The sequence below is a fragment of the Dipodomys spectabilis genome, unplaced genomic scaffold (assembly GCF_019054845.1).
Source record: "Dipodomys spectabilis isolate Male_0828 unplaced genomic scaffold, ASM1905484v1 ptg000077l, whole genome shotgun sequence".
NCBI lineage: Eukaryota > Metazoa > Chordata > Mammalia > Rodentia > Heteromyidae > Dipodomys > Dipodomys spectabilis.
In genome coordinates this window covers 272662-344750 of record NW_024870754.1, presented here as the reverse complement: position 1 = coordinate 344750, position 72089 = coordinate 272662, and the positions used below count along the sequence as shown (strand labels likewise).

The window sequence follows — 72089 nt, the reverse complement described above, 5'->3', positions numbered from 1 at the left end:
CTAGCACTCTACCACTTGAGCCACAGTGCTACTTCCAGCTTTTTCTGCTTACGTGGTGCTGAGGAATCGACCCCAAGGCCTCATGCATCCAAGGCAAGCACTCTACCACTGAGCCACCTTCCCAGCCCCTGTATTGCTATTTTTGTCAGCCCTGAGGCTTGAACTCAGGATGTGGGCATTGTCCCTGAGTGTTTTTGCTCTACCACTTTGAGCCACAGATCCCCCTCCAGTTTTAGGTGGTTAATTGGATATAAGAGTCTCATGGTCTTTTCTGACCCGGGTGGCTTTGAACCATGATCTTCAGATCTCAGCCTTCTGAGTAGCTAGGATTACAGGTGTGAGCCAACAGTGCCCAGCTGTATTGCTATTTTTTTTTTTTTTTTGTCGGTCGTGGGGCTTGAACTCTGGGCCTGGGCGTTGTCCCTCAGCTCTTCAGCTCAAGGCGAGCGCTCTACCACTTGAGCTACAGCACCACTTCCGGTTTTCTGGTGGTTTATTGGAGATAGGAGTCTCACGGTCTCTCCTGCCCCGGCTGGCTTTGAACCGCGATCCTCAGATCTCAGCCTCCTGAGTAGCTAGGATTACAGGCGTGAGCCACCAGCGCCCGGCTGTACTGCTATTCTTGAAGGTGATACTCTGGCTGTTAAACTTCAGTCAATCACCATTCATGGAGCCACTCACCTCCTGATAGATGCCATTGAACTCCAGTGCCTGTGCCATGTTGACCTCTTCATGGTAACCTAGGAAAAGAGCCCTCGAGTACTCAAGTGAAACTAAGTAAACTGGAATCTGGATACCAACCTCTGGTTGAGTGTGAAGAGGCTCAACAAATTAGGAATCACTCCAATGTGCAGCCTGGTAATGATCCAGGCATTACTGGTGGACACATTATGGGAGGAAGAAGATTGTGGGGCTACAGAAGGAGCTTTTCCTGCATTTGTGGTCCTGTGGCCACAGGGCACATCTTCAAACAGTATTAGAAATTTTAAATATTGGCTGGGAATGTGGCTTAGTGGTAGAATGCTTGCCTAGAATGCATGAAGTTCAATCCCTCGGTACCACATAAACAGAAAAAGCCAGAAATGGCACTGTGGTTCAAGTGGTGGAGTGCTAGTCTTGAGCAAAAGCAGTTCAGGGAAAGTGCCTAGGCCCTGAGTTCAAGCCCCAGGACTGGCAAAAAGTCTAAACATCCCCAGTTTTATTTCAACAAGTTTTTATCTTTCTATGTTGATTCCAGATCTTGACTGTTTACTTAATCCTCTCTTCCACCTAACCACATGCAATTTACTTTGTACCTTGCATCATTCACATTGTCTAAATGAAAACATTCAATGTAAGAGCAGTTCTTTGTATAGCAAGATATTGAAGGCAAGCAATAGTTAACATTGTTTTAGTTTCAAAGGAAGAAACATTGTTGTTAAACTCTCATACTAGATATGGAAGGTCACTTCTGAGTGGCCAAAAGATATATTTTCTTTGCACTTACCCCTTTTAATCTTAAAGCTTATTTGGTACCACTATGCTACTGAATCTTTAGATTTTTGTCCAGATTAGCCATAGTATGATTATCTCAATCATAATCATTAACAAAGATGACACCAGCATGAACTACAAATGGAAGTATAAAATAATCTGTCTCTACAGAAATATGATACCCTACTTGAAATCATGGTCTCAAAGTGAACAGCCATGAATAAGCTCTTCTTAAGTATTTTCTAGGTACACATTCTGTCTAGATTGTATATGTACCTTTTATCAATCACCTTGAATGTTTGACTACTTTAAAACATTTTTATTTCTCAGTCTCAGACTTACTTTTTGCAAGAGCTTTAAATGTACTTATAATCTCTTACCTTAGTAAGTCTGTGATCTTCTAGCTTTCATGAGCAGTGTTTGATTTTTTTCCCACCCTGAATCTGAGCTACTACATTTTTTCCATTTGGGCACTGATATAGGGGAAGCAGAGGGCAGTGACTCAGGCAGCCTCAGGACAAGTGAGAAAGATACAGATAAAGTCTACTCTGATCTCTCTAAGTTTCCAGCGTGGGAGTTGACAGCTAGGTCCCTATTTCCCCTAGGTGGGCCAGGAAGGAATAAATAGTGGATTATAGGTAGGTAAAAATACCACAAAATTTTCTATTAGTTTGAATGTAACTTCTACTTCATTGGGTATTTCCTTGGCTGCTACAGACCTTTGACTGTTAACTATAATACTATTTTAGCCAGTCTAATTTTTAAATATTTCTTTGGGGAGAAAGGAGAGCCTAACGTTTCCTAGTTTACCATCTTGTAGATGCCACTCAATCCAATCTATAAAGGTTGAAGGGAATGTATTTTTTGGAACTCCCAATGTTTTTTTTTTTTAATCACAAGTCATACCAAGAAGTAGGAAAATATGCCCCCATTCAAAGAGACAAAAGAAGAGAACTGTCATTGAGGAAACATAGATATCAGAAGTATGAGGCAAAGATGAAAACAATTGTTTTTAGTATGCTCTAAAGGCTAAAGGAAATCTCAAAGAAATGAAGGCAATTGGGAAAATAATAAAGTCGAATATTAACAAAAGCAAATTATAAAAATAAATCAAACACGGTCTGGAGTGGAAAATACAATAAGTACATTGAAATTTCACTGAAGGATTTAGCAGGAAGAAAACAGATCATTGAACTTAGAGACTTGATACTTTGAAATTATTGTGCCTGTGGAATAAAAAAATGAATTAAGAAAAGTAGATAAAGCTGACTGAATAGACACATCAGAGAAGTCCCAGAAGGTAAAAAGACAAAAAAAAGACAGATGAAAGAAATAGTATCTGAAAAACTGAAATTTGAGAAAAAGGCATGGATTTATAGTAAAAGAAACTTGGTGACCCCCAAGTAAGATAAACCTGAAGAGGTACATAGCAAGACTATGGAAGACCAAAGACCAAGTGAGTCTCTTGAAAGCAGCAAAATAAAGTCACAAAGCAGATATGAGGGATCCTCAGTAAGATTATCCATGAATTTCTCAGCAGAAATCTTGAAGACCAGAAGGAGTGAGATAATACATCTGAAGGAATTTTAAGAACATCAGAAATTCTATAACTCACTCAGAAATAAGGAAGAAATTTAGACATTCTTATACAAAAAATATTCAATGCCACAAGGGAAGTTTTAGCACATCCAATTAAAGAAGAAAGACATGCATAAGACATTTGAATTGAAAATAAAAAGATAACATAATCTGCCGGCGCTTGTAGGTCACACCTGTAATCCTAGCTACTCAGGAGGCTGAGATCTGAGGATCGCGGTTCAAAGCCAGCCGGGGCAGGAGAAACCGTGAGACTCCTATCTCCAATAAACCACCAGAAAATTGGAAGTGGCGCTATAGCTCAAGTGGTAGAGCGCTCACCTTGAGCTGAAGAGCTGAGGGACAGGCCCAGAGTTCAAGCCCCACGACCGACCAAAAAAAATAAAAGATAACATAACCTTCATTTATGGACACATGTGACCTTGTATATTCCACACACAATATATTCCCTCAGTAAAACCATTATCAGTAATGAATTAAGTTGTAAGACACAAAATCAACACAAAAAAATGAGTTTTGTTTTTATACCAACAATGAACAATCTGAAAAGGAAATTATCAAGCTGGTGGTATATACCTCAAGTGGTAGAGCACCTGCATCATAACTGCAAGGCTGTGAGTTCCATTCCCAGTATTCCCAGGAAGGAAGGAAGGAAGGAAGGAAGGAAAGAGAGGGGGAGAGGGAGGGAGGGAAAGAGAGAGGAAGGAAGGAAGGAAGGAAGAAAGGAAGGAAGGAAGGAAGGAAGGAAGGAAGGAAGGAAGGAAGGAAGGAAGGAAGGAAGGAAGGAAGGAAGGAAGGAAGGAAGGGAGGAAGGGAGGGAGGGAGGGAGGGAGGAAAGAAATGAATTTCCAACAGTCTTAGGGGTGGGTTTTTTTCATTCATTTGGTTTTTTTCTAGACTAATTATCACAGCTTATGTGAATAGTTTTCTTCCTTACTTCAGTGTTCATGTTATTCCTTTGCTGTGATTTTTAAGTTTGACTCAACTACTTGGCTTTTACTGTTTGTAAAGCTTCCTCAATACCATAGTTTATTCTTTTCATACTTTGAGTATCTCTTATTTCTTCTTAGGGAACAGTCCTTAATAGTGTATTGTGTAATTTTGTACATACATATCAATTCTGTGATTTAAACATATATTAATTAAACTTACAATGGAATAAAAAAGAATAACTCGCAAAACAAACAGGCATTAAAAGCTGTATGCTTTCAATTGAAAATATTGTTGGAGCAAGACACAAGTAAATTAGAGTTGGAAGACTTAAAATTGTTAAGATGCTAATACTACCAAACACAATCTTTCAAATTCAATGAAATATCTATTAAAATCCCAATGCCATTTTTGCAGAAATAGAAAAAATGCACCCAGAAATTCACGATTTGCAAAATAATTAAAATAATATTATTAATGTACTCAGAAATAGGCAACATAAACACACATAAAGATTGAACATCATAAAGTTAGCCAAAATCAGTATAAGGAAAGAAAAATAAAGATTAGAACAGAAATAAATGAAAGAGGCTGACAGATATAAAAGATTAAAAAAACAAAGAACTATTCCTTCAAAATATAAACAAAATTCACAAATTCTTAGTTACCTAAGAAAAAAGAAGACTCAAATAAAGTCAGGGTTTAAAGGGGAAACAACTGACACCACAAAAACACAAAGGATCATTAGAAATTATTCTGAGTATCTACATGTCAACAAATTTAATAGCATAAGAAAAATTGACAGTTTATGAACACCATAAGCCTTAGTGAGATTGAATCATGAAGTAGAAAATTCGAAAATACCAATAACAGTAAAATAAGTAAATAAAAAGATTAAATCTGTAATAAATAGTTTATATCTAAGATTACAGGGCCATATGGCTCTACTGCTGAATTCTGCTACATGTTTGAGAAGTAATATAAATTCTTCTGAAATACTGGAAAAAATGGACAGAATAGAATTCTTCCAACTTGGGGCTGGGAAGGTGGCTCAGTGGTAGAGCGCTTGCCTTGCATGCTCGAGGCCCTGGGTTCAATTCCTCAGCACCACATAAGCAAAAAGAAAAAAGCCGGAAGTGGCGCTGTGGCTCAAGTGGTAGAGCGCTAGCCTTGAGCTGAAGAGCTGAGGGACAGCGCCCAGGCCCAGAGTTCAGGCCCCACGACCGGACCCCAAAAAAAAAAAAAAAAGAATTCTTCCAACTTCATTCTGAGGCTGGCATTACCATGATACAAAAACCAGATAAGGACAAGCACAAATAAATAAATAAAGCTACAGGTCAATACCCTTAAAGAACACAGATGTAAAATCTTCAAAAAATACTAGCAATTGAATCCAATTTTATATTAATATGATTATATACCATAATCATTCTAGCGATACAAGAATGATTCAACATATGCAAATCAATAAACATGATACAGCATAGCAACATAATGGACAAGAACAACCTGAACTTTTCAACAAATGCAAAAAATTCATTGAAAAATGAATATCTTATCAATATCTTATTGTGACAACACTGAAAAAAATGTTATAACACTAAACTTACAATGAATGGAAAACATGCAAATCTTTCTAAGATCTAGCACAAGACAAGGATTCACAATTTGAACACTCATACTCATACAGCATTGGAAGTGTTAGCAAGAAAAAATCAGGTAATAAAAAGAAGCAAAAAGCATCAAGATTAGAAAAGAGAATACCAAAATGCCATTGCTTGCAGATATAATAAACCCTAGAGACTCCAGCAAAACTTATTAGAATAAATGAACTCAATAAAATCATAGTAATATATACAAAATCAATGTATAATAATCAGTAATGTTGCTATAAAATCATAGCAAATTATTTGAAATAAAAACCAAGAAAACATATAGGAAAATTAAATAACTACATAAAAATTAAATTCCTAGGAATAAATTTAACCAAAGATTTCTGCAATGAAAAATAGAAAACACTGATGAAGGAAACTGAACATGACAAACCTGGAAAGACATCTTGTATTTATGGATTAAAAGAATCAACAATGTTAAAATGTTCATTCTGTCCAAATCACCTACAGGTGAAATGTAATCCCTATCAAAATAATGATGCATTCTTCAGAGAATTAGAAAAGGCAATGTCAAAACTCTTATGGAACCTCAAAAAGGGGGAAAGAATTTTGAACAAAAAATAAAAATAGGACACAGTAAGTACACTGATTTAAAAATGTACTACAGAGCTATAGTAATCAGAACAGCATTATATTGGCATAATATCAGAAATGCAGACTAATGATCAGAATAGCCTAGAAACAAATTTATGCATCTACTGGCAACTAATCTTTGACAAAAGCCCTAAGAAGACACATTACAGAAAAGAAAGTCTTTTCAACAAACAGTTCTTGGAAAATTGAGTATCAACAAGCAGAAGAATGGGACCTGACCTATGTCTCTCACCAATTATAAAAATCAATTGGAAAGCGATTGAAACTTAAATATAAGATCCAGTGGGGGGGCAGGGGAGAGGCTGGGAAGAGATGTGAAGGGTAAACAAAGGAGGAGGCTGCAATGCTTGATAAGAAATGTACTCATTATCTTGCCCATGTAATTGTAACCCCTCTGTACAGTATGTTCACAAAAAATTTAAATTTAAATTTAAAAAAAAGATCCAAAACTATAAAATGACTGGAAGGAAACACAGGAAAATAGTTCAAGACATTGGATTGTGCAAGGATTACTTTTTTGAAAAGACCCCAAAAGCACAGGAAATAGAAGCAAAACCATCCATGTACGATAGCGCATATCTATAATCCCAGCTACTCAAAAGCCAGAGACAAGAGACTGACAAGTTCAAGGCCAGCCCAGAAAAACTTAGCAAGAGGTAGGTAATTTATTATTGTCTGACAAGGCTGGCTCTGTCAGACAAATCTGAAACTCATCTCCAACTAACCAGTAAAAGCACAGAACTAGAGGTGTGACTCAAGTGTTAAAGTGCTGGCCTTGAGCTAGGAAGTATATTGAGAAATGCTACCATGACAACTTCAAAGGTTTGAACAAGTATTAACTTTTTATGATAGTGATATATAGGCTCCATAGTGGTATGTAGGTTTGTGGTTTATTTTTATTTTGGCATAACTTTTATTTCTAGATCTCACATAGGAAAGACTTGAAAAGTCATCTAACTCAGTGATTTAAAAACTTAACTTTTGTTTTGTTTTGTTTTTATGGTTTGGTTTGGTGCTAGGAACTGAACCCAGCTAGGTAAGTGTTTTATAACTGAGCTATACTTTCAGCTCAGATACTTGGTAGCGTTTTTTGTTTTGTTTTTATTTTTATTTTTGTTTTGGTCGGCCATGGGGCTTGAACTCAAGGCCTGGGCACTGTCCCTCAGCTCTTCAGCTCAAGGCTAGCACTCTACCACTTAAGCCACAGCACTGCTTCCAGTTTTCTGGTGGTTTATTGGAGATAAGAGTCTCATAGACTTTCCTGCCTGGACTCGCTTTGAACCATGATCTTCAGATGTCAGCCTCCTTAGTAGCTAGGATTACAGGCATGAGCCACTGGCGCCCAGCTTTTTTTTTTTTTTTTAATGAGACATATGCAGCTTAAGCTGGTTTAAAACTTACTATGTAGCCCTGGCTGGCCTCAAATTTGAAATTCTCCTGTTTGCCTTCTGCCTCCAATTCCATGGTGGAATTTCAGATATATGCCAAATGGTGCCACAAAGTGTGTTTGTTTGTTTGTTTTAACTGAGAAACATTTTTTTCTCCTCCCTGCTTCTCAGTTAAATCTTAAAAGTGAAATCTTATAATAATTGCCAAAACTTTTCACTAGGGGCTGGTACTAGGTCTGTATGGGCCTTTCCTCTGGATGATTTCTGAGACACAGGCAGGAAATCCAATGTTTCCACGACACATGGTTTGATCCTGTGCCCTGGTCATATATTCTATTGTAAGATTATCCTAAGATCACATTTTTCCAGACTAAGGGGTATAGCTCTTCATCTGAAATGGCTAGAATTAATGTTTTAAAAAATGAAAACATAGGGCTGGGAATGTGGTTTAGTGGTAGAATGCTTGCATAGCATGCATGAAGCCCTGGGTTTGATTCATCAGTACCCCTTAAACAGAGAAAGCCAGAAGTGGTGCTATGGCTCTTGAGCAAGATTAGCTCAGGGACCTTGCCCAGGCCCTGAGTTCAAGCCCCAGGACTGACAAAAAATGAAAACATAGCTTGGCACTGGTGGCTCACATCTGTAATCCCAGCTACTCAGAAGACTGAATTCTGACCATTATGGTTCAGAGCCAGCCAGCCCCAGCAGTAAAGTCTGTGAGACTCTTAGTTCCAATTAACTACCAAAAATCCCAAAATGGATCTGTGGCTCAAATGAGAGAGCACTAGTCTTGAGTAAAAAAGCTGAGGGCAGTGCTCAGGATATACCCTGTATCAGCATATACACAAGCAAGCAAGCAAGCAAGCAAACTAGGGAGGGAGGGAGGGAGGGAAGGAGGGAAGGAGGGAGGGAGAGAGGCCAGGACTAAATGCAGGAGGCCTTTTAATGCAGATTACTCCCCACTTGGTCAAAGAAGTCAGAGATTCAGAGCATAAAGTCTGTGTATTGATGCTGGCTCTGTCACATGGGAGCCTGAATATAAGGACCAGTGAGACATCTCTAGGAGCTAAACTTAATAGCCCTCAAGACAACAGTGAGCAAGGAAACAAGAATCCCAATTGTATGACTTCTAAGAACCAAACTCTATCAACAACAAAATGAGTTTTAGATGCTGATTCGCCCCCAGAGAATACAGATAAAAGCCCAATGTTCCTAATTTCACCCTTGTGAGAAAGTAAACAGAGCACCTAGCCATGCTCACCCAAATTTCTGACCTACAGAACTGTGAGATAATAAATGAACATTGCTGCAAGTCACTGTGTGGAAAAATTTTTCAAAGCAATTGAAAACTAACACAATTAAGACAGAAAATGCTCAATGTTATTATTGAGATCAGTTGTACAGCTATGGGAAGGTTTACATGTAACTTATCCAGGTAAAGCTGGCAATACAACATGCCTTTCAGATCCAGATGTGGCTACTAAGAACAGTGTTTCTCAAAGGAGAGACGCTATTGGTATTTGATGTGGTAAGGGATTCACTGAATAGAATTTTCCTGGACATGACAATGTATTTATCATGTCTGGCTCCACTCTCTCCATCCACTAACAGTGCTCCACTAGTCATTGCAACAACCAAACACTCCTGTACATTTCCAAGCATTCTCTCCCACAAGAGAAAAATCTGGATTAAGAACTTTGAGAACTACTGTAAAAGAAATTTCATAAGAATATAACACTGTCCTAAATGTTGCCACAAAGCTACCTCTGTAACTACATTGCTACCCAAATTGCTTGACCCTAAAAACCACCAGGGACACTTGTTTAAAAATAAGTTTGTCTAGAATCTTATCCCATAGACCTGGGGTAGAACCCAAGGAATCTCAACTCTTAGTTGTTTCACCTAACTTTGAGGATAGGAAAGTACTTGGCTATATGTGCATTTAACAAAGTTGTACTACCCTGAAACCAACTCACTCCAAAACTCTTTGAAACTGTGCCTCTTACAGCTGTGTAGATCTCAATATGAAATGCTCTATCGTACTAGATGTTCTCTAGGTTAGTGATGGAAATTAGGACTCCAAAGGCAGGGAAAGAGAAGTACCCTTCCAAAACAGTCTATCTTTAACAGAATTACTTCTTTTTTAATTTTTTTTAAAATTTTTATTTATTTTTATTGTAAAAATACTGTACAGAGGGGTTACAATTACATGGGCAAGATAATGAGTACATTTCTTATCAAGCATTGTAGCCTCCTCCTTTGTTTCCCCTTCCCATCCCTTCCCATCTCTCCCCCCACACACACATACCCAACAGAATTACTTCTTGAAATGACATGTTCCACCACATAAACTAGCATTTTCCTTTCTATTTCTCATTTTTCAATCAAGGGCATACATGTAATCTCTTTTAATAGGGTATGCATTCAATTATTTTTTTACATCTATGCCTTAAATTCTGTTCCTATTTTACCATCTTAGACTTCCTCTCTTCAGCATCATGTTCCTCAATAGATGGCACGCACTCAACTTTTTGAGAGACATGGGCTGAACTCACGGCCTTGTGCTCCCATTGTACCATTTGAGCAACACCACCAGTCCTTTTATGCTTTATTTTTCAGGCAATGTCTTGTCTTTTTGTGTGTGTGTGTCTATTCTGTGGCTTCCCATGTAACTGGGATCACAAGCATGAACCACACACACTGGAATCATATACTGACATGGTAATCTCTCTAACTTCTTTTCTGGGCTGGCATCAAACATCAATCCACCTAATTTCTGTTTCCTTCATAGATAGGATTACAGGTGTGACCTACCCACGCTTGACCTTTAGTTCCTTTCCCCTCCCCCTTCCCTAATAATATTCTCCTCAGCACCGTACTCTGGATTTCATGTATGCATGACCCTGTAGCTTGGGAACTGTTAGGTCCAAATATTCAGATGTCCTTATCTTGAGGCCTCAGAACAGTGCCTAGATTCACTAACTCTCCCACCTTATCCTCTCTCCAAGTCCAGATAAACACAGGCAGCAGGAACCATGCCAAAATTTACTCCTAGTTAGGATCTTAAGCAGATATCCTGGCTCGGCTCCCTCCCTACCTCCTGGAGTGACGTAGTTTCCCACAGTTTGTCACAAAATTAAGTTAATTTTCAACCCACTCCACCAGACAATTCTAGCGTTCTTTCGGACCCACTATAAATACTTCTGTTGTAAGCGAGGAATAAATCAACAGCTGTCAACGGGATCTCCCCATTTGCGTGTTTTCCCGTGAAGGTGTTAAGCCATCTCTTTGTCTATTTTCTCTCACATGTTTCCTCTTTTGAACATAACAGGAATCTAAGCGAGGTATCGCCCTTCCGTGATGTTTTATGCTCTGTTTTGAAGTTCTCCCTACTAACGGTGCTTGCGGCGCAAGCTACAAAAGAAGGAATTGAGTCTGCTTTCCAAGTCTGAAAAAGGACCGGCGGTCATTCTCACGTCTGGCTCCACTCACTTTCCCTATCGGTACACCCATACATTTAACAAAGTAATAAGATGAACAGTAGTGGGGTGGGTTCAAACATTTATCTCCTCTAATAGGGCGGAGCCTAAATGAAAATGCCAAGCAAATAACTTCCCTGTTACCAAGGTAAACTAGTACGGCCTACGATTACTTGCGTCGTCCTACAAGAAAATGAATATGTTAGCCAGCTGAGTAAAGACCTTCAAAGTAGCGTAGCCCCGCCCAGATTGTGCGCAGATCGTTATTCTCAGACCATTTGCCCGCCCAGAAAGGGCCAGCCCTCTTACGAACAAAGTGAGCGCTGCCGGCGCTTTCAAAATGACGTCGACGTGTGGCGGGTGGGGGAAGGGGTCCTGCGTGCACTTTGCCCACGAGTTTCCGGCTTATAGCGTGGTCTGGTTGGGGTGCGCATGCCATAGCGAAGTGTGATTAGGCGCACCGGAAGTCGCCTGAGGGGAGCGATGGCGGGTTTGACTGTGAGGGACCCTGCGGTGGATCGTTCTCTTCGTTCTGTTTTTGGTGAGAGAAATGGGGTGGAATTTCTGTCCCTTCCACGAGGAACAGAAAGTGACTGGGAGCGGCGAGGAACGCCCCCTTTCACCTCCTTCCTCACGCCCTGGTCTCGCCACGAAAGCCATGACGGGTCGAGCGTGCCGCCGCCATCCCTGCCTGTTCTGTGGGCGGCAGACCCCGTAGATTCGTGGGCCGAGAGATATGAGATGACCCTTTTCCTCAGAAATCTTGCAGATTTTCCACAGTCTCATCGCTGGAGTTAGCCCATCTATATCGTCAGGGGTTTTGTTGTTGTTTAGGTTTTTTTTTTTTGAAAGCCGGTTGGCCGCAGTAACGATTATTCAGTCTCTCCCTGCCCACAATCGAATGCAGATAAATTTTTTTAGATCCCTGGGTACACTTCCTTCGTAACGACATATATTCTTGGCTTTTTTATGTTTTTGATCATTTATGGTGGTAGTAGGCACCGGACATCCTGAGATGGATTGTAAATGAGTGAAGGAGAAAAAGATTAAGAGATTGAAGCCTGGCGCTGGTGGCGCACGCCTGTAATCCTAACTACTCAGGAGGCTGAGATGTGAGGATGACTGCTCAAAGCCAGCCTGGGCAATAAAGTCCTTGAGACTAATCTCCAATAAACCACCAGAAAACCGGAAGTGGTGCTGTGGCTCAAGTGGTAGAGCCCTAGCCTTGAGCTGAAGAGCTGAGGGACAGTGCCCAGGCCCAGAGTTCAAGCCCCACGACCGACAAAAAAAAAGTTTAAGAGATTTAAAGAAGATTCTGAATAGTTTTTACTGTTGGAATAAGTTATTTTTTAAAGGTGTGATTCTAAAATACTTTTTGACAGAGTCATAATAAAACAGTCAAGAATAACTTATAAACATCCCCTTTAAAAACAAGAGAAAAAAAATAAAAAAAGAGAAGGGATGGGTTAAGAGTGATGGGTGACAATGTTGTCAGACATCTTGTACTGGATATACTGTTTGTAGAGTGGGAACTTCTTTGTACAACTACTTAAGGATATAATAATAAGAAAATGTAAAAAAAATTGATATTTTTGACAAAAATCTAATATATGTCAAATACTTAACCAAATCTAGAATTTGATTCATTTAGCAATTGTTTCGGAGTATTTGCATCTTTTATATTTAGATGCTGGCTCATTTTCATTTAAGAGGTCTAGCGAAACATAATGGAAGGGGGTTTTAGAAAACACGATTTTGAGCCAGTTATATGTTTGTTAATATAAGTCAGTAGTGTATACTTTCTCACTAGAGATCTACATTACAAACAGAGCTTTAATATGTTATCTATTCCTTAGTGGGAAACATTCCTTATGAAGCTACAGAGGAACAATTGAAGGACATCTTTTCTGAGGTTGGACCTGTTGTTAGTTTCAGGTGAGATTATCTTCTACTTCATGAAGGGAGATTCTTAAAAATCACAAATTGGGCCCTTAGTAATGGCAAATTTTATTTTTCTGATAATGTTGTACACACATTTGTTAGAAGTTTTACTGATAATTCACACCTCATAAAAATCACATCCATTCTTACCTGATACTTTTCAATTAAGAATGTTTTAAAATACTACAATGACTCAGTGAGAGTTAAAAGGCTTGTTAACTCTCCCTTATGACCCAGCAATCCCACTTTTGGGCATTTACCCAAATGTTTACAAACAAGACCACACTAAAGCTACCAGCACAACTATGTTTATTGCAGCACTATTTACTATAGCTAAGATACGGAACCAACCCAGATGCCCCTCAGTAGATGAATGGATCAAGAAAATGTGGTATATATACACAATGGAATTCTATGCCTCCAACTGGAAAAATGACATTGCCCCATTTGTTAGGAAATGGAAAGACTTGGAAAAAATTATATTAAGTGAGGTAAGCCAGGCCCAAAGAAACATAGGTCCCATGGTTTCCTTTATTTGCAATATCTAGTATATGTCTGAGTCAAGCAGAAAAGGTCAGATAAGGTGATGTTAGGGAAATGAACCCTAAGATATGTATTCATATGTTTTTTTTCTTTCATGCGATTGTTTCTAACACATTTATAAGATTATTTCTTTGTTGCTTTGTATGTCCCTCCCCCACAGTATAACCCCTGCTTTCACTGTATTTGCTGTTGGTATAATTTGTGGAGGGGAAGGGAAAAAACAAATCGTTTAAATAGGGATACAGGTGGACCTATTGCAACAATGAGATGTACAAGTCCTTATGTCGAAAACAAACTTTACAACTTTGGTGGGGGAGGGGAGGGGGAGCCGGGAGGATTGGGTGGGGGGGGGGGGCAGGAGGAGGATGGGAAGGGATGAGAAGGGGAAACAAAGGAGGAGGCTACAATGCTTGATAAGAAATGTACTCATTATCTTTCCCATGTAATTGTAACCCCTCTGTACAGTATTTTCACAATAAAAAAAAAAAAGGTGTGTTAACTTACAGTGGAACATATTAAACATGCAGTGTTACACAGAGCCCAGCATGTGTTTAGCATTTGTGCCTGATACTGGATTTTGCTCTCCAGATTGGTGTATGATAGAGAGACTGGAAAACCTAAAGGCTATGGCTTTTGTGAATACCAAGATCAAGAGACAGCACTTAGTGCCATGCGGAACCTGAATGGACGTGAATTTAGTGGGAGAGCACTTCGAGTGGACAATGCTGCTAGTGAGAAGAACAAAGAAGAACTGAAGAGTGAGTATAAACCAATGTTTAATGTATTACAAGTCAGTAAAGATATAACTGACATTTTTCTGTTCAAGCTGTGTTTTAAAATAGGCTCAAATGGACTGGTGCCAGTGGCTCAGGCCTGTAATCTTGAGGCTGATATATGTACACACACACACACACACACACACACACACACACACACACACACACACACACACACACACACACACACACAAATAGCCTCAAGTGCTCAGGCCTGTAATCTTGAGGCCTGTAATCTTGAGGCTGGTACACACATACACATACACACACACATACACATACACACACACACACACACACACACAAATAGGCTCAAGTGCTCAGGCCTGTAATCTTGAGGCTGGTACACACACACACACACACACACACACACACACAAATACAAATAGGCTCAAGTGCTCAGGCCTATAATCTTGACGCCTGTAATCTTGAGGCTGGCACACACACACACACACACACACACACAAACACACACACACACACACACACACACACACAAAAATAGGCTCAAGTGCTCAGGCCTGTAATCTTGAGGCCTGTAATCTTGAGGCTGCCACACACACACACACACACACACACACACACACACACACACACACACACACACACACACACACACACACACACACACAAATAGGCTCAAGTGCTCAGGCCTGTAATCTTGAGGCCTGTAATCTTGAGGCTGCCACACACACACACACACACACACACACACACACACACACACACACACACAAATACAAATAGGCTCAAATGCTCAGGTTTATAATCTTGAGGCCTGTAATCTTGAGGCTGGCACACACACACACACACACACACACACACACACACCCCAAAATACACCACACACACACACCCCAAAATACACCACACACACACACACACACACACATACACACACACCCCAAAATAGGCTCAAGTGGTTAACCATACCACTTCTTACTTGCCTGAGTTAGGGAAGTATTTATCTTTGAAAAGCGAAACTAACATTAGAAATTTACATGTTACTAATGAGTTGTTTTATAGTTGAATATGAATTGAAATCCACCAAGCCATTAGTAGTACTAGCTGTCATGAGTCACTTCCGTGAGTATGTCAGATCTATAACTAGTAAGAATGGGGTTTTATTTTTGTTTTAGTCCTAGGACTTGGATGCTGTCTCTGCGCCTTTCTACTCAAGGCTAGCGCTCTACCATTTAAGCAATAGCTCCAGTGCTTGAGATTTTAGTTGGTTAATGAGAGATAAGAGTCTCACACACTTTCCTGCCTAGGCTGGCTTTGAACCTCAATTCTCAGATCTCAGCATCCTGGGTGGCTAGGGTTACAGGTATGAGCCACCAACACCAGACTAGGTAAGGGTGATTTCTTTGTTTTTGTTTTGTGCTTGTCCTGGGTGATATCCCTGAGCTTTTACTCAAGACTAGCACTCTACCACTTGAATCACAGCTGCATTTCCATGTTTTTTATTTGTTTTATTGGAGATCAGATTCTCATGGACTTTCCTTTCTGAGCTGGCTTTGAACCGCAATTCTTAGATCTTAGCCTAGATAAGTAGCTAGGATTACAGAAGTGAGCCAATAGCAACTAGCTATGTAAGAGGTTTTTTTGTTTTTATTTTTTATTGCTTATTATAAAGGTGATGTACTCAGGTAAAGAGTACATTTCCTGCCAGGTGCCGGTGGCTCACGCCGGTAATCCTAGCTACTCAGGAGGCTGAGATCTGAGGATCACGGTTCAAAGCCAGCCCTGGCAGAAAAGTCCATGAGACTCTTATCTCCAATAAACACTGGAAAACTGGAAGTGGTGCTGTGGCTCAAGCAGTAGAGCGCTCGCCTTGAGCTGAAGAGCTGAGGGACAGTGCCCAAGCCCAGAGTTTAAGCCCCACAACTGACAAAAAAAAAAAAAAAGAGTACATTTCCTTTTGGACAATATCACCCATTCTCCCAGTTTTTCCCTCCCATCCTCACCTCTCAAGTTACATCGTTCAATTTCCTTTTTTAAAAATTTTATTGTAAAGATTCTATAAAAAGGAGTTACAGTTATATGAGTAAGGCAATGAGTACATTTTTTGTCAAGCATTGTTACTCCTTCCCGTGTTGCTCTCCTACTATGCCTTCCCTCCCCCACCTCCCTCACACTCCTCCCTCTCCCCACCAAAGTTGTAAAGTTCATTTCCAATATATTGTCTTGTGGGTATCATTGTTGCAATGGGTCATCCTGTGTCCTTATTTCAGCATTTTGTTATACTCCTTCCTCTCCCCAAATTAGACAAAATGTATATACAAGATGCAGGGTACCAAAATCAAGTACAGTCACAACAGGGGATATACCATAGAGGGAAGAACGTACAAAGGAAACAAAAAAATCACATAGTACATTAAAACAACAACAAAGAAAGACCTCTTGTGTCCATATCTATTGGTGTTCATTTCACTTAACATCATGTTATATGGTCATACGTACATAGCTTTTGAGCTTTTCTGCTCATCTGGTAAAATGATCCTAGATGTATACCAATTTTTGCAAATGAGGGAAACCATGGGACCTATATTTCTTTGGGTCTGGCTTACTTCACTTAAAATGATTTTTTCTATTTCCTAACAAATGGGGCGGTGTCATTCTTTTCTGATAGAAGCATAGAATTGGCTCAAAGGGTAGAACACTAACCTTGAACAAAAGTTGCTCAGGGAGAACGTCCAGGCCCACAGTTCAAGCCCCAGGACTAGCAAAAAAAATGGCTCCTTCCTGTATTGTTCATTTTTCAACTGCTACTTTTGTTCCCCCTTTGTCCCTCCATTTCTGTGCCCCTCCCCTTAAGGAGTGTTTTTAATAATTACTTTTCTGAGGCAATAGATTCATGAATTTCCTCTTGCAATTAATACTTTGTCTATTTATATCTTTTTCTTCTGAAATAACTTGTCAAAAGAAGTTTCCATTGTCCATCTATGTGACAAGCTTTTCCTTCACAGAAATGAGATTTTCAGATCACTTATATCTCACTCAGCTCCAGCATATTTAAAGTTTTTAATGGGTGTTTATAGTCACCTTAGATATTAAATACTTAAAATGATTTAGCTTTTTATTTTGCCTTGCTGATTTCTTATACATTTTTCCTGATCAGGCCTTGGCACTGGTGCCCCTGTCATTGAGTCACCATATGGAGAGACCATCAATCCTGAGGATGCTCCTGAGTCTATTAGTAAAGCAGTTGCCAGTCTTCCACCAGAGCAGATGTTTGAGCTGATGAAACAAATGAAGGTGGGAGGACGCATTAGGTTATAAATAAAACAATTCATGTCATATTTTCAAGGAGTTAATTCATGTGTTAATGCAAGTAATTCTTTGAACTCTAATAGAAGTTGTGTCTATACATACCATTTACTGCATATTTGGTGTTCTATAAATACACATATTTTACCTTTTGTGCACATAGTTTTCTGTTTTTGTACACAAACACTCCTGCCCAAGCATTCTCGCTAGTTTTTTGTAGGCATCATAGATACCAGATAGACGTGTTAAAATATGGGGGATTTTTTTTCCTAAGCAGCAGTATTAGGGTATTTTAAATATTTCTTTCTTTGGTCTGCCATGGCCAAGAGTTTATGTGCCACAAAAAAAACAGTGATAATTCAAACAGCCTGGGGTTTCTGCTCATTTTTTGTTTACTTTTTGTTTGGGCAGGACTGGGGATTGAACTCAGGGCCTCATGCTTGCTAGGTCTCTGCCATTTGAGCCATGTCCCCAAGGTCCTTTTGCTCTTAGTTTCTTTTTCAGGTAGAGTCTTACTTTTTTCTAGGCCAGTCTCAGACCACAATCTACCTACCTCTGCCTCCCAAGTAGCTGCGGTTATAGATATGCACCACAGTGCCCATCTTGTTTTTGACATAGAGTCTTGCTAACTTTTTCCTCAGAATGGTCTCATATCATAGTCCTCTCATAACGCATCCTCCCATAGCTAGGATTACAGATATGCATCACCACACTCAACCCCTCAGAGCACTTTTTTTGAGGGGGGGGTTCCAGTCGTGGGGCCTGAACTCTGGGCCTGGGCGCTGTCCCTCAGCTCTTCAGCTCAAGGCTAGCGCTCTACCACTTGAGCCACAGCGCCACTTCCGGCTTTTTTTCTTTTTGCTTATGTGGTGCTGAGGAGTAGAACCTAGGGCCTCATGCATGCAAGGCAAGCGCCCTACCAAGCACTTCTTGAATGTAACATTTTTTGTGTGGGAATGGCTGTAAATCACTATCAGGTACTACTAAGTATTGAACCTGATTATGAATCCACTTGTCTTCTCAGCTCTGTGTCCAGAATAGTCCCCAGGAAGCACGGAACATGTTGCTTCAAAACCCACAGTTGGCTTATGCTTTGCTGCAAGCACAGGTAGTGATGAGAATTGTGGATCCAGAGATTGCCCTGGTAAGTTCTTCTTTTACGGAAATGATATGGTAGACCTTAAATGGGATAGAAACTACTGATTGCTTTGTTAAACAGACAGCTCACGGGTTTGTCTTTTCACTTTTTAGAAAATTCTTCATCGCCAGACAAATATCCCAACACTGATTACAGGCAACCCACAGCAACTCCATGGTGCCGGGCCTGGCTCAGGAGCCAACATGCCAATGAACCAGCAAAATCCTCAGGCCCCACAGGCCCCGTCTTTGGTAGGGATTTATCCCTTAATGTCTCTTAAAGAGATTCTTTCCAGATGCCTTCTTGTATATGTTAATTTACTATTGTATGAATTTCTTGAGCTGTGGTTGTCAGTTTATTTCCGCATACATTATCTCATTTAACCCTCACTGCAGTAGTGGGAGGGGTAGGCACTCACATTATCTTCATTCCTTGCAGTGATAAAAGCTTTTGCCAGGTGTTGGTGGCTCATGTCTTCTAGCTATTCAAGAGGCTGAAATCAGAAGATGGTTCAAAGACAGCTCATCCAGGAAAGTCCTCGAGGTTCTTACCTCAAGTTAACCATAAAAATCCAGAAGTGGGCTGTGGCTCAAGTGATAGAGACCAGCCTTGAACAAAAGAGCTTAGTGACCAGGCAGATAAGAACCGAAAAGGAAAGAAAACCTCACTTTCAAAGCAAGACACAAACCCTGAAGCCATTAAAAAAAACACATTTAAACCTGAAAATTTTCTGCATTAAAAAAGGGAAGTAAGAACCAGTGATCTAACAGAAAGGTATTTGCCACGCATATAATGGACAGAGACAAATTACTTAATAAAGTCGTGGTCGAAAATATTTAGTGCTGGAAGTGGAAGTGGATCAAGTGGTAGAACATTCACCTTGAGCTGAGAAGCTCAGGGACAGTGCCCAGGCCCAGAGTTCAAGCCCCATGATCACCAAAAAAAAAAAAAAGAGTGCTACATTATACTTACTAATGAAAATTGAAATTCACCAGAAATGTACATCACTGGAAGACTGAGAAAATATAGTGGATGGTCCAATGGAATACTTTGACAGTTAAATAAACCTCATGTATCAGCATGAAAGACTTTAAAAAAGTGTTTCTGTTAAGATGAGCCAGGAGATATAGTATCAACACAGATAAATAAAAAATACATTAAGCTGAAAGCTCAAGTGTTAAAATACTTGCTTAGCAAGCACATGACCATGACTTCAAATCTCAGTCCTGTGAAAGAAGAATATACAGAAAGTGAAATTAAGCAAATGCCCAAGATATGTTGACTGAATTACAAAAATATATTCAGCATGTAATTTTATGTTTTCTTTGCAGTACTGGGATTTGAACTTGGTACCTTTCACAGGACCTTACACTTGCCAGACAAGTGTTCTATTCCTTGAACTACATTGTAGTCTTTTTATGCTAATGTGTTACCTTTTTTGCCTGAACTGGCTTGGACCATGATCCTCCTATTTGTGCTTCCCATAAAAACATAAGTAGGATAAAAACATAGGTCACCATACCTAGCTTCTGTTTGTTGAGGTGGGGATCTCAGTAGCCTTTTTTCACCTGGGGTGGCCTTGACTTTAGTAACAAAATTAGTAGTAATCTAGTAGTAAAGGGTACAGTGGACACAAACAATTCAGAAATAGAAAAATAAATATAGATAAATGCATCCATCTTCAAAGTAGGATGTTAATACAAACTATAATAAGCAAACATCTTTCACCTCATAGATTGACAGAGGATAACAACATGGGATGGGTCCTCAGAAGGTATTGGGTAGAGATTAACAAACATTTTGTGTAAATATCCAGAGTAATTATTTTTGGCTTTGCAAACCTTAAAATAGAATTATAAGTGGTATATCTAGGATCTGAACTTTTTCCTCACTGGGCTCATAGTCTGTTTGCTCTTAATTACCTCCCTATAAAAAAGCTTGACCAAATGAAAATGTTTTCATCTTAAAAATTCAGACCACCCAGGCATGGGGGTGTGGCTCAAGTAGTAGAGTGCTTTGGCAAACTCAAAGCTTTGAGTTCAAACCCAGAACAATAAAATTGTATGTTACCAGCAAAGTCCCAGCCTTTTTTTTTCATTCATCACAATTTATTCAAATTAGGTTTTCTGGTTTTATAGCTCTTTTTTTTGGGGGGGGGTCCAGTCGTGGGGCCTGAACTCCGGGCCTGGGCGCTGTCCCTCGGCTCTTCAGCTCAAGGCAAGCGCTCTACCACTTGAGCCACAGCGCCACTTCCGGCTTCTTTCTTTTTGCTTATGTGGTGCTGAGGAATCGAACCCAGGACCTCATGCATGCAAGGCAAGCGCTCTACTACTGAGCCACCTTCCCAGCCCCAGTTTTGTAGCTCTTAATACCTATTTTTTAATTTTTTATTGTGAAAATACCATTAAGTCTTCTTTTATTCAAGGTACTTTTTATTCTTTTATTGCTGGACCCTGATCATGAAGTAGAATGAGTGCTATGTACTGCCTTGCCACACAGATAAGACTGATTTGTCTCTTTATTTAGGTCATGTTCCATTCAACTGTTTACATAAACACACTCATAACATTGCAAATTGCTTCTGTGTTGTTCTAGTGTATGGTAAATTCGTGTTGTGTAAGACATGTTATATAAAAAGTGTGCTGGGCTGGGAATGTGGCCTAGTGGTAGAGTGCTTGCTTAGCATGCATGAAGCCCTGGGTTTGATTCCTCCAGTACCACATAAACAGAAAAAACTGGAAGTGGCACTGTGGCTCAAGTGGTAGAGTGCTAGCCTTGAGCAAAAGAAGCTCAAGGACAGTGCCCAGACCCTGAGTTCAAGCCCCAGGACTGGCAAAAAATTAAATAAAAAGGGTACTTGTGCTGGGCCTATGTATGCAATCCTCCATATTTAGGAGGCTGAGATCTGAGGACTATGGTTCACAGCCAGCTTGGACAGGAAATTTCTTGAGTCTCTTACCTCTTAACCACAGAAAGCTGGCAGTAGAGCTGTGGTTCAAGTAGAGTATTATTAGTCTTGAGCACAAAAGCACAGTGACAGCACCCAAGCCCAGAATTTAAGCCTCAGGATTAACAACAAAAAGATTGAAGGTGTGGGGGGAGTTTCATAGACTGTTTGGAACTGCTCATTTGAAGAGCACTTTAAGGTCATTGATTCAATTACTGACTTTTTGCAGAAACCTGTAAACATTCTTTTGGTTTCCTCCATCAGGGTGGAATGCATGTCAATGTCAATGGCGCACCTCCTCTGATGCAAGCTTCTATGCAGGGTGGAGTCCCAACACCAGTGCAAATACCACCTACTGTAACAGGACCTGGCCCAGTTTCCTTAGCTCCTGCAGGTAGAGTTCATTTAGATTTTTATTATTTGTTACTTCACTAATGTTTTGTCTTAACAGCAGCTGCAGTGCAGCCAAATTATATGATAATAGATTTTTACTATGAAACTAATAGACAGCTAAGTATATATATACATATATATATATATATATATATGTATATATATACACACACATATCCTACGTGGAAGACATAGATGGTTTGGTTGTTGGTTTTGTTTGAGACAGGGTCTCATTATGTAATTTTGTTTGGCCTTGAGTTCATGATTCTCTGCCTGAACTTCCCAAGTGCTCACTTTACATTTAGAAGGCCCCACCAAGCCCAACGAAATCATTTGTTTTATGAGACAAGTATACTGATCATACGTGTTCCAGTAATGTCAAACTACTGTAAAAGCTTCTAATGTTGGTTCCTCATTTCTGTACTTGCCTTGTCATGAACTATTAATTCATAGGTTATAGATCAACATCTTCTTTAGACTATACCTTGAGTGGAATTGTGCTGGTGCACAAAAACTAGGTGTGCATAGTGAGGAATTAAACAATAGAATCAGTAATTTCCATTTAAAATATAAAGGGAACCTTGTATTTTGGACTGTACAATGCATTTCACATCCACTTGTTCTGCAAGCACAAGACTCTGAGACTTCAATCTCCAGAACTGTTCAGAAAAAAGGGGATGGCAAAGAAAATATGTAAGAACTTCATAGAAGAACAAGCTAGATGGCTTAACAAAAACTCACTTACAATTGAGGGATTACAAATTAAATAATGAGATTTCACATAAACCCACTACCAAGTTTCAGAGAGATGAGATGACATTCTTACATTGCTGATAGAAATGTGAAGTTTAAGCCTTTCAAGAAAATAGCCCAACATAAACAATTAATATACATTTTGAATCATCAGTGCTTTTAGGTGATGGTGTATGAATAATTATGCTCATAATGCTTTCCTTAGATCCTAAGTATTGGTGATTGATCTAGATTGAATGAAGAGAACAGTGTGTTATGGCTGAACAAAAGCATTGAAATCATTTAGACTAGTGGTTTTCAAATGTTAATGTAATACAGAATCACTGAAAGGGCTTATAAAATACAAATTGCTATTCCTTTCTCTAATTTGTAAGTCTAGGGTACAGAACCTTAGAATTCACAGTTCTAACAAATTTCCCAGTTCTACTCAAATTTCCCCAGCTAGATTGATACCACATTCTGAGAACTATTATTTTAGACCAACTCATTCATTTCAAAAATAAGGAAGGTCAAGAATATATTAATTTTTATCAAATCACTGGTTTAAAATCACAATTATTTAGTAGCAGTGTCAGAGCTAGAACCCAGGTCTTCATTTTGTTAATCTTTGTTGCTTGGCATGTTGAATGAAATAGGGAGTGTGTGATACATACTTGCTGTTTTAGGAAAGTATTAATGAACTACAAATCAATGGGCTTGCCTTTTATCCCCACTCACAGCAAGGTCCTTTGAGGAAAAGAGAATTATTGTTATGTGAAAAGGACCAGACAAGGTCTTGTACAGGGTTGTTCTTTACATAGCAGTCATCGTGGTTAGAGTAGTAGACCATGATTCTCAACCTTGTTAGATAAAAATATCCCCCTTTCATAATAGATATTTTGCAATGACTTAACTCTCCTGAAATGAGCTGCACAGATGATATAACCTAGGCAACACAATTTCAGAAAAAAATACGTATAATGCCTTAATTATAAATGAGAAATAGAAGGATGTAAGTTTTTTTAAGTTGATATGCAATTATCCAGGTACAATAATACTAGAAAACAAATGATAGTTGTCAGGTATTTGCATCTGTACCATCAATGTAAAAACAGAATGTAGATAGATACAGTTATATCTGTTGTGGCAAATCATATGACAAGGAGTATTAATTTGATGATGTGATTTTCTTAACTAGTGAAAACTCATCTTAAAATTCTTAAAACAGGTTGAATTGTCTACAGTTTAATAATTAGTAGCATTTCTAGACAAATCAATACACGCATTGTTTGTGTATGTGTACTTATAGTTTAAAGAACCTTTGCTTACAAATAAACAGATTCTTTGTTCAGATGGCTACAAATAGATTTTCATTTTTATGAATGTTCATTTGAAAGTTTTTAAGACACAAGGTATCTCAATTTTGTGGGACTGTTTCATAGCTTGCAGGACACCTCATATCCCTGGTACTTTCTCAATATCAGCTGTACCCTCACAATTTTTTTTTGGTCAGTTATGGGGCCTGAACTCTGGGCCTGGGCATGGTCCCTCAGCTTTTTAGCTCAAGACTAGTGCTTTACCTGCCACTTGAGCCACAATGCCACTTCTGGCTTTTTCTGCTTATCCCCACAAATCATTGTCACACTGAAATAGTATACCTCCACATTTACAGAATACTCTGGAAAAAGTACTCCCTCCCATGAGAGGAGGTCCATGGTAAGTGGCACTGTTACCTGTCTTACAGCTCAGCTTTCTACTACAGTTTTGGTAATCCATGAGATGAAGCATTTTGACTGAACTCACTTTTCTGTCATGGAACATGGAGTATATGAACAAAGCCCATCTTTCAACTAACTGCATTGTTGAGTGTAGTTGCCATCTTCCTTTGGAGGTTTCTCCTTGTAGGGGCAGAATAAGTAAATCTGTACATTCAGCTACTGTTCTTATTTTTTCCACTGTCCTAATTTTTATTTTATTTTTCCTGCTCTTTATCTTCAGGTGTAATGCAGAGCCAGGTTGGAATGCCAGGAAGTGGACCGGTGCCCATGGATCGGGGACAAGGTAAGTATTAATGACTAATTGATATGAACTAGACTTGGAAATGTTCTTGTTTGCACTGTTGGGTTATGTCAACCACTAACCACCAGTGACTATTTAAATATTAAATTTATAAAATTAAGTCCAAACAATTTGTTAATCACAATAACTGCATTCCAGGTGCTCAGTAGCTATATGTGGCTTATGGATATCACATTGGAGATGGGAGATGTATAACATTTTTCTATTTGCCACAGAAATTTCCATTGAACAGTACTGGTCTAGACTTTTGTACATCATGATTCAGAGCCTCTGCAAGAATTGATAACCAAATGCATCCTTTCTTTCCTGACAGTCCTAATCATTCCACTGACACATTCTCTCTCTTGGAATGAATATCTATTGGATTAGTAAAAAAACATTAATAGTGAGGACATAGCATGTGAATGGGTATGTAAATTCTAGATTTAAGTCCCATAACAATCTGGGAAGGGATCATAATCTAGAATAAACCCTCCCTGGGAAATTTCTATTATACCATGGCTGCAATATTATGTATGACAGCAGCCACTCCAAAAATTCCACAGTTTTACCATGTTACTAAAGTTTGAATGAAAAGAAAATATAGTGGTTTGGTTGAAATGTAATTTAGGAAGAAAGAAGATTAGGAAAGAGAACTGAGTGTTATGTGCTATGTATACTCAAGCACTTCAGTTCTCATGAAAAACATTGTGGGTTAGGTGGCAGAACTTCAGTTTTACAGGAAAACTCATGGAAGCTCAGAAATATAAGTTACCTGAGGGGACAAGGTAAGTAAATGCCAATGTCTGTTGCGGCCTCTATTTGATGTTTTCTTCCAACTAGTAAGAGGGAGGGCTAAGATGGAAAAAAATCTGTCCGTCTACACTGCCTCTCTTAACACCCAAAAATGTTCCTAAGTGTTTTCTATACTTATTAATTGGGTCCCTGTGATAGGAAATGATTACTCTGAACAGGCATAGAGAAGCTTAAGTGTGTTTTTTTTTCTTAGTGTATGTTTTATAAATGAAAACCATTTAAAAAGCAAAGTGTATGACCCTGAATTTAGTCTTCAGCACCACAAAAAAAAAAACCCTAAGATATAGGCCAGTTATTTACACATTGGAATTAGGAGTTGAAGTGATAGAATTAAGGATTTTTTTGTCTTAACAGTACAGTACAACAAAAACTTCTGACCAAATACTTCATCTTTTTTCTTAAGCACTCTTCTTTGGCATTATTATGTGCCTCTTTCCTCCGACTCTACCACCATCAATAGATGATGTGTATTTCCCCAAGTATTATTGTAGTAATCAGAAAGAATTAGGGCTTCAGGTAACTTCTACCTTCCCCCAGGCTAGCAGTGAGCCAAGCTTTAGCTGTTTAACATAGCGTTTCACAAGGAATCTATCTCCCTTCTTTTTGCAGTTATCTTCGTTTTTCTGGTTAAAAAAATTAACAAAGAAATAACATTTGAAGATATTAAAGAATATCTTCATGAAAATATGAGCTGTCTTTTATAATTTCCTTCAGTAAACAACAGAGGAAACAAGAATCTTTTCATTTGTTCCCAGATCGTCTTACTTTTCCTAGAATCTTTGCTTCTTTGGCACACGTACAATGATAAAGAGAGGCAGTGGGGTGTTTGAAAAGATAACTTCTTGTTTTCCCACTGCTTTTGTCATTTGATACTTTTCTTCATAGCAGAAATTTTGTACTTTAAAATAATGGCAAGATGGGTACCAGTTTCTCACAGCTGTAATTCTAGCTGTGTAAAGACTGTAATCTAGAGGATTGCAGTTCAAAGCCAGCCCATGCAGAAAAGCCCATGAAACTCTTAAATTAACCAGCAGAATGCCAGGCTAGAAGCATGGCTATAAGTAGCCACAATCAGGAAAGCCAAGCAAGAGCATGAGGCCCTGACTTCTTCAAGTCTTAATACTAGCAATCAATCAATCAATAATGATAAAAAGAAAAAATGATAAAAATACAGTGGGGAACTTGTGGCTCATGCCTATAATTTTAACTACTTAGGAAGCTAGATTTGAAGATTGTAGTTGGAAGCCATCCAGGGCAGGAAAGTTCATGAGACTCTTATCTCCAATTAACTACCAAAAAGCCAGAAGTGGGGCTGGGGCTCAAGTGGTAGAGTGTTAGACCTGAGCAAAAAAGCTCAGGGAGAGTTCCCAGGCCCTGAGTTCTAAGACTGAAAACCAATACACACAGATGTGTGTGTGCACATGCGTGCACTTACACACACACACACACACACATATACACATATATATTTATGGCCTCCAGAATAGATCAGTGCAGTTTCTTTCTTATTTACCTTCTGGAAGTACTTATTTTTCTTTGCTTCCCTAGTGATTCAAAACCATCCTTTTATATTTTGTTTCTTTTTTTCACAGTGGAATAGGGACATTTTATGGGGAAACATACTAGTAGCTGAGGAGCAAACAGAAAATTGCTAGTTATTCCTGCCCAGATAAACTTAATGGCCATATGAGATTTACTTTAAGAAGCTATCTTGTTAAAGCTGTTTCAGATACCAAAAACATTAGCTTAGGAAACTTTTGTAGCCTGGGGCTTTTGAACTTACATGTCTCCAGTTTCCTCATGTATGTATATGTGTTTTAAGTGTGTGTTTGCATATGTTTGCGCGCGCACAAGCTATTTTATGCATCTACTCTTTGTCCTTTTAAACTTACTGCTTACCTAGGAACCCTACAGCACTCGCCCGTGGGACCCGCCGGGCCTGCATCAATTGAGCGAGTTCCAGGTACCTATTGTATCTGCGGGTTTCCTTTTGCTTGTGGTCAGGGTGGGATGTTACGAGGAAAAGAGCTGCTTGGCAGTCATCCTCACATTCAGAACCCAAAAGGGCAGTGATTCTGGGGGGTTTCTTTTTTTTGTTTTGTTTTTTGTTTTTTTGGGGTTTTTTTGGGGGGGGTTTTCTTTTTTTTTCCTGTTGAGGCCACAAGCCTAAGATTGACCTCTTCACACAGGGCAGAGAACATGGATGATATGGGCATCTGTCCGAGGCTGTACTCCCTCCCTACTGGTGTCAGGAGGCTTGGATGGAATAGCAGTCTGTAAGGAGACAGCAGGTTTTTTCAGAGCCATGGCAATGTTCACATATGCCAAGACTCTATCTCTCTTTTGTGACTCTAGTCCTTAATCTAAGATTAATTAGAAAGAAGTATCAGGAGTATAAGTTTCTTTAGGCCTCAGTGCTAGTCCTTGGCAGGTTGCTCCCCAGTTTACTCTATATAATTCCATCCATACCTCTGACATGGCAAAGATTCTGCCTACACCCTGCTTCTGTTCTTGAGCTGCAAGAGGATTCTGCTGTGGTGAGGTTTCACCCACTCTAAGGTGTCTGAATTATGTTGTCAGTGGAATATAGAGTCATTTCTTGTTTCCTTACATGTCTTTCACAGCAGTAACTCCCCTTTTGTTTCCCTGTCAGTGCCGATGCAAGACCCCAGAGCAGCTATGCAGCGGGGATCCTTGCCTGCCAATGTCCCAACTCCTCGAGGTCTGTTAGGAGATGCTCCAAATGACCCACGTGGAGGCACTTTACTTTCTGTAACTGGCGAGGTAGAGCCTCGGTAAGCACTGATCTAGAAAAAAACAATTTGAGAAGTCAGCATTTTTCCTTGCTATAGGAACAAAGTCTTGCTATATTAGTTGTCCCTGTTTGCCTAATTCAAAAATTAAATAAGTATTTTTGGCTATTGTTGAAGACTAAGATGACTAGTTATTGATATAATTTCAGTGGCATACTATGTTTTCAGAACTTGCAAATTCTAGCATATATACCTGAACAAGAAAACGTTGTGATAGTCGTAATATTAATAATAGCACTCATAGTAGTAGATGTAGGTATGGGTGATCATACCTCTGATCCTACTTTAAGAACTTTATGTAGTTGATTTCATTAAATCTACTTAGGGTGTAGCACAGTGTTAAATCACTTGCCTTATGTACCTAAAGGGCTTGTGATCAATCTCCAGCCCCACAAAAAAGGAATCCAAATAATTTTAGAAGATGGATATTAATTGGTCCCATTTTACAGATGAAGAAATAAGGCGCCAAGAAGTCAATTAAGTGTGCCTTAGATGAGATTCTAGATTTGATCCCACATAATCTGAGTCCAGAACCTGTGTGTTTTAAGCATTATACTGCATCCCCTCTACATGTAATAACTGTCCATTAATTCCTCTTCATTAGGAGTTCACCCAAATAAGTTACACAATATGTGGGTTTATATTCTGCAGCTTTACTCTGATGTGTTTGGTGTTATTATCTTAACATTTATTGACATTTATATCAGTTATTTTGGTATGTCAGTTACTGATATTTGGATAGATGGTTTGCAATTATTTGTTTGAAAATATAACTGTTCTCTATCTCCAGAGGTTACCTGGGACCACCTCATCAGGGTCCACCCATGCACCATGTTCCTGGCCATGAAGGCCGTGGACCACCCCCACATGACATGAGGGGAGGTCCATTACCTGAACCTAGACCTCTAATGGCAGAACCAAGAGGACCCATGCTTGATCAGAGGGGTCCACCTTTAGATGGCAGAGGTAAGGGGAAAGCAGATCGTAAGTGGTAGTCATGGGATTAAGAACTCAGCTATCCTCATTTCTAATCTTGGATAAAGAATAGAAGGACATTAGAGTTAGCATCATCGTTAAGGTTTATGTGCAAATCTTAGGAGGAGACAAGTCTCATATATGGGAAAATATTATTTCTGTGTGTCTTAAATTATTAATTTGTACAATTAGATGAGTAGCCACATGGTGGTTTTTCTTACGGCTTTATAGGAGGAAGAGATCCCCGAGGAATAGATGCACGAGGGTTGGAGGCCCGAGCTATGGAAGCAAGAGGACTGGATGCCAGAGGATTGGAAGCCCGTGCCATGGAAGCTCGTGCCATGGAAGCCCGTGCCATGGAAGCCCGTGCCATGGAAGCCCGTGTCATGGAAGTCAGAGGCATGGATACCAGGGGCCCAGTTCCTGGCCCTAGAGGACCTATGCCTAGTGGAATGCAGGGTCCTAGTCCAATTAACATGGGGGCAGTTGTTCCCCAGGGTGCTAGACCGGTATGTATCCATGTGAAATCTTGATTTATTTTGGAATTGATCATTGAGCTTGATTATTAGTACCTTTCTGACTTGAATTTCTCGGATTGTTAGAAAGGAAACACTAGGTTCTTTATTCCTTTGGGGGAGTGATTTTCTGGCAGTTAGGATTATAATACGAAGGAAAGCCTTTACCTTCAGTAGATATTTCATTAAGATGACAGTCCCTGAAAATTGAGAATTCATTAGGGGTGCAAACTAGCATTATGTATTAGACTCCTAGGTGTACTTGCCCACCAGCTCTCAGCCTAGGCCTGTCAACATCTCTAGCAGTGGGATCTTGGTATCGGTGATGTGAAAGAACTCCCCAAGTGATTCTAGTGTATAGCTCTGACACTTATGATATACTAAGATTATTTATATAATCTTAGGTTGGCAGAAACCTCTTAATTATTGTCATCATATAATCCTAAATGAAGAATAAAGTGTGAAAATGTGCTGATGATTACCTCACCCGTTGATTGAAATATGCCTCTTCTTTCCTTTATTGGTACTCTCCAGTTGTATGTATATGGTGCTCTGTGGTTCTCTTCTCTTCCTCATCCTCGTTTGGTTGTGGAGAAGTAGTAGTATATGTGTATCTACCCTATGTTTTATGTGCTGACACCTTCATTTTCCTCTATCTCCTCTTTCTCCTTCCTCTGTATTTTTTTTCTTCCCTCTTCATATGTTGATGTGTCTTCTTATGGGGAGGACAGAGGAAAAGGAGAGGGACTGGGAAATATTACAGAAACATCAGCCAGAATTCAAACGGTCTTGACCCACATAACTAAAAAAAAAAAAAAAAAAAAAAAAAAGGCAGAATAAAAAATAGAGCATACTTTTTCTGCTCTACCCCTGTGTTGCTTCTGTAACTTTGTGTGTATGTACATTCCTCTTTAATTTTAAATTAAAATGTAGATTTTTTCCTATATAGAAGTATATAGTGAAGTATATAGAAGTGTATGTGTGTTTGTGTATTCTGTGTTGTTTTTCAAATTTTGCTTCAAAAATGTATTTGTGGGTCTTGAGTTTTATTGTACCCTCTATGGTCATAATAGAAATAGGTTTACACATTTTTCAGCAACAATTTATTGAGCTCCTACTATATACCAAACAAAGATCTAGGTACTGGGAATATTGTATTGTGAACAGTGAAGTTCTTGCCCCCATGGAGCTTGTACATCAGCTGAGGAGACAGAACAAATAACTGTATAGTATGCTTATATAATTTGATAATTCTGTGGAGAAAAACAGAAAATAGTAATTGGAAGACCATTGTTAAGTACTATCTTGGCTTCTTTTTCATTGCTAGTGCTCAAATTCATTATTCTGTAATACTAGGGTTTGTTTGTTTATGTTTTAGCTGGGAAATCAAACCAAAGGCTTTTTGCACATATGAAGTGAGCACACTACCGCTGACCTACTGAACCTGCCTAGTGTAGCCAGTTAAACCGAGTATGAAGCCAGTTAAACCCAATGTGGGAAAAATAAAAATTTTATCTTCATACTTTAACTTAAAAATTAATTTGTTCACTGAAATATATAAGTGTGTATGTATGTGTACACTTAAACATATATGTGTGTATGTATGTATACATGTATATGTATACACATAAATATTTGTTTATAAAAGTAATACGTTAAGAACTTAACTTCCTGGCTAGTCATGATAAGTTAAACCCAGCTGTTCAAGATGCAGATATTGAACTTCAAATAAGGTTGTGTTCCAGGCTAGCCAGGGCAAAAATACAAGACCTTGTTCAAAAACCAAAGTGAAAGAGGTTAAGGTGTAGCTCATATGGTAGAGTGCCTGCCTAGCAACTGCAAGGTACTAAGTTCAAATCCCAGGACTCCCCATTACTCCAGAAAAAAAAATTACTTTTTCCCTCTCCTATAGATAATAGCTTTTGGTATATCTTTATGCAGTTTCAGACAATATGAATATGTACTCTTATTTTTCCTTCTTGCTTTTTTTTTTTTTTTTTTTGGGTCCGGTCGTGGGGCCTGAACTCTGGGCCTGGGTGCTGTCTCTCAGCTCTTCAGCACAAGGCTAGCGCTCTACCACTGGAGCCACAGCGCCACTTCCGGCTTTTTTCTTTTTGCTTATGTGGTGCTAAGGAATCGAACCCCGGGCCTCAGGCATGCAAGGCAAGCGCTCTACCACTGAGCCACCTTCCCAGCCCCATTAGCATATATTAGGTATACAAAGGGAATTGTTCTGACATTTAGACACATGTATACAACTTGTCCAATTATTTTCATCCTTCCTCTCATTCTCCTTCCACTTATTAAAACAATTTTAACAGGTAAATTCATTGTTCTGATTTCATACATTCAAACATTCTTTTAGTCATAAAGAGCATTGTTTATTTTTTCACTTAATTTTTTAATTGTCTTTTAAGTAGCTTTATATCTGCTTTGTTTTTTAACTTAATATATGCTTGATTGTCTTAAATTCAGTTTTGAAAGTTTAACTCCTGTCCCTCCAGGTGGAAACTTGAGGGTACAAGACTTATTGTGTCCAGGGTGATTTTATAATTTTTCACCCAAAGGGTACACTGAGAGTAAGAGTACTGTTATTAATTTCTTCTGAGGCAAAAGCATATTTAGGACTTTCTTAGGCATACCAAGATGTATGGTCACTAGTACTCATCTGTCTAGAACAAGAACTTGTGGAAACTCAAAGTGGCCATTATTGGATAGTTATTTCACATTATGGTACTTAACAAGTATTAACTTAAAAAATTATGCCCAAAGTTATTTCAGATTGGTAACTGATCATTATGGTTCAAACTGGCACCTGGATTAGTACTGATTAAAAAAACCAAAATCATGACAGTGTTGTAGCAATCTATACAGAACTAGCGTTTCCTGTGTCCAATGCCTAGGAAAAGATAATCTGTGTAAGCTTAGATGAGAGAACTATTCTACCAGTGTTTTCAATAAACTATTTTAATGAAAAAAATTACTTATAAGGTTTATTTAATTTTCCTTTTAAATAGAATATAAAAATGCAAGTCATATTTATTACTCAAAGTGATCATTAAGTAGATGTTATTGTGTATGCAGTAATATAAAGCATAATTATTTCCTATGTGGTTCCTGGTCTCCTTCACTATCAGGCTGTCTTGCTCTTCACATTGCTGCTGTGATATGCACTCTTAACAGGTGTTTATCTGTATTTCTTTTATGCTTTGCTGCTGCTTATCTGCTGGAGAAGCAGGTAACAAGTTTGTTGATAATTTGTATTTCGTAAGAGTACTGAAGCTCTGGGTGAATGCCTGAGTGTGAACATAACTGGTATAGCACCCATCTATCAGTTATGCTAGGAGCTCAAAGGACTTTTCCTTGAGTTCCGGTAATCTTCAAATGGGTTGAACTCACTGAACATCTTCAATGTCAGTAACTATGATGTAACTACAATTTGCTCTCTTGCTTAGGTCAGTCATATTTCTTGATCTGTATTAAACAGAAAGCTTCAAAGCATCTGTTTTATGCTCTCTATGGAAAACTATAAAAAGCATATGTTGGGCTAATAGCAGTCTTTGCCCCAGAGGCCTTCCAACTCCTATCTGTCTCTGATTTGGTCATCTTGTGGGATAGAGCCCATTGGGACCAACTGTCATGTCTCATTGAACTAGAGGTATGCAGTAAACCCATGAATATAGTTTTCCTGGTGGACCAGCATATATTATCTCTAGAATTTATTGATTTTCATGTGTTTCCACTGAGCACTAGTTTCCAGAGTGCTCTCAGTTTTCCCTGTGCTTATTTGAATTTTGCTTAATTTAATACTATCTAATTTTGTTTTGTGATTTGATGATGATGATGTTGGAAATGTTGCAGGCAAGTATGTTTGACTTGCTAGTTGATTTCTTGCCAAACCCTGCCTCCTCCTGCCATTGCTAACAGTAGAAGCTGACCTTTAGAGGCATTGATTTCCTTCTTTTATTCATACACTTACGTAGGTTGCAATTTTTCACATTGTTAATACTGTGAGTTTTCTAAATATCAGGAGCTCTGAAATTTTTCTTCCTTCTTTGTTCACATAGGTCCCAGTTATGCAGGCAGCGGCTATGCAAGGAGCAGCCATGCAAGGAGCAGCTATGCAAGGAGCAGCTATGCAGGGTGGAAGCCAACCTGGTGGTTTTAGTCCTGGACAGAGCCAAGTTACACCACAGGATCATGAGAAGGTAAGGCACACAGTGTGACAGCCTCCATACACACAAATCTAGTCTTTTTGACTCCTCTTTTCACAGTTACCCATGTGGCGATCATGGGTCTTCACAGTCCTTTTGGAGGTGATGTTTATTGTAACTCAGAACTCTTTTACGATCTTTTTTTTTGGGGGCGGGGGCCGGTCATGGGGCCTGAACTCTGGGCCTGGGCGCTGTCCCTCAGCTCTTCAGCTCAATGCTAGCGCTCTAGCACTTGAGCCACAGCGCCACTTCCGGCTTTTTTCTTTTTGCTTATGTGGTGCTGAGGAATCGAACCCAGGACCTCTGGCATGCAAGGCATGCGCTCTACCACTGAGCCACCTTCCCAGCCCTTCTTTTATGATCTTATTGCCTAAAAATTTGTGAACCTGGTCCTAAAGTTAAGTGAATATTAATAGAAGTTTATTTAACATTTCACACTATCTACCAACAGGAGATTGTGTGTGTGTGTGTGTGTGTGTGTGTGTGTGTGTGTGCGCGCGCGCGCGCGCGCGCGCGTGCGCGCACGTGTGTGCCCATGCATGCGTGCAGGCTAGATTGACCTGAAAATTCATAGCCCATGTCTTCCTCCCCTTTCCACTTTGTCCCTAAAAACAGCAGCAGATTCCCCACAAGTATTTCTTCCTAATATTTTATTTGGGCATTATGGAGAGTTCATGCCTGATTAAAAAAAAGCTAATAAAACTTGTGGGGAAAATAAGAGACTTCAAAATGGGATTAAAAACGGAATACTTCCCAGAGCTCACAGATAGCACCTTAATCCAAGAATTTATCCGTTCACAAAGGTGTCTGTTTTGAATCATCTAATCTTAGGTATTTTAATTTATACTTGTTCTTTTCATCATGCTTTTTCTCACTGATTTCTTTTTGGCCTTCTGTTTACTTTGTGTATGTGGAATAGCCTTACCATTGCCATTTTGCTTCATGTCTCACTACAGGAGCTTTGGGGACAAAAGTTGCCGGTGGGTTTTTTGTTGTTGTTGAGCTGCCATTATTGAAACTCACTACCTTCTTTGCCTCTGCACAGGCTGCTTTAATCATGCAGGTTCTTCAGCTAACTGCAGACCAAATTGCCATGCTGCCTCCTGAACAAAGGCAGAGTATTCTAATCTTAAAAGAACAAATCCAGAAATCCACTGGAGCACCTTGAAAGGTAAGAAAATCTGAACAGGACTAGTGCCTTGTATATTTTGGATAATAAGCTTTCAACCTCAACCAACCAGCGTGTTCTCTCTGGTGCATTAGTCCTCTTCATTAGATTCTTCTTTTTCTAGTTAGCTTCTTGGGATAAGGTAAGACTATATATATGACATTTGTTCAGTTCAATTGCATGTAATCTTTCTTAATGACCAATGTCATATATGATTAATTGAACAAAATCAACTATAAGAATGTAGAAAACTAAAGATCTTCTTCAATCTCATTTCCCTAACAGAACCTCTCAGTATAGTTTGATATGTGTCTTCCAGAATCAGTTGTATTCTTTTACTCAAAATGTCCATCAAGCTGGGCGCCAGTGGCTCATGCCTGTAATCCTAGCTACTCAGGAGGCTGAGATCTGAGGATCACAGTTCAAAGCCAGCCCGGGCAGGAAAGTCCGTGAGACTCTTATCTCCAATAAACCATTAGAAAACCGGAAGTGGCTCAAGTGGTAAAGTGCTCGCCTTGAGCTGAAGAGCGCACGGACAGTGCCTAAGCCCAGAGTTCAAGCCCCACGACTAACCAAAAAAAAATTGTCCATCAAAATGGGAAAAATACAAAGCATTGCAATAAAATATACAAATAAATTGGTTTCTAATTTTTGTTTTCAAAGTATTTTGATGGTAAACTATTAAGAGTAAGTTTAAGGTAGTCTCGTGTCACCATCCATTTTTTATACATTTTGGAGATTGCTGGACACTACCACCTATATTTTTCTTGCTTTTACCTGATGTTCTCTATTTCTAATGGCTTTCTGCCAATTTTTTCTTACAGAATTTCAAATATGCCTGGTGACACATCTGGAAATTCCATAACTTCATTGAAATGTTGATAAAAATGTTACTTCTGCATCCTTACCCCTGAATGACCCAAGTTGGTGCCAGGTGGAGGACTCCCAGAACAAAACAAATTTTTTGTCTTAGTTTGTATATTTTCTGTTATATTAAATAAACTTTGAACACAATTTTAGTACACTGCAAATTAATATACATGACCATTTTACTTTTACAATGCTAAAACACCAAGGGTGGAACTTAGATATGGTTTCTACCCTTAATGCAGCATTATACTATCTTGCCATAATTCTGTTTTTACTGTAGGAGATTAATCATTTATTTTGATGATATTTGAGAATTTCTCAGAAGCAGTGTTTTCTGGAACTTAGTTTTTGTTGAATTTTCTTCCAGCCATATAATAAGGCTTTGCCCTTTGAAAACTGTAGATTTTCTGAATCTTCTGGGAGAAGTAGCATATGCTCAGAGCTATTAAATGGTTTGAAGGCGAGCAAAGCAAAGAGTATACCACAGCAGTGTGTGTTTGGTTTAGAAAAATCCAATTATTGAAATACACTCATATCTGTAGTAAGTCTGAACATTTGAGAGTTCAAAGATTGTGTTGGTACTAGTTTCAGTGTGTATCAACAACACAAAAGACTGTTGACATTTACTTGTCTATTATAAAGCTCTTCATTGTAGTTAAGAAAAGTCACTGGTTTTTCACGTGTTCAAAGTGAATTAAAAACTAAAAGAAATGAATGAAATTTATTTCATTCTATCTTCCAGGAAATCACTAACTTTGCAGTCCTCCTCTGGACTCAAACTTATTCTGAGAACTTGAAACAGAAATACTAAAACTTTTACATTCTTAGCTCTTTTAAAGGGGACCAAATGTAGAGCACAAGCAGTCAGATTGCTCATTAAGTCTGCCTGCTTTCTTGCAAATAGGTATGGACATTAGCTAGTGCTAATGAGCTCTAACTTACAGATCTTGCCTTGTATTCTCTCTTCTCATAGTGGCAGTAAGGAAGAACATTGTTTCTCTCCATCAGGCCAGCCTCAAGAGTTGCCTTAATAACTAGTAAAGTTCTACTTAAAACCTCTTTTGAGCATGCTTGTAGTCTCAGAATCCTACTCTGGTTGAGTATTATGGTCAAGTGAATTAAAGCCCTGGCATAGGCAAATAGAATGTGATAGCATATTGCTTACATTCCAGATGAAAGAATGCAGATAATCAACTTCAGGAAAGACAGTAAAAGGGAAGGATTCTTAACTGCAGTATATAAACATTTAACACAAAAATGGGCTAGATTGTTCCTACAACTTAACGAGAACTCCAAATAGCTGAGGAACTTTCTGAGTATACTATTCAACCCCCATTCAGCTTGGATGTTAGTTATGCATAGGGTTTATTGTTTCATTACCTTTTCTGCCTCTGTGAATGTGTTGGTTTTAAAACTGTCATATTTTAAAGTATCAAAATATTTAGAACTTGAGACCAAGAGTGAAGCATTTTCTGTCAGGAACTCCAGTTTCAAGTAACTCAGATCTCAAATCAAAGATACTAAAGATTGAAATTACTGGTGAGCAGTTAATTGACTAATAGGAACTGTATCATTAAGGTTTCATTGTACTTTTTTTCCAAAGCCTTTTTAAATTTAGATATCTGAAGCCCAGATGAACAATGGCAGCAGCAGTGGCATCCTACTTTATCCCTATGGAAACAGTCATCAGTAGTTTTTACTGATGTGATAACATTTACTGCGAGTTCATGAACTGCCTATATGTTATTCATACTAGTGACCAAAAAAAAGTCATAACTAATTCTTCAAGTCATACAGGCTTCAAATAATGCAAATCAATCATTTGTTCTTGGTCATTTATGTGTGGAAAATAGGTGCTCTCATGCTGATTCAGTCGACACATTTATAAATCTATAGTGAGTTCAGTTGTCTTAGAACACAGTTGAAGTGTGCAATTTTCTTCTTGAGAGACTGGGGCTTCTTCCCCCCTACGGATTCACTGTGACTACTGGCATCTTATAGCCAGTGTGGTTATTGGTAGATGGGAGAAGTCATTTTATGGGAAAATGTCATTTTGCATGTCATTAAACACATGATTTCTTAGTGAATAGGTAGGAGCCAAAGGTCTACAGCAAAATTACAAATTCTGTATTAATTTTAACCACAGGTGGCAATAAAGAGCTTCTGTCAACTAAATTCAGTCATCCCATGGTGGAGAACAAGTTTTCCCATTTTATTTCCAACAGAATTAAGATGATAGTATAGCTGACTTTGAATTATATTGCAATGAGTATCCTTTTAAGATTATCTTTCTTAATTGGGAAGTTAGAAAAAGTGACTCAATAGCAGAGAAAGAAAATCCTTTGTTTTCTGAGGAGCAAAAATTGGCAAAGCTGTTCACACTGGATGAGACTGTGTTTATTAATGTACCTAGTTGGTGTTATATGGGGATGAGGTTCTTGGTAATTTTATATTCATTGTTTATTATTTATGGCTATGTTTTGTCATTGATTCAATAAATTTTATTTATTCAAAAAGTCATCCTATTTTCAAGTCTTCTATGAGGGCAGGAGGGAGGGGACATTATGAACCAAAACTCAAGTCCAGATGGTAACAGTTGGAATGGACAAAGCCTGGGGTTGTGTCAACCACTAAAGCTCTGCTATCAAGCTTTGTTGCAGTCATGGCTTTTCAGTAGCATTTGCAGTTATTTTCCCAAGAAAGGAGCTGGGCTTTGTAGTTATTGTAGCTGAAATTCTTTGGTTGAAGCTCCAGTATAACCACATTGGATGCAATGGGGGGAGGGGACAGATTTTAGGTTTGGGAGGCACAGTATTATGTGAAGGTGGTTGCCCAAACCTGACCAGACTCTGTAAGTTCAAGTGACAAGAGAGACAAAAATGCCAAATATGCTTATTTCCATAGTTTAGAAGTTTTCTTTGTTGAAGTAGAATTGAACTTTCCTAGGATCCACACTGGAGAATTGGTGGCAGCATTTGCGCAGGCTCTTTGCCAAAGTCCGAGGACCACATAAGAAAACCCCCACTGCAGACCTGTAGGAATGAAACAACAGTAAGGACCTAACCTGAAGGTAGAAATGGCTGTGGGTATTAGAATGAGGAAACTGCCTCTGCTAGATCTCAGCCACTCTCAACAGCAACAAACAAATATTGAGTTAATGCCTCCTTTCATTCTACATAATAAGTTGTTTTGTTGTTTATTCTTTTAGCAGTACCAACCAAAGCTTGAACTTAGGACCCTGGACTCAGTTGTCTTTTTTGCCCATGGCTGGCACTCTACACTTGAGCCATGCCTTTACCCCAGATTTCTGTGGCTATTTTGGAGATGGCTTTTCTGCCCAGGCTGCCCTGAACCTCAAACCTCCGGATCTCCCCCTCCTGAGTACCTGAGTAGCTACGGTTGCAGGTGTAAGCCACTACTAACACACAAGCTGTGGTAGGCTGTTCTTTTTTCTTCCCCTCACCTTTTCTGCTTGCAAGTCCTAAATATGTTTTCAGTTTGTTGTTTTCAACACTTAGCATTGCCCATTTCATTGAGAGCATGGACCCATAGAAATGTACAACTCAGTTGTTAAGTGTTAGACTTTGGAGCCAGTCTCTGGGTTCAGATCCCAACTCCAAAATCTCATTTGTACAACTTTAGGCAAATTTCTTAATCTCTTCCAGTTTTCCATTCTGTAAAATGAAAATAGCACCTGCGTTTTCTTGAGAATAATATAGAAAGCAATTAGAGAAATGACTGGCACCAAGTAAGTACATGTGCCATTAACGCTATCCTCCTTGGACTTACCCCCACTTTAGAATCTGCCACATTGAAGAGGTGATATTCCAAAGCTCACTTTTCCAATTATATCCTAGACCTTCCCCTTCCTCCCCACTTTTTCTAAATAAAATTAAGGTATGATTTAGCTACCACTAATTTTCATTCTTCATGTCAAAAGGAAAGCCTAGCCACACTAACAGTCACTCATTTCATTTCCTCCCAGCCAAGCCATGCTACTGTAGAGAACCACTTAAGCTCATTTTCCCATTCTGAGCAGGAAAGGAAATAGGTCATACTGGCCTTTTTGTCTAGTGTCTTTTTATCAACATAATGCCTTCTATGATTCACCCCTGTTGTAGTATGCATCTGTACTTCTCTCCTTTTTGTAACTGACTAATATTCTGTGTAATACACCACATCTGTTAAGGGACATTTGGATTTCCCCCCCACCTTTGTCTATTGCAAATAATCCTGCTACATACATTCATGTACAAGGTTTTCTGTGCAGATATGTTTTCACTTGAGTATATACTAGAGTATATACTAGGGGGTAGAGTTTCTGGATCATGAAAACTCTATGAATCTATGAAAACCCTTTGAGAAACTGCTCAAACATTTTACCAAGTCCTTTACTGTTTCACATTACCACATGCAAGTGGTCCAGTTCTATGTCAACACTTACTATTGTTCATCTTTTATTATGGCCATGTTAATTTTTTTTCTTTCTTACATTTATGTTACTCCTATCTACTGGTCCTTGTCCTATTTATGCATATGCTCAGATCGCTCTTAAGCTAAATAAGCATTTCCTGAGCCTACTACTCCTCTAATGCTGTTAACCACACTTATATTCTTATATTCTTCTTAATATTTCTAATAATAAGTCTTCCCTTGGCATCTGTGACAGAACATCTTTTATTGCTTCTCTGGCTTATCTTTCCTCCTCCCCTATGATGTAGGCATTCCTTAATATGCTGACCTTTGTCATTCTCCTAGCAATCCTCAGCTTCAACTATGTTCATCTCTGACAACATCATAATCAACATAATGTCTTCTAGTTATTTGTTGTTTTGCAGTTGAAAGAACATTTTGCATATATATCATCTCTATCAGTCTTCACAAGAATCCCACAAGTACATAAAGCAGACTCTTGCTAGTGTAACCTCATTTTATACATGGGGAATCTGAAGATCAGAAGGCTGTCTAGCTGTGAACCACAAAACAGGAAAGTGTCAAACTCAGCATGAGAAACCATGATCATCAATACTTCACCACTTGCTCTCACCCCTGTCTGTGTGAAGCTTTTCGTGTCATCTCATGATCCCTCAGACATCCATGCACCTGTTTCATGGAGTGCTTCGTTCTATTTCAATTCATTGTGGGCATCTCCTATTCAAATAAGTACTCCTTGAGGGCAAGAACTATATCCTGTTTCTCTTTCACATGCCAAAGCTTTTAGAGCATGAATGCTGAGCTTATAGAAGATAACAAGTAATAGTTCTGAAATTGATCTTCACTTCCAATTTACTCTACAATGTGCAACTTAAGTTCTTCCTGTTAGAATGGCTGCTTTTATAGCACCCAGTTTTTTCTGTAGGTGTCTTTTTTTGTCGGTCTTGGGGCCTGAACTTTGGGCCTAGACGCTGTCCCTCAGCTCTTCAGCTCAAGGCTAGTGCTCTACCACTTGAGCCACAGTACCACTTCTGGCTTTTTCCGGTTGTGGGGCCTGAACTCTGAGCCTGGGCATTGTCCCTCGGCTCTTCAGCTCAAGGCTAGCACTCTACCACTTGAGCCACAGTACCACTTCCGGCTTTTTTTTCCTGCTTATGTGGTGCTGAGGAAACGAACCCAGGGCCTCAAGCATGCAAGGCAAGCGCTCTACCACTGAGCCACCTTCCTAGCTCCACTTCTGGCTTTTTTTATCTGAAGGTTTTAACATGTGTCAAAACCCTCCAGAAACACTGAGCTCAGTTGATTAATTAATTATTTAATATACCTCAAACCCTTGTTACTTAATGAAGAGGTCACTGTTTTCCACACACACCTTAAATACATTTGAATTGTCCTTTTTCTCTATTATGTTTGGTAACATTGATGAGGACTAAGCCTCTTCACCTCACTGAGTGAAAGTTACAAGGTGTAGTTAACATCAGCTACAAGATCACAACTCTTACTTAAAATTTCATGTTTTGAAAAAGAATTTAAGGGTGGTAGGGACAGTTTCTGCTCAGAGATCTTTTCCCGAATGTGTTCCACATATTATATCATGCCTTCTTTAAACTATGAAAACACAAGAATATACTTACTTGGGGTGAGCAGTGGCTATTGTAGAGAACTCATTGTCCCACATTGGTCTCCCAAAGAAGGTTTTCTGTTTCAGACCTGTTAGAATGTCAGTGGCTTTGTCAAAATTTAATGCTGCATGACCGGCCTGAAGACAGAGAAACACAAATTAGAAAAACCAGGTCCTGATAGCAGCTTATTCTTTAGCCACTTTTAAACTTGACTTTAAGATGAAGACAGGTAGGAAATATTAAGAAATATGTCTTTCTAATCATCTTGTCTTATCTTTTGTCTGACAGGCCTCTTAGATTTAACACAGGAATTAGTCTTTGGTTTCAACTCACAATGTTGTTATCCCATCCAGTGAGGAAGAGACGGTAGTTTAGGAAATCCACTTTGCCTAATTCCTCCATCTCCTGTTCCAGGGAAGTCAATAGATCATTGAACCAGGCAAAAGCACCTGTTTCCCTGCAGATCCAGTAAAAATAGATCTAGAATGAACAAAATAGGCCATGCATTATTAATTATCCTTTACAATGTACAGAGTACAAAGTGCACATGCACTTACACACACACACACACACACACACACACACACACACATACATGCATGCACATCAAATGTTAGGGTGCCTTGATAATAATTCAAGTTACACTACAGACTTGCAGTGTGGTGCAGTGCCTTTCTGCACCAGCCCTTGTAATCGGCCAGGCCCGGCCCAGGACCGCAGATACGCCTGGGGTGGCAGCAGCAGTCATGGCAGCAGCAGCAAATGACCCTAGACTCCTGGCCTGGTGCCTCTCTCTCCCAGCCTGCAGAAAAAACCCAACCCAGCTCTGGGTGGTGGTGACTACAGCAGTCTCAGTGAACGACCCCAGACTCGCAGCAAGGTGGGGCGCAGCTCTGCACAGGCCTGTATAAGCAACCTTGCCCAGCCCAGGACAGCAGCAGCAACCAAGGTGGTGGCAGTGGTAGGGAAGAACCCCAGACTCGCAGCGCAACCCTGTGCCTCCCAGCGCCGCCCTGCGGAATCGGTCCAGCCCAGAGCTAGGTGGCAGCGGTAAGGAGCCCCAGACCAGCGGCACCGGACAGGACAGCATAAACAGTGGCAAAGGCTGTGAAACACAGACCCAGCCTGCACCACCACCCAGCACAGCCCACAATCATTTCAACAAACATGGAACATGATGTTGGCCAGCAACTACAGCACACAAAAACAGCCATCTGCCACAGCACTGCTAGACAGCTCCCAACCAGTACCAGGATAAGTGAATACCCCACAAGGAACACTACACACACACACACACACACCTAATCCCCCTTCCACGGGAGACCAGCACTGGTGGTAACCCTCCCCAGTACTTGATCTGGCCTCCACCACCACCTGGGCTACAGGTCCTAAGGAAGGTGGGAGCCTTACAAGTGCACCAGCAACCAGCAGGTACACCCAGCCTATCAGGCTTGACCAAGAGCACCCCTGGGAGGGAACACAAGTAGTCTAGATGGCTGGTTGTGGAATAAAGGTGGAAACTGCCTAGGATATCCAGTAGGCAGTTAAAGGACCCCTACCTACATCCCAGGCAGGAACCTTAGCTATCTTAACTGCCTGCTCCTGACTTGTCAGGATCTGAGCAGGCAGCAGAAGGCAGAGTGGGTCTGCCCACCAAAATCTAGCCCTATGTGGGCCAGAGCAGCAGCTGAAAAGCAGCCCCTCATACAACAGAACCTAGAACCAGGTAAAGTACTCTCAACCAGCCCGGTGCTGAGAGCAATCTACATCAATCAATCCAGGAACAAATCCAGAACCAAGGAAAAGTAGCCACCTAGTGCCTGAAACAATCAGAGCCTGGATTTGGTCTCCAATAATCCCTGAATCCACGTGTGAAAATCGCAGCATAAACAAATTACAATTCACCAATGGCCAAGATAGTAAATCAGACTCAAAGGCCAGCAACCACACAGGGGAGAATGCCAGTGGAAGCAAAAAAGAAATGGAAAACAAACACTACATCCAAGAGATGATAGAGGCAATGACTCAAGAATTAAAATGAGAAATAGATCAGAAATTTAAAGAACAAAGGAATGAGCTATCAAAAGAGATCCAGGCCTTCAAACAAGAAATACATACTAAAATAAATGCAGTACATATCTCGCTAAAAGACGAGATTAATACTCTAAGGAATGACATAGAAATTATAAATGGCTCGCTTTCCTCTATGCAAAATTCAATTTCCTCCATGCAAACCAAAATGGAAGCCACAGTTAATACAGTGAATGAAATGGAAAATAGAATATCTGATACTGAAGACAAAATGTAGGCACTGGAAAAAAAACACTCAAAATATGCCAAAGGGAAGTCCAAGAACAAGCAGACTGTGCCAAGAAATTTAACCTTGGTATAATTGGGGTGGATGAAGGGGAGAAATACCAGAATAAAGGAATGCAACACTTATTCAATAGGATCATCACTGGAAACTTCCCCAGTATTAAAAGAGAAAATCTTACCTACATAACAGGCCTACAGAACACCTAACAAGCAAGATTCCAGGAGGAACACTGCTAGGCACATTATAGTAAAAATGCTAGATTTCAGCAATAAAGAAGCAATCTTGCACACAACAAAAGCAAAGAAGGAGCTATACTACAATGGGAAAAAATTAGAATTACTGCAGATCTCTCCACACAGACATCCCAGGTGGACCTATTGCAACAATGAGATGTACAAGTCATTATGTTGAAAACGAACAACTTTGGTGGGGGGAGGGAGGGGGGGGAAGATGGGAAGGGATGGGAAGGGGAAACAAAGGAGGAGGCTACAATGCTTGATAAGAAATGTACTCATTATCTTGCCCATGTAATTGTAACCCCTCTGTACAGTATTTTCACAATAAAAAAAAGAAAAACCAAATGAATTCATAAACATTAAGCCAGCATTACAAAGAATATTAAGAGAGAGATTATAATCTGAAGAAAACAATCAAGAATAGGGATCCATACCAGATATATACATCATTAAGAGACCAACTTAATAAACACAGGAGGAAAGCAGAGAAGAAAAACTTAGGAAAGTAGAAAATGACAGGAAATACAGTATACCTCTCTATAATAACCATAAATATTAATGGACTCAATTCACCAATCAAAAGAAAAAGAACTGCAGAGTGGATCAGAAAACAAGATCCATCAATTTGCTGTCTTCAAGAGACCCACCTCACAGCCAAAGATAAAAGCAAAACTGAGTGAAAGGATGGAAGAAGATCTACCATGCAAATTCCCCAGCAAGAAGGCAGGAGTTGCCATTCTGCTATTGGATAAAATAAACTTTACATTAAAATCACTACAAAAAGACAAAGAAGGTCACTACATAATAATACAGGGAACAATCAAGAAGAGGATACCAGCATTGTCAATCTACACACCCCAAACATTGGTGCACCCAAATATGTTAAGCAAATACTCTCAGATTTACAGGAAAAGATGGATCCAAATATAATAATACTAGGAGACTTTAATACTCCACTCTCACCAAAGGACAGGTCTGCCAACTAAAGAATTGGCAAAGAAGTCTCGGAATTAAATGATGTCATATCTTAAGCAGACTTAACTGACATATACCGAGTTTTCCACCCAACATCAACCCAGTACATATTCTTCTCAGCAGCCCATGGAACTTTTTCTAAAATAGATCATATCTTAGTTCATACAACAAATTTAAGCAAATTCAAGAGGATCGACATAATCCCCTGTATTCTGTCTGACCATAGTGAAATCAAACTAGTTCTCAATAACAAGGCATACAGTAGAAAAACTCAAACACATGGAAATTAAACATTACATGGCTGAAAAACACATGGGTCTCAGAAGAAATTAAAGAAATTAAAAAGTTCCTACAATTCAATGAAAATGAAGACACATCACAAAGAAACCTATGGGACACAGCAAAAGCAGTCCTGAGGGGCAAATTTATTGCTCTCAATGTGCACATCAAGAAAACAGAGACAGACCAAATAAACAATCTCATGATGCAACTAAAACTGCCAGAGAAACAAGGAAAAGTTGAAACTAAAGTTGCTAGATAACAAAAATAAGAGCTGAAATCAAGAAGATAGAGACTAAAAAAACTATAAATAAAATTAGTAAAACAAAGAGCTGTTTTTGTTTTTTTTGGTTGGTTGAAGGGCTTGAACTCTGGGCTTGGGTGCTGTCCCTGCGCTCTTCAGCTCAAGGCGAGCGCTCTACCGCTTGAGCCACAGTGCCGTTTCCAGTTTTCTAGTGGTTTATTGGAGATAAGAGTCTCATAGACTTTCCTGCCTGGGCTGGCTTTGAACTGCAATGCTCAGATCTCAGCCTCCCGAGTAGTTAGGATTACAGGAGTGAGCCACCAGCGCCCGGTTAAGAGCTAGTTTTTTGAAAAAATCAATAAAATTGATGGACCTCTGGCAAGATTAACTAAAAAGAGAGGAGACTCAAATCAATAAGATCAGAGATGCCACAGGAAAAATTACAACAAACATCCAAGACAGCCAAAATTATAAAGAAATATTTCTAGACTCTATACCACAAAGGAAAACCTAGCAGAAATACAAATTGTCCAAACTGAACCAAGAAGAAATAAATCAATTAAATACGCCAATAACCTACAATGAGATAGAGGAAGCAATCAGAAGCCTTCCAACAAGGAAAAGCCCAGGACCAGATGGATTCACTACGGAATTCTATAAGACCTTTAAAGAGGAACTAATACCCATACTCCTCAAGCTCTTCAGAGAAATAGAAGCAAAAGGAGTAATCCCAAACTCATCCTATGAATCCAATATCACACTCATCCCCAAACCAGGCAAAGACAACAAAAAAAGAGAACTACAGACCAATCTCTTTGATGAACACAGATGCAAAGCTCCTCAATAAAATTCTATCCAACAGAATCCAGAAACATAAAAAAACATACATTATGATCAAGTAGGCTTCATCCAAGAGATGCAGGGATGATTTAACATACATGTCAATAAATGTAATCCATCACATCAACAGATCCAAGGTCAAGAACCACATGATTATCTCCATTGATGCAGAAAAGGCTTTTGATAAAATACAGCACTCATTCATGTTAAAAGCTCTGGAAAAAATAATAGACATTCCTTAAAACAATAAAAGCCTTATATGACAGACCAACTTAATGGGGAAAAACTGCAACCAATTCCCCTAAAAACATGAACAAGGCAAGGATGCCCACTCTCCCCACTCCTCTTCAATATAGTTCTGGAATTCTTAGCCAGAGCAATAAAGCAAGAAAAAGACATTAAAGGGATCTGCATAGGGGAGGAAGAAGTTAAACTTTTTTGCAGATGACATGCTTTTATATCTTAAAAATCCCAAAGGCTCCAACCTCAAACTCTTAGAGCTTATAAACCACTTCAGCAAAGTAGCAGGATATAAAATTAATCCATAAAAATCAGTCACCTTCTTGTATACCAGTAATGTACAAGCAGAAAAGGAAATAAAGGATACAAGTCCATTCACAATAACTTCAAAAAAAAATAAAGTATCTAGGAATTAACCTAACCAAAGAGGTAAAGGGTCTATTTCATGAAAACCATAAAAGCCTAAAAAAGGAATCATAGAGGATACCAGGAAATAGAAAGGCCTCCCATGTTCCTGGATAGGCAGAATTAATATAGTGAAAATGACCATACTGCCAAAATTGATATACACATTCAATGCAATTCCCATTAAAATCCCAAAGACATACTTTACTGAAATCGAGAAAACAATCCAAAAGTTCATATGGAACAACAAAAGACCTACAATAGCCAAAGTAATTCTAGGCAAAAGAAACAATGCAGGAGGGATCACAATTCCGGATTTCAAGCTCTACTATAGAGCTATAATAACAAAGACAGCTTGGTACTGGCACAAAAAGAGACCCAAAGACCAATGGAACAGACTAGAGGACCCAGAAATAAAGCCACATACAAATCAAATATCAACAGTCAGTTGATATTTGACAAAGGAGCCAAAGACATACAGTGGAAGAATCAACTACTGGTGCTAGGAAAACTGGGTGGCCACATGCAGAAAACTGAAAGTGGACCCTATCCTATCACCATGCACCAACATCAACTCAAAATGGGTTAAAGACCTTAACATCAAACCTGATACTCTGAAACTACCGCAGGACAGAGTAGGAGAGACACTTGAACTTATAGGCACAGGCAGGAACTTCCTGAACAGAGTCCTAGGGTCACAACAAATTGGAGAGAGACTGGACAAATGGGACTACCTTAAAATAGTTTCTGCACAGACAAAGAAATAGCACCAAACTAGAAAGACAGCCAACTAATTGGGAAAAAATATTTACCAGCAAAATATCAGACAAGGGTCTAATATCCATTATATACAGGGAACTCAAGAAACTAACCCCTCACAAATCTAACAAACCAATCATGAAATGGGCAAGGGAACTAAAGAGAGACTTCTCAGAAGAAGAGATAAAAATGGCAAAGAAACACATGACGAAATGTTCATCATCCCTGGCTGTAAAGGAATGCAAATAAAAACAACCCTTAGATACCACTTTACCTCAGTCAGAATGGCCCACATCCTAAATTCGACCAAAAACAAATGCTGGAGGGGATGTGGAGAAAGAGGAAACCTACTGCATTGCTGGTGGGAATGTATACTAATACAACCACTTTGGAAAGCAGTCTGGAGGTACCTCAGAAAGCTAAATATAGACCTCCCCTATGACCCAGCCATACCACACCTAGGCATCTACCTGAACAACAGGAACCAGTATACTAAGATACATGCACCTCCATGTTTATTGCAGCACTCTTCACAATAGCCAAGATTTGGAAACAACCCAGATGCCCCACTAATGATGAGTGGATCCAAAAGTTGTCGTACCTATATACAATATTATGCAGCCATTAGAACAGACAAAATAATGGCATTTGCAGGGAAATGGATGGAACTAGAGCAGATTATTTTGAGCAAAGTAAGCCAAGAACAAAGAGACAAATGGCACATGGTCTCCCTGATATGTGGGTACTAAAGCCAAAATGCAAGAAGATATGACAAAGTAAACAGGTCTCAAGAAACAAAGGAGAGCCACCCACTTTGTTGTATCATTGCTAAGTAACTCCATGTTCCTGACCATATATATGGTAGGAAGCCAGAAGGAGGAACAGAATAAGTGGGAAACAGAACAACATAAAAAAGGGGGCCCACCCATCAGCTGCAGGAAAGAGGGAACAGCCTACACTAAGCAAAAGAAAATAAATGTAATCATCACCTGATGTGGAAGAAATAATTTGTATTGTCAAAGCTCATAGAATTCACAAACTTTATAGACCATGATAATGACCATTTGCCTTATGAAGGTTAAAATGTGTTTGTGACCTTAACTAAGTATCACTATTCCACAATACTGTGAAATACGTGAAATTTATGTATTCACCTAATCTCAATTTTTTAAAAAAGTGAGAAGTGATGGGTTAAGAGAGACAGGTAACAATGTTGTCAGACACCTTGTATTCATATACTGTTTTGTAGAATGGAAACTTCTTTGTACAACTACTTAATGATATAATAATAAAAATGTGAAAATATATATATATATTTTCCTCTTGAGGCTAGAACTCTAAAAAGATAATAATTAAAGTTACAGAGTGGAAGACTAGGCTGCAAGAATGCTGAGTTCTGACAATTTTCCATAAGAAAAGAGCCCACGGAAAGATTATCTTTGTTTCAGGGTGATTTTCAATTCCAAATTGAAAAAGAAGACTCCCAAAAATAATAAGGGGGAGAAAGAAGAGGAGGAGGAGGAGGAGCAGCAGGAGAAAAAGGGGGAGGAAGAGCAGGAGAAAAAGGAAAAGGAGAAGAAGAGGAAAGAAAGGAAGAAAAGAAAAAAGGAAGGAAGGAGGAAGGGAGGGAGTGAAGAAGGAAAAGAGAGAAAGAAAAAGAAAAAGAAAGAAAGAAATAGAAAGAAAGGAAGGAAGGAAGGAAGGAAAGAAGGAAGGAAGGAAAAGAAAGGAAGGAAGGAAAAGGAAGGAAGGGAAGAAGGAAGGAAGGAAAAGAAAGGAAGGAAGGAAAAGGAAGGAAGGGAGGAAGAAAAGAAGGAAAAGAAAGGAAAGAAGGAAAAGGAAGGAAGGGAGGAAGGAAGGAAGGAAGGGAGGGAGGGAGGGAGGGAAGGATGGAGGGAGGGAGGGAGGAAGGAAAGAAAGAAAAAGAAAGAAAAGAAAGAAAGAAAGAAAGATTCTTATGGTAAAGGTGTAAAAGTAGATGCCTAAGCACAGAGGCTAGATCTCTTGCTCTTTTTCTCTTGGAATATAAGATTTGGGCTTCAAATAGTTTGTAAACCTTAAAAAGTATTCTGTCTAGGGCAGACACAAACGGCTTATGCCTTTATCCTACCTACTCAAGAGGCTGAGATCTGAGGATCACAGTTTGAAGACAACCTGGGTAGGAAAGTCCATTTGACTGTTATCTCATTAAAAAGCAAAAAGCTGGAAGTAGAGCTGTGGCTCAAGTAGGAGAGCACCAGTCTTCAGCAAAAAAAAAAAAAATAGGGGATATACCCATGCCCTAAGTTCAAGACCCAGCACTGGCACACACATACACACCATGCATGTACACACACACACACATACACACACATGCATACCTGCACGCACATGCACACACACACACAAGCATTCTCTCTAGATTATAAAAGGTTAGTTAAAATTGGCAAAGTCTTATGCAAGCAGAAATATCTTTGATTTAGAAGATTGGAGTGGCAAATGAATGAGAGAAAAACCCATGAGGCCAGTTTGTCTCTCCTACAGCCTCTGCACTGAAAAAAATATTGACTGGACACTCTACCTCTTACAAAGCACTAGTTTCCCATCTGGCTATGTACAGTATTCTGTTTACACTTAAAAATAGGTTTCTTGTTCAACACAATGGAAATGCTTAGGGCAGTCACTTCTATCTTTGTCTAGCCACAGTGCAGAACTGCATTATTGATCTTGGGATTTGTCCAAAGGACATCCAGGTGGTTATCAAAATTCAAAAGCATTTCAAAGGGCTAGTTGATAATCATAGGAAATATGGTGAAGGACAGAGTGTCGCTGAAAGCCACAGTAATTCTGGAGGAAACCTTCTTTGACACCTCATTTAGACTGGCATCCTTCTTTCTTTCATTAGCTTGGTAATAACTAGCAATCACATAGCAATTATCTTTGCATGAGTCAGTCAGAGTGAGTGCTACCTCCAGCATGGGTACCAGGACTAATGTACCTAGTGTGTCTTGGGAGCACAGAGTGAGATGCAATCCATGGTGGGGATGGGGAGGTGGAGGGATAGCAGCAGGTACTCCTTGCACTACTTCTGTGTCTCTATGCAGTCAGCCTAGGTGGTCAGCTTCACCACAGGATTATGAATCCCACACACCCTCCTGATTTCGAACTGACCCCACAAGTCCCTAGAATATGTCTAGGATATTCTTAACCAAGGATCATAGTAGCTTAATAGCTATGTGCATATGACTATATAAAATGATGCTTATCAAAATAAACTCCAAGAAATTGAAACGAGGTTTTCTTTTTCCTTTTTTACATAGGGTTTGCAGTTATTTCTTTTTTCTTCCTTTTGGTTTATTCCCCATTGTCTGTTTTTTATTTCTGTACACTTTGTCTTGTATATAATAAGTTTATCTGGTTTGGGGAAGGGAAGGGGAATCACAGAAATGGTGCAACAAAGGGTGAACCAATGCAACTGTGATACTCACTAGACACTATGTTGGAAATAAACTTTACAACTTGGAAGGGAGGCAAGTCAGGGTGGGGGAATGGGTGAAAATGAGGGAGGGGATAACACTGTTCAAAAAGAAATGTATTCATGACCTTACCTATGTAACTGTAACCCCTCTGTACATCACCTTTACAATAAAAGTTTTAAAAGAAAAAAGAAAAAATGTACTCATTACCTTGCTTACATAACTATAACCCCTTTGTACATCACCTTTATAATAATAAAAATTAAATATAATAAAACAAGTCCCAGACACGTGGCAGGGACCTGGTCTGGCTTTGCAAAGGAAACGTCTGGCACAGCTTAGGGCTGGAAGCCTGTTAGGGGCAGGGCTTTCACTCCTCAGAAGCTGCTGCCTGGAGAGACTGCCTGACTCTACCCTGGGCCCTTGGTTGAGCCCATCACTTACTCCTAAATCTAAAGAGTATATTCCCCATAAAGTTTTGAGTCTAGTCAGGCACAGGCCAGATGTAAAGTGATATGTAGTGTATACCTTCTGTGTTTTGAGTTTGTGATCTTCACGCTGGAATTTGTACCAGATGGATTTCAGGATGGAAGCAAAGGGAGTGACCCCAATTCCTGCCCCAACCATAACAGCCACTTCATACTGGAAAACATCCTCACTGACTGTGCCAAAAGGTCCATCCACCTTGATCCTAGCAGAAGATAGGAGACAATAGACAAGAGAAGTCTCATCTCTCCTCTCTACCTCAAACTTTGTCCCAGAAACGCCCATCCCTCAGCAGTCTGCTGCCACTTATTCCAATTATTCTTACCTGATGGAAGTCTCTGCTGGTCTATAGGACCTACCTAGGCATTGGTGGATACTGTTGTTCAAATGCCCTTATGAAATTTTCTGTCCAGTCCCCTGCTGCTCGGACATGAATGGAAAAGAAATCTTGCTCTGGAGCAGAGGTCAGAGTAAAGGGATGCCACTCCAGGAAAGAGATTGAAGGACAATTGACAAAGATATATTGCCCCACTTCCATACTAAAGCCATGCTTCAGCATTTGCAATTCCAAAACTTTGGATGGGTGCATAACTACCTGTGAATGAAACACAGAGACCATTGAAGGCAAACTCAGAAAATGTACAAGGACAAACGCAATAAATGAGCAAAGGTGGAGAACTAGTGAAAGTGTAAATTGCAAGGCCAAGTCCCTTCTCAAGGGGGCAGCAGCTATTTAGCTCCAAAGAATACAATGTACAACCTAGATTCAGTGTTAGCAGGTTTCCTATTTTTTGGTGGTACTGAGAATTGAAATCATAGCTTCAAATGCTCTGTCACTTGAGACATGCACCCAATCCTTTTGTTTATAGTTTATTTTTCTGATAGGGTCTCAAGTTTTCTCAGGCTGGCCCTGGACTACAATCTTCCTATCTCCACCTCCCTCATACTGGGATTATAGTCATGTACCCATGCATTGCCATGCCCAGAAGGCATGTCTTTTTTTCCGTTTATATTTTAAATACTGGCAAACTGTTTTGTTGTTATTAGTGTTGGTTGGTTGTTGGTTTTCAGTCTGTTAGTTTTGTTTTGTCTAGCGAATCCATCCCAGGGACTTGCACATACTATGGAAGCACTCTAGCACTGATATACAACCTCAAACCCCAGTTAAACATTGTGTAGATAAATTAAAATACATCCATAGGCTAGATCTGAATCAGACCACCTGTTACATCCTCAGTATAAACCTGTCCTGGTAGTTTCTATCAAACTTCTTTCTCCCATAACTGTATCCAGTACTGGAAAAACAGAGGTATGTTGTCTCAACCCGAAGTTTTTCCTGTTCCCTTCAGGAGAAGGCATTACGACAATTAAGTTCTATTCTCAGATAGACTAGAACTCTTAACAACAGCAAAAGGATAGTAGGTACTTCTTTACCTTGGTTATCACAACCTTCTGCTGGGAACGACAAAACCGCAGGAATTTTTCAAAGACATATAGAATAAATGGGGCAATAATCCACTTCCAAGACTACAAAAAAAGGAAAGAATGAGGTTACCTATCAATCTCCCATTTATAACTTGTATGCATAGTACTTCATTCCTCCACTCATCCAATGAATATTAAGTTCTCTGCTGTGTATCATTATCAAGCCACTAATATTCAGATACAAATGAAAGTGAGTATCCTAATCTGTTACTCATAAGACAATTCCCTGAAGCAAAAGCAAAAGACACAAATAAAACATATACATGTGCACACTCATATGTATACATATGCATGCATACATATTCTTACAGTATATATAAATATATAATTTAATTTTGAAAAATTAAGACCATTTTCCAGGGCAACTTGCCCATTGAAAAACAAACAGAAAAGGTAAATGTGAGAGCAGCACGGGTGGCTCACACCTGTAATCTTAGCTACTTAAGAGGCTGAGAACCAGAAAATGGTGGTTTGAGGCCAGCCCAGACAGCAGAGCTCACAAAACCAACTTCTCAGACCATAGCTCGGTGCAGTGGCTCTGGCCTGTCATATGAAGTCTTGTAGGAGGCTGAGATTGAAAGGATCAAAGTTCTAGATAGAAAAACCCAGGAGATTCCATCCCCACATAGGGAAGATAGAGTTGGCAATTTGAAACAATAAAGTAGGTGGAGTGCCTGAATAAGTGCCTGAAGAGTGAGACTCATATAAAATATAGTTATTAAAACACAGGCTTGAGCTGAGTATCAGTGGCTGTAATCCTAACTGTAATCCTAACACTCAGGAAGCTGAGATCTTAGGATCATGGTTCAAAGTCACCCTGAGTGGGAAAGACCATGAGACTCTTATCTCCAATTAACCATTAGAAAGCCAGAAGTGGGGCTGTGGCTCAAAGTGGTAGAGTGCTAGCCTTGAGCAAAAGGACCTCAGTAATAGTGCTCAGGCCCTGAGTTCAAGCCCCATTTCTGTAAGAATAAAAGCCCCAGAAGTTCAGCCGTATCACATCTTCAGACCCTGCTTTCAAAACCCAATACCAGTACCAAAAAACCCCAACAAAAACAAAAGCAAAAAAAACAACAACTAAGAAAAAAGCTGAAAGGATATGGCTTATAACAATAACCTATAAAACTTAAAATGCTACCACTTCTCATATGCTCAAAGCATTTATCATCTAGTAATAAGTTTTTCTCTTGCTTATTATTATTACAAAGCGGGCTTTCTATACCCTAAGATTTTCATGGATGACAAGTTACCTATATACATACAGGAACTACTAAAAATATATTTCCTAGCAATTCTAAGTGATGAGCCCTCTGTGGAGTGGGGTGTCTTATGCTGCTTGAGGCAACACTTCCTTGAGTGTCTATGAGGAAGGAAGGAGCGGAACTGTGGTTAGTGTTAACTGAAAGTAGGCATGATAGAATTTGATGCTGTTTCTTCTTTATTTTTTTTTTAGGGGGGGGGATCGGGTCATGGGCCTGAACTCTGGGCCTGGGAGCCGTCTTTCAGCTCTTCAGCTCAAGGCTAGCGCTCTACCACTTGAGCCACAGAGCCACTTCCGGCTTTTTTTCTGCTTATGTGGTGTTGAGGAATCGAACCCAGGGTCTCATGCATGCAAAGCAAGCACTCTACCACTGAGCCACCTTCCCAACCTGTTGATGCTGTTTCTATTCTTTTTTTTTGGGGGGGGGGCGGTTGTGGGGCCTGAACTCTGGGCCTGGGCACTGTCCCTCAGCTCTTCAGCTCAAGGCTAGCACTCTACCACTTGAGCCACAGCGCCATTCCCAGCTTTTTTCTTTTTGCATATGTGGTGCTGAGGAACCGAACCCAGGGCCTCTGGCGTGCAAGGCAAGCGCTCTACCACTGAGCCACCTTCCCAGCCCCGATGCTGTTTCTTATACTCAGCTTGATTCAGAATGCTTGAATAAAACATACTTTAAAATGGGTAATAACAGTATGATAATATTAGCTTCAAAAATAGTATAGTTACAAGAACATATTAGGGTTGTAATGTGGCTCAACTCAACCCTGGATTTGATCACCAGCATCTCAAAAATTAATTTAGTTAATTGAAATTATAAAACAAAATGTTATATTAGTCTTCCTTCCTTCCTTCCTTCCTTCCTTCCTTCCTTCCTTCCTTCCTTCCTTCCTTCCTTCCTTCCTTCCTTCCTTCCATCTTTCCTTCCTTCCTTCCTTCTTGCCTGCCTGCCTGCCTGTCTTCTTTCTGTCTTTCTTTCTCGTGCTCTATACCAGACTTGAACTTATCAATATACTACGTAGCATGGCTCCTGGATTTCTCAGGGGTAGAAATGGAAGGAAAATTTACTTTTCACTGTGTGTTCTTCTTCTCTTTCTCCTTCTCCTTCTCCTTCTTCTCCTTCTCCTTATTATTCTTGCCAGTATCATGGCTTGAATTCAGCAACTCATACTCCCAATTTCTTATTTCTGCTCCCAATTGGCACTCTACCACTTGAGCCACACCTCCACTTTTCTGGCCTTTTGTCAGTTAGCTGGAGGTAAGAGTCTCTTTGATTTTTTTGCTCACATTGGTCTCAAACCTCAAACCTTAGTTCTCAGTCTCTTGAGTACCTAGGTACAGGCATAAGGCATCCATGCTCAGGTTGGCACACATCTACAATTCCAGGTACTTGTGAAGTAAAGATTGGGAAGATCACAGTTGAAGCCAGTGCCAGCAAAAAGCAAGATCCTATTTCAACCAATCAATCCAGGTATGGTGGGTCTCATAGCTATAATCCTACCTATGCGTGAGGCCATATGTAGGGGAATCATGGTCCCAGGCTAGTCTCAAGGAGAGACACAAGACTCTACCTGATATATAACGAAAGCAAAACTTGCTGGTGGCATGGGTCAAGTGGTAAAGCTCTGTCTAGCAAGCACAAGGTCCTGACCTCAAACACCCTCAGATACAAAAATATAAAATTATCAAGTACAAAAAAGGATAGAGTAGCAAGGTGCCAGTAGCTCATAACTTAATCTTAGCTACTCAGAAGCTGATATCTGGAGGATCAAACTTCAAAGCCAGACTCTATTTCCAATTAAGCAGCAAAATGCCAGAATATAGACATGTCTCCAATGGTAGAGCGCCATCTGTGAGCAAGCAAAACCTGGGCAGGAAAGTCTGTGAGACTCCTATGTCCACTAAACTACCCAGAAAGCCAAAGTCAAGCTGTGGATTCAAGTGGTAGTGCCTTAGCCTTGAGTACAAAACTCAGGGACAATGCCCAGAATTCAAGCCCCAGGACCAGCACACAAAAAAAGAAAAGAAAGAAACTAGATCCAGATGCTAGTAGCTCATGCCTGTAATCCTAGTTACTCAGCAGACTGAGATCTTAGAATTGCTGTTCAAAGCCAGCCCATGCAGTCTTTTGCCCCAATTAACCAGCAAAACTCGGGCTGGGAATGCAGCCTAGTGATAGAGTGCTTGCCTAGCATGCATGAAGCACTGGGTTTGATTTCTCAGTACCACATAAACAGAAAAAGCCAGAGTGGTGCCATAAGTGGTATAGTGCTAGTTTTGAGAAAAAGAAGCTCAAGAACAGTGCTCAAATCCTGAGTTTAAGCTTCAGGACTGACAAAAAAAAAAAAAAAAAACAGCAAAAATCAGGAACAGTAGGCAAGACTCCAGTAGAGCAGCTGTCTAACAAATGGAACACCATGAATTCAAGCACCAATATTGTCCAATAAATAAATAAATAAATTTTAAAAGCTTTTCTTTCCTCTGTGAAATTTTGTCCAGGATTTCATAGCTGAGCTTAGGGATAATACTGTGATAAAGAGTTTAATCTTTGGATTCTGAAATGCCTTAAATTTAAAGTCTGTTACTTACTGTGACTTTACTTATCTATTATAATACTTGTCCTATTGTCTAAAATGGAGGCAATTCAAGCACCTGCCTTACAGATAGGCACACTATACAGTAATACTGGGACAAAGTCAGTGCTATCAGGAATGTGGGGGTCCATTCTTACTACTATGGGGGATACACATGCAACAATCATCAGTTCTTCTGCAAAATCCCCTGCTACCTGCCTAGTGGTGATTATATCACAAGTTACTTGAAGTTAGGAAACTTGTAGATAATCCTTTCTGGAACCAGTCCAGGACTGAGCTAAAAATAACGGTTCTAATCTGAGTAACATGAACAATAGCAATAGTTCCTAACAAGAGTCTGTCCTCATCCACAATGTTCTTACCTCAGGGGGGTGTCCCTCAAATTGAGGATGCTTACAGTCTGAGTTATTCTCACCCCACTTCTGAAAAGACTCTGCACATTCACTGGGGTGACTATCAACCAGGCTTTCCTCTGTTTGACCACGGACAATTCCACTGGAACAACAAACACAAAGAAGAACCATTTAGAAAATGAATTATGCAAGGTTGAGGCCCGGGATAGTAACACAAGGACATTAAGACCTTACCCAATGCCATGAAGCACTAAGCAGATGATATAGATGACAAAAAGGTGGTGGGTGTACCAGAAGAGCTCAAAATAATTCCTTCGGATAAACTCTGTAGCTGAGGTTACCATGAGAATCAAAGCTAATGTGATGATCACTCCAGTGAGCCCAGCAATACTAGTGAATGTCATATACATCACTGTCTGTGAGAGGAGAAATGTCAGCCTGACCCACTGTCCACCAAAGATCCCGTGACCTTCTCAGAGATCATGGGAAGCAGCTCCCAGAGGCCATTGACCCAACTCACCACATCTGGGGACTGGAAGGGATTTAGCCAAGAGTTTCCCTGTTTGTCATGATGAGACAGGCTGGAAAGAACAAAGGCCAGAGATCCATTTGGGCCCTGTTGGCTTCCACTGTAGCGCTCAAAGTTAAACAGGTGTGCAATGATGTGAATAACTAAATGGAAAGATGAAAAGCCAGGTTGTGTCTCTGGACCATTGTGGCAGGCATGCCCCATCAGAACATGAGAGTCCTATATGTAGTGCCTAGTAGAAATCAGAGGCCACAGGTGGTGCAGTTCCAAAATCCTTTTCATTTCCCAAAGGAATAGAGTGTAAGCTGTGATCATAGGTCTAGAACAGTTCCTGGCAAATGATACAGGTGTTCAATAATCTTTAATATATATGGATATATATATATGGATAAATGAAGCTAGATTCTGAATGCCCTGAATCCCAAAGTTTTGTGGTTGTCCTGACTTACTTGTGAATATGCTGATCATATACGCCACCAGCTTATGGAAGGTAAGATTGTAATCCAATGGCTTTCTCAATGTGCGGTTGCAAAACTACAAAGGTAAAGTGATTGTGGTTAGGTATCACCAGTCAGCCTTGTGAGAGTCACTAAGTAACCCATCATCAATATGATTTAGACTGAACTGGCCAATAGCTAACCATCTTTGCCCACTCCCTTAGTCACCAAAGGAGACCTTTATCTTCCATTCCCAGGGACTTAGTGTTGGACTGGCCTAATGGGGGTGCCAGAGTTTCTTTAATGTGAAAGTTAACATAGGCATAGCTGGGACTCACTGAGCAGGTGCCCCTCAAGAATGACAGCAGATTACGACACACAGAAATCAGGATAAGCATGGTGTTAAAATTCAAGCAGCGAGCAGAGGCTCGGGCCACGGCCAACGCTGTCTAGAGCAGAGGAGAAAAAAAAGAGAGTTAGCTGCTATATCTAGCTTCTACGTGGTAAATACTGGCCCATCACACTCATCAAAGACCTGCAAATGGATACAGGTACAGTTTTCTGCAGCTTTCCAGTTTCCAGTCTCTCTCTCCATGTCTGTCTCTCTGTCTGTCTCTGTCTCTGTCCCTGTCTCTCAGGGCTAGCACATTCAGGCCTATCTCTCTGCAAAAGACAGAAAATGTGCTGGACCTAATACCTGAGTAATTCTCATGACAGTGGTTTGAAAATGTTTGATCATATATTTATCAATATAAAAGAGAATAGGATTTAAAGTGATTCCATATTCACAAATGCATTCTATAAACATAATATTTTATAGAGAGAATTTTTATTCAACACAATTATAGGTTTGTTTTTTTTTGGTCCAGTCGTGGGGCCTGAACTCTCCGCCTGGGCGCTGTCCTTCAGCTCTTCAGCTCAAGGCTAGTGCTCTACCACTTGAGCCACAGCGCCACTTCCGGCTTTTTTCTTTTTGCTTATGTGGTGCTGAGGAATCGAACCCAGGGCCTCAGGCATGCAAGGCAAGCGCTCTACCACTGAGCCACCTTCCCAGCCCACAATTATAGTTTTATTATTTGTCCTCCCTAAAATAATCTGGAGGATCACACATGCTTTTATGTTCATTTTAAATAAAGACCAAAAGTAATGATACGATTTTAGATGGTGACCATTTTATTCTCTTTTCTGTATTTTCTAATATTGAAACTGTAAGAATGTAATCATTATTGAAGAAAACCAACAAAAATAATAACCATTATATTTGATATCTTTGAATACTAGAGAGAGCTTAGTCAAGACTAGTAAACCCCTTGGAGCAAGATTCTTAAAAGTAAGTAGACAATTTAGAAGAGAGATCTTTTCTTGTTTTGGAAGAGAGATCTTTTCTTGTTTTGGAGCCAAAGCCTAGTGCATGTTAGGCAAGCACTTTGCCAAGAGCTATATCTCCAGCCCTGAAAAAGTAGAACATCTAAGAACAGAATTTCCAAGCTGATTTCTCCACATGGCATAAACTAAGAGCAAGTTGATCCATCAATAAAAGCTTCTCTTCTAAAAAGAGAGAAGTCAGTGCTTTATAGAAAGATAAAACCAAGATACAAGCCTGACTAGGTATAGGCTAGACACAGTAACAATTCTTTGGTAACTAAGATCAACCTTTCAACTGTGTATTAGTGGTCTCTGCGTCTGTAGGTGTACTTTGATCTCAGGCTACAGAGTGAAACAAGATTGTAGTACTAAGCCAAAGTGTGGATGACAATGAAGTAATATTTTTTGCACTTCCTCTTGCTGGCCAGTCTTAACATGTGTACCTGGAGACTCAAAAAATAAGTATGACCAGCCACTAGTGACCCATGCCTGGAATCCTAGCTACTCAGGAGGCTGAGACCTGAGGATCATGGTTTGAAGCCAGCCCAAGCAGGAAAGTCTGTAAGACTCTTATCTCCACTAAACTAAAAACAAAACAAAACAAAAAAAACATGCAAGTAGAACTGTAGCTTAGAGTGCTAGCCTTCAGCAAAAACACTAAGGGACAGAGCCCAGGCCCTGAATTCAAGCTCCAACACTGGTGAGCATGCATGCACACGCGCACGCGTGCGTGCACACACATACACGTAATGGTTCAAGTTCATAATTTCCCAACCTTTCTCTAATATTTTGTCCTGTTTGTTGTATGTTTTGTTTTGTTTTGTGGGTTATTTTGTCAGCACTGAGGCTTGAACTCTGGCCCTCACTCTCTCAGGTTCTATCACCTAAGCCACACCTATATTTCTAGCTTTGTGCAGTCAGCTGGAGACAAGAGTCTCCAATTTTTCTGCCCAGGCTGGTTCCACATCTTGATTCTTGAAACTCAGCATTCTGAGTATGTAGGATTATAGGTGTGAACCACTGATGTCCTCTCTAATAATCTTCAAGTCACAAAAACTATTTTTCCAAACAACCTAACCCAGGGCACCATGACATTAATTAATAATCCAGGTGAAGATCTAGTGTCCATAATGACCAGCTAAGCAGGCGATGAAGTGAGCAAAAGCTGCCCCATTGGCTTTCCATTTATGCTCTTCCTCATGACTTGTGCTCTGAGTCACACTTTGATTGGTCTTTGTAGAGACAGCTGGTTCCATTTCTGAGTAATTCGTCTCAGAGAGCCTACATTTTCACATTGGTTCCCATGGCTTACTTATTTGAGTTACAGATGTTTCTTCAAGCTAAAATTGGTAAGTGAATTGACAATATAGGACTATATTTTCACACTTCTGTATGCTGTGGCAGCTATCTGTAAACGATGGGTTTTTTGTTAAGAAAACTTTTTGATATTGCAGCATGCTGGAATATCTCAATGTATATTCATTTCTCTCTATCAGCTCTCACCAATGCTATAATTGAAATGCTGCTATTATGAATGTCTCTGTAACTATGGATTTCTACTACTTCCTCTGTCACTGATTTGATCTGGTTCAAAGGGAATCCATATTTTCTCCCAAGGGGAGTATGAATTTAAAACTACCCTATCAATCACAGCCCAGGCCCAAAGTGAGACTCTACCTCAAAAATAACCAATGTGAAAGGGAGCTGGACATGTGGTTCAGGTGACAGACTGTCAGCCTTACAACTACAAGGCCCTGAGTTCAATCCTAAGTCCTGTCTCAAACAAAAACCCACCCTATCAAATAATTGAATCACTTGTAGTACACCAGTGCATTGGCCTGTGGCTTTCTTCAAAGGCTGAGAGCTATATGCTGTGATATAGTGGTACTAAATGCTTGAACAACTAGCTCTTGTGGGAAAACAGATTTCCCATTTCCAGCATCTGCTTATTTTGAAAATGCAATGAATCCCACCGTAGTAGATTTCATTGGCATTAAACACCACTGAATGCAGACTTGGGAAGAGAAATCCACAACTGCTGAGTTGCTCACAGGGAAAGATATTTGAGATACATGAAGTGTAAAAATGATTGTCTAGCCAATCTACAATATTGTACTATTCATTGTGATCTCCAAATGGATCCTTTGATTACAAATAGAAAAATGTTTGTTTTTAAAGATGAGTTGTCTTCAAATATGTGCATTGAGGAGCCTTTGAGGAAAGCGATTTTTAAAAATCAGTAAGAAATAATGAAATGGTTAAAGAAATGTATTTCTGTTTATCAAAATATATAGAACTATACAGAAGAACCAAAACTCACAATATGGAAATTAAAAGTGTACAGTATAACCAAGCCAGTGGTTTACACCTATAATTCTAGCTACTTGGAAGGCTGTGATCTGAGAATCATGGTTTGAAGCCAGCCCAGCAGGAAAGTCCATAAAACTCTTATCTCCAATACATTACTAAAAAAGCCAGAAGTGGAGCCGTGGCTCAAAGTAGTAGAGCACTATCCTTAAACAAAAGAAGCTTAGGGCAGCACCTAAGCCTTGAATTCAAGCCCAGGACCAACAACAACTAAAAGGAATGGGGTTGGGAATGTGGCTCAGTGGTAGAGTGCTTGCCTAGCATGCATGAAGCCCTGGGTTTGCTTCCTCAGTACCACATAACCAGAAAAAGCCAGAAGTGGTTCTGTGACTCAAGTGGTAGAGTGCAAGGATTGAGCAAAAGAAGCTCAGGGACAGTGCCCATATCCTGAGTTCAAGCTCCAGTACTGGGCAAAAAAAAAAAAAAAAATATATATATATATATATATATATATAAACAATAGTACATATCTCAAAAATAAAAACAAATCCTATGTGTCTTGTGTATTTATGGATATAAATCAGTATGTCTAGTTATAAACACACCCAACTATCAACAGCAGTTAGCTCTCAGAAGTTGAATGGGAGAGGGATTTTCATATCCTACTGATATATTTCTATGTGGCTAGTTGTCTTGAAAGCATCATCATTTATAACTAATTTTAAAATGAGGCTTAAAATGAAATCACAGGAAATCAGTATGATTCATGTTTCTGCTGCTGACTTTTTAGGCCTATAGTAATCAGGTTTTTATACCTAGTCACATTTATTGCATCATTCTCTTAGTAAAAACCTATTTAAAAACAAATTAATACTTCCTCTGGAGATTTAGTTTCTAAAAAGACATCAAGGACAAATATTTAAAATGAAAAAAACAGCAGGGTGAAATAAGTCATGGGCAGAATATTAAAATTCATTGCGATCTCCACGTGGATCCTTTGATTACAAAGAGAAAACAAGATGAACTGTCTTCAAATATGTGCATTGAGGATTCTTTGTGGAAACCTATTTTTTTAAAAAAGAATCAACAACAAGATGAAAGTGATTTAGCCAAATCCCTTACCTGTCAGTGCATAGTAGAGTACAGATAGCTATTAGGTTTGGCTCACATACATCAGCCTTGGAAGAATCTGTCTCACCTCCAGACTTCCTGGTGACCTTCATATTCTTGTGTGAGGCTCACTCTTTCCCCTTCTGAGCTTGAACTTCCACTTTCTCCATTCTGTTCCTCTGACCTGACCATATTTTCCTGCAGATCTCGAGTTTTGCATTTCTACCTGCTTTTGAGATCCAATATGTATCTCAAGTATCCCTCTTGTTCTATAGGTGACATTAGTCCACACATGGTTCTCAAATTGTTTGTTTTTAATTTTTCCTGTTTTACAATCTTCTCCCTCTCTCTTCCCTTCTCCTCCTCTTCCTCTTCTTTTTCCTCCTTCTCGTCTATTTCCTTCAACTAAATTTTTTCTTAAAATAAAGCAGGAGGGACTGGAAAGGTGGCTTAGTGGTAGAGTGTTTGCCTAACATGTATGAAGCCCTGGGTTTGATTCCTCAGTACCACGTAAACAGAAAAGGCCAGAAGTGGCACTGTGGCTCAAGTGGTAGAGTACTAGCCTTGAGCAAAAGAAGCTCAGGGACAGTGCCCAGTCCCTGAGTTCAAGCCCCAGGACTGGCAAAAAATAATCAAGCAGGAGTCCATAAATTCATAAGTGGGAGCAGGGACACCTGAGTTGCTGAAAACCTGATGGAAAACCACCACCTAAAGGTTTTCTTTATTTTTTTTTTTTTTGTCAGTCGTGGGGCTTGAACTCTGGGCCTGGGTGCTGTCCCTCAGCTCTTCAGCTCAAGGCGAGCGCTCTACCACTTGAGCTACAGCACCACTGGTTTTCTTTATTTTATGTCTTCCTTTGGGGCTGAGAAAATCCTCCAGATTAGGACAGGGTCAGGTTTAGTAAATAAAAATACAGAATATCCAAATAAATTGAATTTCATATTAAAAATGCGCACATTTGTATAGCTATGTTTATATTCATATTTACATATTCATGTAAAAATGATCCAGTTTATCTGAAATTCAATTTTAAATAAGTACTCTGTTTTTTCTGGTAAACCCAGTCTACAAGAAAATTAGAACATTGTGTCACAAAGAGCTCAAGTATTAGAGACTTAAAAAATAGTCAAATCTGCTGGTATGTACATGTAATTCCAGATATTCCAAAGGTAGAGATAGAAAGATGATAAATTTGATGCCAGCTTGGGCTACTTAATAAATTTAAGGCCAGTGTGGCTTTAAACAGCAAAACTCCACCTAAAAAAGAGAAATTTTTCACAACTACAATACTTACCCCAAGAATTTCTCTTGTGTAATAGTACTTTTCATTCTTCTCAAAATTTAAAAATGCAGATACAAACAGGTAAATATTCAGCCCTAACCAAACAACCTAGAGTAAAAAAAAATCAAGAAATACATGAATTTGGAAAGGAACAGAAATAGTGGCAACCTTTTTTACTATTTTGTGCTAATAGTTTTATTATATTTTCTGTTTTCATTTGCAGTGAGTACAATTCAGTGAGGATAGAACCTAATTTCAGAATAAATGCTTTTAGTTATTTGGCACTAATGAGCAGAGTTAGTAGGGCTCAGTACCTACACCTCAAAGATCCCAGAGCATCTGCCGGGCACCAGTGGCTCACGCCTGTAATCCTAGCTACTCAGGAGGCTGAGATCTAAGGATCGCAGTTCAAAGCCAGCCTGGGCAGGAAAGTCCGCAAGACTCTCTTATCTCCAATAAATCACCAGAAAACCGGCGCTCGCCTTGAGCTGAAGAGCGCAGGGACAACACCCAGGCCCAGAGTTCAAGCACACGACAGACCAAAAAAAAAAAAAAAGATCCCAGAGGATCTCGGACTACGGAAGCAGGGAGTAGTCTGAAGTGGTTAACCACCCCTGTTAATAGCAGTTAGGGTTTCCATCTAAGAGGAATGAGGAAAAAAAGAGAGTACTACTAGGTAGATAGGGAATAAAACGTGATGGACATAACACAGGGCAGATAACAAGTGGCCCATCAAGGTGCTCTTGTTCCCATAATGCCTCGGGCTACCACTCAAACATTTCTTCCCATAATGCCCTAGGCATTATGAAAAGAGCCAGGGCAGCACATGCACAAGCCACCAAGCAATCAGTGAAAAGCCCAGGAGAGGAACTATGGGGGGATTCCTGTACTATAAAAACCACTCTCTGAGAGGACTCCATTGGATGCCTCTTTTTGGGGTCTCTCTTCTGAGAGTCTTTACTATCCCTTCGTGGTTTTCTTTTCTGTCTGTTTAAAATAAATAGCCGGGTAGTGGCTTATGCTTCTAATCCTTGCTATTTAGGAGGCTGAGATCCAAGAGTCAAGGTTCAAAGACAGCCCAGGCAGAAAAGTCTGTGAGACTCTAAGCTCCAATTAACCACCAAAAAGCAGTCAGTGGAGGTGTGGTTCAGTGTTAGCTGAAGAAATCAGAAAAATAATATTCTGTGACATGAAAATTATATGAAATTCAAATTTTAGTAACTGTAAATAGTTATTCAAACAGCCACACCTACTTATTTCTGTATTGTTTATGGCTGTTTCAGGACACAATGGCAGAGATGAGTAACCAGGACTCACCATATGGCTCATAAAAGCCTAAGTTATGTTCTGTCCAAATTTGTATAGAAACATTCACCAATTCCTGGTCTACAGCTTTCAAAGTATTGCATTTGAAAGATAGTAGTGAGCAAATTTCTGAAGAAACAAAGAAGAAATTTAGCATCTACAATTAAAACCCATCTAAAAGTACTAAACCACTCCTTAATTACTTACTGACACACATTGTCTTGTTTTTAGATTGTAAATCTTTTTATCCCCCAAATTAACTGAGTGTTGTTTTGGATTCCTTTGAGCTTTTAAGACTGCATTTGCCTGTCCAAAGTTCTATGTCTACATTGCTTAAAGGGGGAAATTTGGAGCCCACTGCTCACTGCTTTTGTAGACCACCCAACTGAGTTCTAGCTCATATTGGTTGTGCTAGTTTGTACTTCAGCAGATCTAAATGGCACTAGGATACCTTGAGAAATAGTCCTGTTCAAGTCTTTATGAGAAACAGTTCAGCCCATTCTGAGTCTCCAGATCTTGGCCTCTAACAGCACAGTATAGTGAATCTAAGTACAATATTGGAAACAAACTGCTTGCTCTCAAATTCTTGTGCTATCACATACTGGCTTTGTTATCTTACAGATACATGATTTAAATTCTCTGAACATTAGTTTCACACCTGTGAAATAATGAAAATATCTACCTCCCAGTAACACTATGAGTCTCATATTCAATAAAGCATGTAAATTGATTAATGCAATGCATGCCATATGGTAAAAGCTTAATAAATTACTCTGGCTACAGAATTGCAACATTACTAAACTGGCTTCAATTATCAATTTTTCTCCCTCCTCCAACCCTCTATTTGAAATGGGTTTTGCTGTGGCTAGTCTAGACAAGATTGGTGTTGAATTCCTGGGCTTAAGCAATCCTTCACCTGAGCCTCCAGAGTGTCTGGAACTAAAGGCATACCCCACCATATCTGGCTGCCAATCAATATCTTCCTGGTTTCCTTTACTCAGAATCATTTCTAGAGCTGAGTGTCTTTTAGACACTCTTTGACTCAAGAGGGAAAGGAAAATTAAAAGATACAGATACTTCAAGAATTTGGAAAAAATAAAAGCTTTTTTAGAAGAAGCAGAAATATTTCAGGATCAGAGAGGGATGCAGAAACAAAGAACTCTATCATCCCATCATCAAATGTAGGCAAAGTAAATAATGTAATACAGCAGCATCTAAGAATAAGGAATTCTGTTTCCCACCTTGGCTATCATTCCCTCCACTAGGAATGGAAAAGAAGGTGCAAATACAGGACTTAGGAAGAAGTAGGATTTTTTAAGCAACTTATTCTTTATTTTAAAACACAGTATATATGTATGTCAAAGGTAGCAAGAAGGCTGAGCTTGCCAATAGTGTTGTTAAAGTGTGGAGATGAAAAACTATAGAGTTAATATGAGTTATCACCATAAACAATAGATTCCCCAGAAAAAAATTGAGAGGGGTAAAAAATACAATGGGATTTATAGCTAGAAAAACCCTTACATTAATAGTCACTTTATTAATCTCATTCTTCACCAAACCACCTATCACCTCCACCATCACATGGCACCTGAAGTCTGGAGAAAACAAACAATTGGCTAGAGGCCACTTAGCAGAACAGAAAGGACTTTCCAGGTTCCCCTAGTGCCTAATCTCATGCTCCCTCTGCTACAGTGCAAAAGGAACTAAATATAAGGCTTTTGGTGTTGCAATTCCAAATCATAGACTAGTTTCCCAAAATAAGTAATTGGCCTGCGAATAACTGCAAAAGAAACAGCCCTCCAGAGGCACACTGCATTTTTTGTCTGGGACATCTAGGATCCCATAGGACCCCCACAAAATGCAAGAAAAAGGTCTGGGAATGTGGCTCAGTGGTAGAGCGCTTGCCTTGCATGCATGAGGCCCTGGGTTTGATTCCTCAGCACCACATAAGCAAAAAGAAAAAAGCCGGAAGTGGCTCTGTGACTCAAGTGGTAGAGTGCTAGTCTTGAGCTGAAGAGCTGAGGGACAGCGCCCAGGCCCAGAGTTCAGGCCCCACAACAGGACCCAAAACAAAACAAAACAAAAATGCAAGAGAAAAAAGAGTCCTTGGAAGAGAAAGGACACGAGGATCCCTTAGGCTTAGGTGAGTCTCAGAAGTGAAAGAATGAAGAGTAGGAAGAAGGTGTGTGTGTGTGTGTGTGTGTGTGTGTGTGTGTGTGTGTGTGTGTGTGTGTGTGTGTGTGTGTGTGAAAGAGAGACAGAGACAGAGACAGAGACAGAAAGAGAGAGACAGAAAGAAAGAGAGAGCGAATTGAGAAGAGAATGTACATCAGTGAGATATTGGAGAAGTTCTGAACATGTTTGCTAATTAATTCAATGACATCAAATTACTTTACTTTGTATAATCAAAGCATTGTTTTATATCTACAATGGGTAATGCTGGAGCCACTACCCACATGTGACTACCGAGCCCTTGAAATGTAGCTCATTTTAATTGAGATACACTGTGAGTATAAAATATAAAAAATGGCATTCCAGAGACTGGGAACAAATAATAGAAATATCTGTGCTGGTGGCCCATACTTGTAACACTAGCTACTCAGGAGGCTGAGATCTGAGGATTGTGGTTCAAAGCCAGTCTGGGCAAAAATGTCCATGAAACCCATCTCCAGTTAACCAGCAAAAGCCACAAGTGAAAGCATGGTACAGGTGGCAATGTACCTGCTATGTTCAGTGAGCAGAAAATGCCAAGTGAAAGAAGGGAACCCTGAGTTCAAGTCCAGAACCAGCCCCAAAAGAAAATGATCTCATGGTCAATATTGATTGCATGTTAAAAGATTAATATTCTATATATTGAGTCAAATGAACTACATTGTAAAAATTTTCATCTGTCTCTTCTTACCTCTTCTCAGTATATGTATTATAAAATACAGAAATTAGATATGCGAATCGTAATATATTCCCAATAGGCAGTGCTAGGTCAACATGATACCTAAAATGACTCCCAAACTCAAAAATACAATTATTTTGTGAAATCTTGTTGATAGCAGTGTAGGAAAGATAAATAGAAGTCAATATTTCATGGCAGTAGTTAGAAGTGAGATGAAAGAGAAAAGAAGTCATAAAATAGAAACAGACAAATTCTAAGTACTCATGGGTTGGCAACATAAACAACTGTAATATATCTTTCTTCCCTCATCTGGTCTAGAGTTGGATTTTTTTTCTAACTGATAACCAGGTTTGTGGAGCCAACTAACAGTCATCAACTCATCCCATTGAGGATAACTTTACAAATGTCTTCAGACATGCTGTATTCTTATTCTGTGAACATTCCTAATTAATATGAAGTAAAACATCACATACCAGAAACAAAATTGAGAACCAATGGTGAACCACCCAGCTTCCCATCGTTGAGTGGTTTGGAGCCTCTCTAAGCAGGGCAGATTAGAAGTCTGGATCCTGAAGAAGTCCTTCAGGTTGAGCTGTCCGTCTTCTTACAGGGTCTGTGAGTCCTTAAGATGTGAAGGATGCACATCTACTCACAAAGCTTTCAGGAAATAGATAAGTGTAGTTTGTCTTCCTCCTCTGGACAGAACTGTGTAGCAACTTAAGTAAGACAGCCCTACCTATGAGAACCACAGGGGTTTTCCCTCTTGGGGATTTTACCCCTTCAGGAAGTAGCAGTCTTCTAAAGTGAGTCTCTCTGATCATCTTATCAACATAGCCCAGTGTGAAATACTGCTTTCCTTGATAAGAGATTGGCAGATGTTTCCCATGAGAGAAAAAATTAGGCTGAGTTTATATGCAGATTGCCTCAGGAGAAGCAGAGGGAGGAGGGTGTGTATTCTAAAGATGCTACTTTGAGTTAGCTTTTCAGAAGGGTTACCATATCCATCTGCTGTCATTTGGATCTTCACCCGGCCAGTTTGGAAATTTCAGTACATCAGTTTCCCTGAAAGCTGATCCCTGATTGAAGACAGAATAGCTCTGAAGAAAGCTTGACTGACTAGAAGGCCAGATCAAATGATAGCAAATTGAACAGGTGTAGATGTACACTTGGGTGCAAATCAATCAGAGGCAGAGCTGTCCCAAATAGTGAGGTGATTGTCTAAAATGTGGGGTCAGCTCTGGGTGCTAAGATTTTTTTTCCTTTCCTAAAACAGTGAAAATATACACAAAAGAGGACACAACTTACATGTATGAATGTAAAGAATAACTTGAATTTAATGATTATCTTTCTTCTCATTATCCAGGTAAAAATGAAGCATACTTATTTCCAGTCTCTTAAAGCAACCCTATATGTCCCTCCCTAATCACACCCCTTGTCTTCTCACCCTCTTCCACCAGATGAATTTTGAAGTAATCATTCTCTTGATTTTCTTTATAGTTTTGTTAACTATTATTGCATACTTAAAAGTAGGGTTCAGTTCTTCTTGCTTTGAATGCTTTTGGTAAATGCACAATAATAATAGTATGATTTGTTTTTTTCAACATTGTTTTTATTTGTAGAGTTTCATACATGTTGGTACATGTATAGTGCATGCATGTACCTTAATGCATTCAGCGATGGATGGATAAAATATTGATGTAATGACATTCATGCTACAGTTTCTCACCAGAGGAATTTCCAGGAACTGAGACTTGCAGATGCCCAACATTGCTACATAAATAAATGTCTACTCCAATGAAATTTGGGTTCGTTTCAAGAGTTTCCTCCACAAGTTTATTGATGCTTGGGATTTTTTAGGACTTGCAATTTATGAAATACTATTTCATTTGCCTTTCCTGATAACTAATGAGATTAAATCTCTCTCTCATTTTTGCTTGTTTGTTTTTTTCTGGTACTGGGATTTGAACTCAGGGCCTTTCACTTGTTGAGCTTGCTTATTCAGCTGGCATTCTGCCACTTGAGACACTTCCTAGCTCTGCTTTTTACTGGTTTTTTGGTGATAACAAAGTACAAAGACTTTTCTGCCCAGTTGGTTTGAACTATAATCTTCGGGACTTCAGGCTCCTGAGTAGCTAGGAAGGCATGCATCAGAGGTGTGTGATTGAATTTTTTAAACAAGATCTCACTATGTAGACTTAGCTGGACTCAAACTCACTATGTAACAAACTTGTGATCCTTTTGCTTCATTCTCCTTCTCTCTTCTTGCCTCAGTGCTAAGATTACAGCTGTGGCCATCACTCATGGCTTTAAGTATTTTTGTGCAGGTCCTGGGGCTTAAACTCAGGGCTTGATGTTGTCCCAGAGCTTTTGCACTCAAGGCTAGTGCTTTACCATTTGAGCCACAGCTCCAGTTCCAGCTTTTTTGGGGTTTAATTGGAGATATGAGTCTCATGGAATTTCCTGCCAAGGCTGGCTTTGAAACACAATCCTCAGATCTGAGGCTCCTGAGTAGCTAGGATTATAGGCGTGGCTTTAAGTCCTTTTGAAATTCAACTGTGAGCCCTTTTTCTTTTCTTTTTT

The 72089-nt window shown here is 39.5% G+C and overlaps 2 protein-coding genes across 7 annotated transcripts; one reads left to right on the top strand and one right to left on the bottom strand.

The window, feature by feature from the left end:
• The first annotated feature begins 11519 nt into the window (after nt 1-11519).
• Nucleotides 11520-38822, top strand: Cstf2 (cleavage stimulation factor subunit 2). Of its 3 annotated transcripts, XM_042683039.1 has the most exons (16): nt 11520-11674; nt 12990-13068; nt 14206-14375; nt 17515-17651; nt 18688-18807; nt 18915-19052; nt 22013-22142; nt 24872-24934; nt 27651-27710; nt 27937-28023; nt 28401-28542; nt 29351-29526; nt 29767-30044; nt 34118-34258; nt 35310-35437; nt 36259-38822. In XM_042683039.1, exons 1-15 carry the CDS (start codon nt 11617-11619, stop codon nt 35430-35432), a joined length of 1902 nt encoding a protein of 633 aa, XP_042538973.1. In that variant the 5' UTR covers nt 11520-11616; the 3' UTR covers nt 35433-35437; nt 36259-38822. The 3 variants fall into 3 exon arrangements, with proteins under 3 accessions (XP_042538973.1, XP_042538974.1, XP_042538976.1); XM_042683040.1 differs by lacking the exon at nt 27937-28023 and having other exon boundaries at nt 11521-11674; nt 35310-35435; nt 36257-38822; XM_042683042.1 differs by lacking the exons at nt 27651-27710; nt 27937-28023 and having other exon boundaries at nt 11522-11674; nt 35310-35435; nt 36257-38822.
• A 355-nt stretch (nt 38823-39177) lies between these two features.
• On the bottom strand, nt 39178-70045 carry Nox1 (NADPH oxidase 1). 4 transcript variants are annotated; one of them, XM_042683046.1, is made up of 13 exons: nt 69983-70045; nt 65327-65422; nt 59589-59699; nt 59263-59347; nt 58805-58956; nt 58519-58700; nt 58294-58426; nt 54029-54121; nt 52954-53189; nt 52637-52799; nt 42692-42838; nt 42371-42495; nt 39178-39334 (listed from the first exon to the last, which is right to left on the bottom strand). In XM_042683046.1, exons 1-13 carry the CDS (start codon nt 70025-70027, stop codon nt 39208-39210), a joined length of 1695 nt encoding a protein of 564 aa, XP_042538980.1. In that variant the 5' UTR covers nt 70028-70045; the 3' UTR covers nt 39178-39207. The 4 variants fall into 4 exon arrangements, with proteins under 4 accessions (XP_042538980.1, XP_042538977.1, XP_042538979.1 ...); XM_042683043.1 differs by having other exon boundaries at nt 59589-59695; nt 65323-65422; nt 69983-70034; XM_042683045.1 differs by lacking the exon at nt 42692-42838 and having other exon boundaries at nt 59589-59695; nt 65323-65422; nt 69983-70034.
• Nucleotides 70046-72089: the final 2044 nt, after the last annotated feature.

Bases quoted from the DNA above. Each gene is read 5' to 3' on its own strand.
- Cstf2 (XM_042683039.1), top strand. From the start codon at position 11,617: ATGGCGGGTTTGACTGTGAGGGACCCTGCGGTGGATCGTTCTCTTCGT. The intron at 17,652-18,687 runs GTGGGAGGACGC...TTGTCTTCTCAG, and splicing joins AGCTGATGAAACAAATGAAG to CTCTGTGTCCAGAATAGTCC. The intron at 30,045-34,117 runs GTATGTATCCAT...TTGTTCACATAG, and splicing joins TTCCCCAGGGTGCTAGACCG to GTCCCAGTTATGCAGGCAGC.
- Nox1 (XM_042683046.1), bottom strand. From the start codon at position 70,027: ATGGGAAGCTGGGTGGTTCACCATTGGTTCTCAATTTTGTTTCTG. The intron at 59,700-65,326 runs GTAAGTATTGTA...CCTCTGCTCTAG, and splicing joins ACACAAGAGAAATTCTTGGG to ACAGCGTTGGCCGTGGCCCG. The intron at 58,701-58,804 runs GTGAGTTGGGTC...CTCCTCTCACAG, and splicing joins CCTTCCAGTCCCCAGATGTG to ACAGTGATGTATATGACATT.